The following is a 60131-nucleotide window of genomic DNA, read 5'->3' on the forward strand; positions in this document are numbered from 1 at the left end:
GTTACCGAAAAAAAAAAATTCTTGTAATATTTGTGATAATTATTTTATAATTTTAAATTTATGCGTGCAATTCTCTTGGGATCGTAGTTTTCATTTGATTACAATCTTTTGGTCCCTTAATGAATGAAATATGTCGTTTCCTTTCGAAACAAACAACGAAAAAAAAAGTCCTCTCACATATTTTGGGTCTCGCTAGTTGTTTATAGCTTGAGGCAATGTTAGGGTTTTATCATTATTGTGTTTATAATCATCATTAATGGCATCTTGGAAGATAATCATTTATAAACTGTGATTACAGTAAGCTTTGTTATTTCTAATAGTTGTTCAGCTGAACAAACTGTCCATAAGTCTATAACGGAAATGGCAATTTCATCCATTAAAATCTAGATCTGTCCATGTTAATGATTGATTAGGATCTCATTATAACTAGTTTGAGCTGACTTTATACAGTACCAAACATAATTCATTTATATCTTATAGAGTAATGCTACTAATAACCTTAACCACATATCTATATATATTTTATGAACATATTATGCGTGAACATGATTAAATTACAAAATCATCATTCAATTAAAAAGTACCATAGAATAATTCTTGTCATATATCTGTATTCTTTTGTAGTGCCAAGGCTCCTGGCCTTCTCATATAGTCCTCGATCAAACCGGCCTTTGCGATAATCAGGTTTTTTATTTTTTATTTTTTTTTATTTTCAAACGATACATAATCTACATGAAATTGTTCTAAATTATATAGAGGAGGGGAATTTGAACACAGAACAAAATAGAAGAGGAGGAAGGCTATATCTACCATACTTATGCTTTTGAGATTATCATTTAGTTAGGTTAAAGATGCTTACACGAACTCATTGAAATTTGACTAGTATAATTGAAGGGTTAGACAAAGCACTTCAACTTAAACTAAATGTGAAGTAGACTCTTAATTTCCACAAGGAATATATATTTTGAAAACCCCAAGCCATAAACGTTTAAATATGATTCTTCCACTATTAAATAAGGGGTGTGCTATCCACACACCCCCTTAATTATTAATTACAAATGCTCCTTGCATGCATAACATATAACGTTGAAGAAAAAAAGTGGAAGTTGTTCAGTAGTGGACTACAGGACCGGGCCTAAGGGGGTGCAAAGTGTGCGACCGCACAGGGCCCCTGATTTTTTGGGGCCCCCAAATTGTAAAAACCTTTATATATATATCCTCAAACAGAAAACTTCTTCCAAATCTCCTGAACAAATTGTTCGTTTCCATTCAGAAATTTGGAATCCGGCTCAAAGCAACTATAGTACTATTAAAAAAGAGATTTTATCAATTGTATTATGCATTAGCAAATTCCAAGATGATTTATTAAATCAAAAATTTTTAGTTCGTGTTGATTGCAAATCTGCAAAACATGTTTTACAAAAAGATGTTCAAAACATTGCATCAAAACAAATTTTTGCACGCTGGCAAGCCATATTAAGTATTTTTTATTTTGAAATTGAATACATTAAAGGCAGCCAGAATTGCATACCAGATTTTCTAACCAGAGAATTTTTGCAGGGGAAGAATAGGTACTAATCCTACTCAGCAACGAAGGCTCCCAGCCACCCTTACCCAAACCCCAACACCAGTAAAACAAGAGTCTATTCCCGACTCTTCATTGGCCCTCGCCATTACAAACAGATTTACTCCCTTAGGATCAACAGTAGGAAATATCCGACCAAATTACCAAACGGCCTTAGCCACCCCTTATGCTCCCTACTCTTCAGTTCGTTCTCCAGCACCTTCACAACCTAAAACACCTAGCTATGCTAAAACATCTCCATATTTCCAAAATCCCAATTCAGAAAAGCTTTTTAGCATCCATCTTCACATTGACAAAAACCAACCCCCAGAGCGCATTACCAAATTACTCCTTCCACCAAATTTTCATTTCTTACCAACTGAATCCTATAAAAGCCTAAAATATTACAAGTCTATCCTTTCAGAAACAGAAAGCATTGCTATTAAGCCAATTTACAGTACCACTCACCAAAACAAAATATTGTATCATTCACTCCATATTGGAAAATTCCTTACCGAACTCGAATGGGGAATTCCCCTTTATCACACAAAACCCCTTCATACTCAGCATGTTCTCATCCCAAACAATCATTACAATTACTATGATTATATTCAAGCATGGACCAACATTTTTCTCCACCAGACAGAAGACTTTAGTCATTCATGGTTCATAACCTTTGATAAGAATTTCAGATTGCGGTTTCCTACATGGTTTCCAGATTGGTGGGCTTCCCATGGCCCAAGCTCTTCTATCATTCCAGATGACCTTCGTCATGTACTCACAAACAACTTCCAGTCCAGTTTTGACAGAAGTCGTTTCGACAACAGAGTTACTATTTTTTCACTGCTCATGGCCAAGTACAAGATCCCATGGATTCTCAAATGGAACTTTGAAGTAGACACTGGTGGTATTTATAGAACCCGATGGGTAAAATGGTGGGATAAATTCAACCACCAAAAAATAATTGATCTTGTAAAAGTGGAATTTCCCCAGGCATCTTCTCAGGCACTGCCAATCAAAGTTTCAACTTCGTCCTCACAAGCTTTGCCAATTCATCAGCAATTTCCTGAGTTGCTAAAAACCCAGGAGCCGATTCAATCCCTATCAGACATTAGTCCGTCATCTTCCCTCAAAGGAAAACCTTCTAAGTCCTCCAGCTCAAAGAAAAAGGAGAATTCTGATAAGTCTTCCCATCTTCTGGACTTGGCTCAACAGCTCATGCCTGAAGCAGCAAGGCTGCAGAAAAAGAAAGGTTCCAACTCGAACTCTGACGCTTCTGATGCAGGGTCTCAGCCTCCCGCCAATTGGGCTGATCAAGTGGACCTTCAAGATGCTCAAGATCCGTTTGATTATTGAACTGCATTATTTGCCCATGTGATTGTGTCAGCCCAACAACATCATCAGCAGTAGCTGCTATCATTTCTTCCGCAAAAGACAAGGCATTATTCTTCAATAGTGAAAAACAAAAAGGTCACTATTCACAATAGTGAAAAACAAAAAGATCACTATTCATTTAACTTTTGTAAAAGAATCAAAGCATCTTCACTATTCATTCAGCTTTTGTAAAAGTAACAACGTGACTCCACAGTAGAGAATCATCAGTCAGCCACTTTGCCACCTTTCTTCTCTTCCCAGCGGGATTCCCGGATCAAAATGGCATTCTTCAATCATTATCCTCCCTCTATAAAAGAGGAACTCATCTTCAGAAGAAGGATATAAGTTTTTAACTCAAGTTTTCCAGTTCAAGAATACATCTCTCTGAGATTATATTCCAAACACTTGTAATACATATATTATTCAGGATGCCTACGAGCTCCATCGTGTTTATTTGTTTCATCTGCGATTAGGCAATACCGGTTTGTAATCTGCATTACAGTAAGTTTTCAATAAAACTTATTTTCAAAATATATTTGCATCATTACATTTAATTCAATATATTGATATGCTACTCTGTTTTTATATGTTTTATTTCCGCACTTTAAATTCTATGGACGGCTATGCCGCCTGCTGCTATTTTATGTTTTACTTCCGCACTTTAAATTCTATGGCCGGCTTTGCCGCCTGTTGTTAGTTCCGCCCCATTTGGTATCAGAGCCAAGTGGTTGGTAATTGCATTAGCATCTATCTAATCTGTTCATTGTTATCCACATACTTGTATCTTATCTGCATTTCTTAATCGTCGGTCCTCAGTTCTTCTTTCTTCCAGCCAAACAGTAAGACGTGGTCCAAACAATAAGTCCCAGGAGAGGCATGAGCGGAGCGCATGAGCGGGGGAAGAGTCTAGACATACGAGGAAGGTGAATCTTTTAAGTCTTGCATATAGTATACTTGTTTTGTGCATATCATGAGTAGATTATTTAGATCTAGTTCAATGGCCAGCACTAGCTCTAGATCCAACTTAGGAACTATACCTGACATTGTCAATGAAGAACAAAAACTGGATTTTCAAACAGACGAAAGTATTGATTTTTCCGACTGGAACATTCCAAAAGTTTCAACCCAAAATATTTACAAGAAAAAATGGTCTTTGACCTCTTTTAAATCCGAACATCACGTCAAAACAGTTGAGAAGGCTTATGCTCTTAGCAAAGAACATGAGACTTGTCAATTATTTTCTCCAGAACAAATCAAAGATAGTTATGACCATTTTTGCGATGCGCTTTGATTTGTTCTGGAGAAAATAATTGACAAGTCTCATGTTCTTTGCTAAGAGCATAAGCCTTTTCAACTGTTTTGACGTGATGTTCGGATTTAAAAGAGGTCAAAGACCATTTTTTCTTGTAAATATTTTGGGTTGAAACTTTTGGAATGTTCCAGTCGGAAAAATCAATACTTTCGTCTGTTTGAAAATCCAGTTTTTGTTCTTCATTGACAATGTCAGGTATAGTTCCTAAGTTGGATCTAGAGTTAGTGCTGGCCATTGAACTAGATCTAAATAATCCACTCATGATATGCACAAAACAAGTATACTATATGCAAGACTTAAAAGATTCACCTTCCTCGTATGTCTAGACTCTTCCCCCGCTCATGCGCTCCGCTCATGCCTCTCCTGGGACTTATTGTTTGGACCACGTCTTACTGTTTGGCTGGAAGAAAGAAGAACTGAGGACCGATGATTAAGAAATGCAGATAAGATACAAGTATGTGGATAACAATGAACAGATTAAATAGATGCTAATGCAATTACCAACCACTTGGCTCTGATACCAAATGGGGCGGAACTAACAACAGGCGGCAAAGCCGGCCATAGAATTTAAAGTGCGGAAGTAAAACATAAAATAGCAGCAGGCGGCATAGCCGTCCATAGAATTTAAAGTGCGGAAATAAAACATATAAAAACAGAGTAGCATATCAAAATATTGAATTAAATGTAATGATGCAAATATATTTTGAAAATAAGTTTTATTGAAAACTTACTGCAATGCAGATTACAAACAGGTATTGCCTAATGGCAGATGAAACAAATAAACACGATGGAGCTCGTAGGCATCCTGAACAATATATGTATTACAAGTGTTTGGAATATAATCTCAAAGAGATGTATTCTTGAACTGGAAAACTTGAGTTAAAAACTTATGTCCTTCTTCTGAAGATGAGTTCCTCTTTTATAGAGGGAGGAGAATGCCATTTTAATCCGGGAATCCCGCTGGCAAGAGAAGAAAGCTGGCAAAGCTGGCTGACTGATGAATCTCTACTGTGGAGTCACGTTGTTACTTTTACAAAAGCTGAATGAATAGTGAAGATGCTTTGATTCTTTTACAAAAGTTAAATGAATAGTGACCTTTTTGTTTTTCACTATTGTGAATAGTGACCTTTTTGTTTTTCACTATTGTGAATAGTGACCTTTTTGTTTTTCACTATTGAAGAATAATGCCTTGTCTTTTGCGGAAGAAATGATAGCAGCTACTGCTGATGATGTTGTTGGGCTGACACAATCACATGGGCAAATAATGCAGTTCAATAATCAAACGGATCTTGAGCATCTTGAAGGTCCATTTGATCAGCCCAATTGGCGGGAGGCTGAGACCCTGCATCAGAAGCGTCAAAGTCCGAGTCGAAACCTTTCTTTTTCTGCAGCCTTGCTGCTTCAGCCATGAGCTGTTGAGCCAAGTCCAGAAGCTGGGAGGACTTATCAGAATTTTCCTTTTTCTTTGAGCTGGAGGACTTAAGGTTTTCCTTTGAGGGAAGATGACGGACTAATGTCTGATAGGGATTGAATCGGCTCCTGGGTTTTTAGCAACTCAGGAAATTGTTGATGAATTGGCAAAGCTTGTGAGGACGAAGTTGAAACTTTGATTGGCAGTGCCTGAGAAGATGCCTGGGGAAATTCCACTTTTACAAGATCAATGATTTTTTGGTGGTTGAATTTATCCCACCATTTTACCCATCGGGTTCTGTAAATACCACCAGTGTCCACTTCAAAGTTCCATTTGAGAATCCATGGGATCTTGTACTTGGCCATGAGCAGTGAAAAAATAGTAACTCTGTTGTCGAAACGACTTCTGTCAAAACTGGGCTGGAAGTTGTTTGTGAGTACATGACGAAGGTCATCTGGAATGATAGAAGAGCTTGGGCCATGGGAAGCCCACCAATCTGGAAACCATGCAGGAAACCGCAATCTGAAATTCTTATCAAAGGTTATGAACCATGAATGACTAAAGTCTTCTGTCTGGTGGAGAAAAATGTTGGTCCATGCTTGGATATAATCATAGTAATTGTAATGATTGTTTGGGATGAGAACATGCTGAGTATGAAGGGGTTTTGTGTGATAAAGGGGAATTCCCCATTCGAGTTCGGTAAGGAATTTTCCAATATGGAGTGAATGATACAATATTTTGTTTTGGTAAGTGGTACTGTAAATTGGCTTAATAGCAATACTTTCTGTTTCTGAAAGGATAGCCTGGTAATATTTTAGGCTTTTATAGGATTCAGTTGGTAAGAAATGAAAATTTGGTGGAAGGAGTAATTTGGCAATGCGCTCTGGGGGTTGGTTTTTTTCAATGTGAAGAGGGATGCTAAAAAGCTTTTCTGAATTGGGATTTTGGACATATGGAGATGTTTTAGCATAGCTAGGTGTTTTAAGTTGTGAAGGTGCTGGAGAACGAACTGAAGAGTAGGGATCATAAGGGGTGGCTAAGGCCGTTTGGTAATTTGGTCGGATATTTCCTACTGTTGATCCTAAGGGAGTAAATCTGTTTGTAATGGCGAGGGCCGATGAAGAGTCGGGAATAGACTCTTGTTTTACTGGTGCTGGGGTTTGGGTAAGGGTGGCTGGGAGCCTTCGTTGCTGAGTAGGATTAGTACCCATTCTTCCCCTGCAAAAATTCTCTGGTTGGAAAATCTGGTATGCAATTCTGGCTGCCTTTATTGTATTCAATTTCAAAATAAAAAATACTTAATATGGCTTGCTAGCGTGCAAAAATTTGTTTTGATGCAATGTTTTAAACATCTTTTTGTAAAACATGTTTTGCAGATTTGGAATCAACACGAACTAAAAATTTTTGATTTAATAAATCATCTTGGAATTTGCTAATGCATAATACAATTCATAAAATCTCTTTTTTAATAGTACTATAGTTGCTTTGAGCCGGATTCCAAATTCTTGAATGGAAACGAACAATTTGTTCAGGAGATTCGGAAGAAGTTTTCTGTTTGAGGATACCTCCATAACCAATATCGGATGCGTCGGTTTCAACTATTTTGAGAGAGTCGGGAGTTGGAATGCCAAGGCAGGGCAAAGTCTTGACATGATTTTTTATCTGTTTAACAATGGAAGTATGATTTTGAGACCATGATGGAGGATTCTCCTTAAGACGATCAAACAAAGGTTTACATTGTTGACGAAGATGAGGATAAAATTCTGAAACATAATTGAGAGATCCAAGGAATCTTTGAAGCTGGGTTTTATCAATAATTTGATCTGAAAATTTATCAGCAAACTGGATGACTCGATCAATTGGTTGGATGGTAAACCTGTAAATATGGTAACCTAAAAATCTAACTTTGGTTTGAAATAACTTAATCTTAGATGCCGAAACAACTAACCCATTGGACCTAATGATCCTAACAAATGCATGCAAATGCTTCCAATGCTCATCTATTGATTTTGAGAAAATTAATACATCATCAATATAAACAATCGAAAAACGGCTGTACTGATTAAAAATTTCGTTCATGATATTTTGAAATTCACTTGGTGCATTTTTCAAGCCGAAAGGCATTACATTCCACTCGTAATGTCCGAAAGGAGTTACAAAAGCAGTTTTGTATTTATCAGTTTCATGAATTTGAATTTGCCAAAAGCCTGATTTCATATCAAATTTAGAAAAAACAGTGGCCTGAGAAAGTCTTTTTATCAAATCTCTTTTGTTGGGAATTGGATATCAGATCCATTCTAAAACATCATTCAATGGTTTGTAGTTGATAACCAGTCGTGGAGCGCCGCGTTCTAATTCTGCGTTTTTCTAGACATAAAAAGCATGGCAAGACCATGGAGATTTGCTTTTACGGATAATTCCTTTTTCTAAAAGTTGATTAATTTCAGTTTTACAAAACTCTAAAACTTCTTGATTCATTTGAATCGGTCGTGCTTTTGTGGGGATTTTTGACTCAATAAAATCTTTAACATAAGGTAGTTTAACAATATGTTGTTTTCTGTGCCAAAAAGCATTTGGAAGATCGGAACAAATTTCTTTAGTAAGCTTATCGGAAAACTGGCGAATAGAATCTAATAAAGATTTGTTTGTTAATTGTTCTTCAATTCTTTTGTGAAGAATTTCTTCCTGTAAAAAAACAATTTGTTGGGATTTTGCAGTAATCTGGTTGAGAGTTTTTGAAACAATATCTTTTTGAAGTTGTTTTAACTTTTTAAGATCTGTTTCCATGCAAAATTCAAAAGTAATTTTTTGGCCAAAAACCTTGGTAGAAATACAGTTATGATGAACTTTGAAAGGATAAATTAATGCAATGAAAGGGAGTCCCAAAATGACTGGATCAGAAATATTCTTAATCAAAACAAATGGAGTTTTAAAACAAATATTTTGTTGACAAACATGGGCTTTGGGAATTTCATATTTTAACTTCATTGGGGATTGATTTGCCGCGCTAAGTACTTCGGTAGACTTGTGATAATACTTAGTAGGTATTAACCCCTCTTGAATACAATTCAAATTTGCGCCTGAATCAATCAAAGCAATGGTTTCTAAATGAAAATCTTCGATTACTATCGTAACTTTAGAATACCATTTTCGAATTCTTATTTTGTCTAAAAGACTTAAAATAAGTTCTTTTGAAGAAGAAGATTTAGCTGAGTGAGCGTCGGAATCGGAATTTGAGGGAGAACCATCTTGTTTTTGGACGAGCTCTTGCGTACGTACTCTATTGAGTTGTGAACGAATTTCGGTATTTTCGGATTTTAAAAACTTAATTTCTGATTTAATTTGATTAATCTCTTTTTGTAAATCCTTAATGGTTAAATCCTTTTTTGGTTTATTAAACCGTTCCAAAGTGGTGCTGAGAGAAATCTTTTGAGAAGAAGTTTGACTAGTGCCAGGTTCATGAGAAGAAATCAAATTTTTGAGTTTTTTCAAATAAAAAGATTTTAAATCAGGGTCATCAACTTTACTAATTAATTCCATTAAAAACTCTTCTTGTTCTTCTTACTTATTAAGCACTGAAATTTTATTACAACAAGTGTCCGTGCACCCAAACTTAATGTTTGGGGAGGAGACGTCGCTAGAACTGCTAGAGTCGGAGACGGAAAAATCGGGATTTTTATCAGATTGACTAGAGTCGGTATTTCTAATTTCTAAAGCCTGAATAAGTTGAACTTTCTCTTCTTCAGAGATTTTTAGTTGGTTAATAACCTTTTTAACCTTGCATTCATTTGCATAATGACCAAATTTACCACACTTGTAACACTTTCCCTTTTTATTTTGAAAATCTTTTTTAGACTTTCGAAAAGGTTTCTTGTTTGAAGATGGTTTTTCATAAAATTTATTTGTTTGAAAATGTTTGTTGGAAGATCTTTGTTTTTATAAAATCTAGATTGATGTTTAGAAAACTTGCTGGTTTGTTGGAGGTAAACCATATTGTTCACAAAATGTTCCAAGTTCGTATTTAGCAATAGATTTATCTTTATGAACTTGTTTTGAAATCTTCATGTCGATACACATTTTCAATCCTTCCTTTTGAATAACATTAACTATGTTACCATAAGTAAGGGTATGATAAGGTATGACACCTTCTTCATTTACTAAAACATTTCGAATTTTGTGAGCAAAAAGATTTGGTAAACCATTGATAAATTTTTCTTTCCAAAAAGGTTGATTACTATCTTCCCGAAGCATAACTCTGGATATGAAAACATCTTTATACCATCTGAAATCACTTAAGATTGGACACCTTAAGTTACTCAGTTGGTCGTGAATACGCGTAGTAATGTTACTGGTGTTCCTATAAAGTGTTCTATAATCGTATAAAGTAAAGTATTTACTCCGTCGGGTATTCCCTGTCCTATCGTTTCGTCAAAAATGGGAAATCCTTCCTCATCTTTTTTGACCGCAAAGCGTATTTCATCTCTGGACTGAGAAGTTAAGTGCTTCTCCCACCAAGAATGAAGCATTCCCGTGAAGCCAGTGACGAGAAGATCAACGATTTGTGTTTGTGTAAAATTGTGATTTGAAATGTAGCTATTAGCAACCATGGACATGTGTTGAAGTTTGTTCAAAAGTTCTTGTTCGGATAAGCCATCTATGTTCCACTCATAAAGTTTGTCGGCTGAAACTGAAAATTGATTTTGAATATTTCGTTCTTCAAATTGAAGGTCACGAGGAGTTGGCCTGGGATACTAGTTTTTTGTGAGAGAAGTAGGGTTGACCGGATGAGTACGAATACGTTTTAAATCAAGAGTTGGTTGAATATCAATGTTATGAAAAGCATTTTCAATATTTTGAATAGCAGAACTAGTTTCCGTGTCCTGAGAAGAATCTGGATCAGATATGTTTTCTTCTTCGACAGAAACATCATTGTTTTGCAAAACACTAACAACTTTCTCTTTTTTGAGCTCAGTGAGCATATGATCAATTTTTTGTAAAGTAGTCATGGATTTTAAAGCAGTGGAACTTGAAGAAGTATCAGTAAAATTTACTAAAGGTTTTTCTTTTTGAGAAGATTTTGGTTGAGACAATTTGTCGATTTTGGTTTCAATTTTGTCTAACTGTCTTCCAATAGTATGAAGACTTTGGTTTGTAAAATTATTCTGTTCAATGACAGGTTTAAAACCAGAATCTTCTTTTGGAATTTTGAAAGGAGTTGCGGGAATGTTGGTATTAACGGTGGAAATCAAAATAGTTTCTTTGGGAGGATGACTAGAAGAAATCAAAGTTTTGTCTTCCTTAACCCAATTTTCTTTGGTAACAACCGTAACTTTATTTTTTGTTTAATAATGTTTTTCAATAAAATCAAAGAAAGATATTTCAAATTGGTATTGTTCTACAAAAGCTTTCCATTCAGCATATATGGCTAGCTTTTCTTGATCACAATACTTTTTTCTAAAAATATTTCTTCTGGGGATGTTTTCCTCAGAAGCGATTTCAGCTTTAAGCTTCCTCCATCATATTTTATGTGGTTTGTTTAAAACAAGTAATTGGTGATTCACCGATGTTGTTTTAAAATCAGAAGGAGTTGGAGAAGTGGGTTCTTCTTGGTTTGGAGGGTGATAAATAGGATATGCAACTTGTGAAGAAGTGTCAACAGACTTTAATTTGAGCAAATCATTGACTACATCTTGTTGTGCAGCTTCCTGCTCTTTTAACTTTTTGTTTACTAACGATTTGATCAAATCTTGATCTCGACCCAGTCTATCGGTTGACGTGGATCCAGAAAAAGACTGTCTGCTAGGAGCAAAAGATTTGTGTGACAAAACTGATTCACAAGATTTTCTTGCTGGACGATCAAAATTGATTTTAAGTGTGCCGTCAAAATATTGTTCAATGTTGTCGAGATTAACGAGGCTGTTTTGGACGGAAACCGGCTTACTTTCATTAATTAAACACCAATATGAAGGGAGACTGATGTCTGACCACCTAATGGTTCTTGGTACTCTTATGTTTGCGCTTTCTTGGGTTGTTTGGATTAAAAGAGTGTGGTCGCGAGGACTTTTGTTTAAAGCTTGAAAATTCATGTTTGTGCCAGTGACTTTGTAATAAATTCTAAAAATAAGTGCCAAGGGTTGTGTTCCTTCCAGGACTTGGTACCCGGAGGTTTTGATATTGAGAGTAAGAGCTTTTAAAACATGTGGATCTGAAAGACTTATTGTGAGATCGGGAAAACAATCAAAATGGATAGGTCCGTTGTAAAGACTAGATTCGATCATTCCTAGTATACTATCGTTGAAATCAATAAATCGAGCGTCGCGTAAACATAAAAGGATAGAAGTGTTAAGACCTTTTCGCGTTAATGGTTTAACCACGATTTGAACTAAACCAATATGAAGATAGTTATAACCATTTTTGCGATGCGCTTTGATTTGTTCTGGAGAAAATAATTGACAAGTCTCATGTTCTTTGCTAAGAGCATAAGCCTTTTCAACTGTTTTGACGTGATGTTCGGATTTAAAAGAGGTCAAAGACCATTTTTTCTTGTAAATATTTTGGGTTGAAACTTTTGGAATGTTCCAGTCGGAAAAATCAATACTTTCGTCTGTTTGAAAATCCAGTTTTTGTTCTTCATTGACAATGTCAGGTATAGTTCCTAAGTTGGATCTAGAGCTAGTGCTGGCCATTGAACTAGATCTAAATAATCTACTCATGATATGCACAAAACAAGTATATTATATGCAAGACTTAAAAGATTCACCTTCTTCGTATGTCTAGACTCTTCCCCCGCTTATGCCTCTCCTGGGACTTATTGTTTGGCCCACGTCTTACTGTTTGGCTGGAAGAAAGAAGAACTGAGGACCGACGATTAAGAAATGCAGATAAGATACAAGTATGTGGATAACAATGAACAGATTAGATAGATAAATATATATATATATATATATATAGCCAAGTGGTTGGTAATTGCATTAGCATCTATCTAATCTGTTCATCGTTATTCACATACTTGTATCTTATCTGCATTTCTTAATCGTCGGTCCTCAGTTCTTCTTTCTTCCAGCCAAACAGTAAGACGTGGTCCAAACAATAAGTCCCAGGAGAGGCATGAGCGGGGGAAGAGTCTAGACATACGAGGAAGGTGAATCTTTTAAGTCTTGCATATAGTATACTTGTTTTGTGCATTTCATGAATAGATTATTTAGATCTAGTTCAATGGCCAGCACTAGCTCTAGATTCACCTTAGGAACTATACCTGACATTGTCAATGAAGAACAAAAACTGGATTTTCAAACAGACGAAAGTATTGATTTTTCCGACTGGAACATTCCAAAAGTTTCAACCCAAAATATTTACAAGAAAAAATGGTCTTTGACCTCTTTTAAATCCGAACATCACGTCAAAACAGTTGAGAAGGCTTATGCTCTTAGCAAAGAACATGAGACTTGTCAATTATTTTCTCCAGAACAAATCAAAGCGCATCGCAAAAACGGTCATAACTATCTTCACATTGGTTTAGTTCAAATCGCTGTTAAACCTTTAACACGAAAATGACTTAATACGTCTATTCTTTTATGTCTTCGTGACGCCCGATTTACTGATTTTAACGATAGTATTCTTGGAATGATTGAATCAAGTCTTTATAACGGACCTATCCATTTTGATTGTTTTCCAGATCTCAAAATAAGTCTTTCAGACCCACATGTTTTAAAAGCTCTTACTCTCAATATCAAAACCTCTGGGTACCAAGTCCTGGAAGGAACACAACCTTTGGCACTTATTTTTAGAATTTATTACAAAGTTACTGGCACAAACATGAATTTTCAAGCTTTGAACAAAAGTCCTCGCGACCACACTCTTTTAATCCAAACAACCCAAGAAAGCGCAAACATTAGAGTACCAAGAACCATTAGGTGGTCAGACATCAGTCTCCCCTCAGATTGGTGTTTAATTAATGAAAGTAAGCCGGTTTCCGTCCAAAACATCCTCGTTAATCTCGACAACATTGAACAATATTTTGATGGCACAGTTAGAATCAATTTTGATCGTCCAGCAAGAAAATCTTGTGAATCAGTTTTGTCACACAAATCTTTTACTCCTAGCAGACAGTCTTTTTTTGGATCCACGTCAACCGATAGACTGGGTCGAGATCAAGATTTGATCAAATCTTTAGTAAACAAAAAGTTAAAAGAGCAGGAAGCTGCACAACAAGATCTAGTCAATGATTTACTCAAATTAAAGTCTGTCGACACTTCTTCACAAGTAGCACATCCTGTTTATCATTCTCCAAACCATGAAGAACCCACTTCTCCAACTCCTTCTGATTTTGAAACAACATCGGTGAATCACCAATTACTTGTTTTAAACAAACCACATAAAATCCGATGGAGGAAGCTTAAAGCTGACATCGCTTCTGAGGAAAACATCCCCAGAAGAAATATTTTTAGAAAAAAGTATTGTGATAAAGAAAAGCTAGCCATATATGCCGAATGGAAAGCTTTTGTAGAACAATACCAATTTGAAATATCTTTCTTTGATTTCATTGAAAAACATTATGAAACCAAAAATAAAGTTACGGTTGTTACCAAAGAAAATTGGGTTAAGGAAGACAAAACTTTGATTTCCTCTAGTCATCCTCCCAAAGAAACTATTTTGATTTCCACTGGTAATACCAACATCCCCGCAACCCCTTTCAAAATTCCAAAAGAAGATTCTGGTTTTAAACCTGTCATTGAACAGAACAATTTTACAAACCAAAGTCTTCATACTATTGGAAAACAGTTAGACAAAATTGAAACCAAAATCGACAAATTGTCTCAACCAAAATCTTCTCCAAAAGAAAAACCTTTAGTAAATTTTACTGATACTGCTTCAAGTTCCACTGCTTTAAAATCCATGACTACTTTACAAAAAATTGATCATATGCTCACTGAGCTCAAAAAAGAGAAAGTTGTTAATGTTTTGCAAAACAATGATGTTTCTGTCGAAGAAGAAAATACTTCTGATTCTTCTCAGGACACGGAAACTAGTTCTGCTATCCAAAATATTGAAAATATTTTTCAAAACATTAATCTTCAACCAACTTTTGATTTAAAACGTATTCGCACTCATCCGGTCAACCCTACTTCTCTCACAAAAAACTGGTATCCCAGGCCAACTCCTCCTGACCTTCAATTTGAAGAACGAAATATTCAAAATCAATTTTCAGTTTCAGCCGACAAACTTTATGAGTGGAACATAGATGGCTTATCCGAACAAGAACTTTTGAACAAACTTCAACACATGTCCATGGTTGCTAATAGCTACATTTCAAATCACAATTTTACACAAACACAAATCGTTGATCTTCTCGTCACTGGTTTCACTGGAATGCTTCATTCTTGGTGGGAGAAGCACTTAACTTCTCAGTCCAGAGATGAAATACGTTTTGCGGTCAAAAAAGATGAGGAAGGATTTCCCATTTTTGACGAAACGATAGGACAGGGAATAGCCGACGGCATAAATACTTTACTTTATACGATTATAGAACACTTTATAGGAACACCCAGCAACGTTACTACGCGTATTCACGACCAACTGAGTAATTTAAGGTGTCCAACCTTAAGTGATTTCAGATGGTATAAAGATGTTTTCATATCCAGAGTTATGCTTCGGGAAGATAGTAATCAACCTTTTTGGAAAGAAAAATTTATCAATGGTTTACCAAATCTTTTTGCTCACAAAATTCGAAATGTTTTAGTAAATGAAGAAGGAGTCATACCTTATCATACCCTTACTTATGGTAACATAGTTAATGTTATTCAAAAGGAAGGATTGAAAATGTGTATCGACATGAAGATTTCAAAACAAGTTCATAAAGATAAATCTATTGCTAAATACGAACTTGGAACATTTTGTGAACCATACGGTTTACCTCCAATCGCTCATTCGAGTAAAAAGAAAAAAGCCCAACAAACCAGCAAGTTTTTTAAACATCAATCCAGATTTTATAAAAACAAAAGATCTTCCAACAAAGCTTTTCAGACAAATAAATTTTATGAAAAGCCATCTTCAAACAAAAAACCTTTTCGAAAGTCTAAAAAGGATTTTCAAAATAAAAAGGGAAAGTGTTACAAGTGTGGTAAATTTGGTCATTTTGCAAATGAATGCAAGGTTAAAAAGGTTATTAACCAACTAAAAATCTCTGAAGAAGAGAAGGTTCAACTTATCCAGGCTTTAGAAATTAGAAATACCGACTCTAGTCAATCTGATAAAAATCCCGATTTTTCCATCTCCGACTCTAGCAGTTCTAGCGACGTCTCCTCGCCAAACATTAAGTTTGGGTGCACAGACACTTGTTGTAACAAAATTTCAATGCTTAATAAGCAAGAAGAACAAGAAGAGTTTTTAATGGAATTAATTAGTAAAGTTGATGACCCTGATTTAAAATCTTTTTATTTGAAAAAACTCAAAAATTTGATTTCTTCTCATGAACCTGGCACTAGTCAAATTTCTTCTCAAAAGATTTCTCTCAGTACCACTTTGGAACGTTTTAATAAAAATAAAAAGGACATCACCCTCAAAGATCTGCAAAAAGAAGTTAATCAAATCAAATCGGAAATTAAGTTTTTAAAATCCGAAAATACCGAAATTCGTTCACAACTCAGTAGAGTACGTACGCAAGAACTCGTCCAAGAACAAAATGGTTCTTCCTCAAATTCCGATTCCGACGCTCACTCGGCTAAATCTTCTTCTTCAAAAGAACTTGTTTTAAGTCTTTTAGATAAAATAAGAATTCGAAAATGGTATTCTAAAGTTACGATAGTAATCGAAGATTTTCATTTAGAAACCATCGCTTTAATTGATTCAGGTGCAGATTTAAATTGCATTCAAGAAGGATTAATACCTACTAAATATTTTCACAAGTCTACGGAAACACTTAGCGCTGCAAATCAATCCCCGATGAAATTAAAATATGAAATTCCCAAAGCCCATGTTTGTCAACAAAATATTTGTTTTAAAACTCCATTTGTTTTAATCAAAAATATTTCTGATCCAGTTATTTTGGGACTCCCTTTCATTGCATTAATTTATCCTTTCAAAGTTCATCATAACTGTATTTCTACCAAGGTTTTTAGCCAAAACATTACTTTTGAATTTTGCATGGAAACAGATCTTAAAAAGTTAAAACAACTTCAAAAAGATAATGTTTCGAAAACTCTCAACCAGATTACTGCAAAATCCCAACAAATTGCTTTTTTTACAGGAAGAAATTCTTCACAAAAGAATTGAAGAACAATTAACAAACAAATCTTTATTAGATTCTATTCGCCAGTTTTCTGATAAGCTTACTAAAGAAATTTGTTCCGATCTGCCAAAAAAAGAAATTTGTTCCGATCTTCCAAATGCTTTTTGGCACAGAAAACAACATATTGTTAAACTACCTTATGTTAAAGATTTTATTGAGTCAAAAATCCCCACAAAAGCACGACCGATTCAAATGAATCAAGAAGTTTTAGAGTTTTGTAAAACTGAAATTAATCAACTTTTAGAAAAAGGAATTATCCGTAAAAGCAAATCTCCATGGTCTTGCCCTGCTTTTTATGTCCAGAAAAACGCAGAATTAGAACGCGGTGCTCCACGACTGGTTATCAACTACAAACCATTGAATGATGTTTTAGAATGGATCCGATATCCAATTCCTAACAAAAGAGATTTGATAAAAAGACTTTCTCAGGCCACTGTTTTTTCTAAATTTGATATGAAATCAGGTTTTTGGCAAATTCAAATTCATGAATCTGATAAATACAAAACTGCTTTTGTAACTACTTTCGGACATTACGAGTGGAATGTAATGCCTTTCGGCTTGAAAAATGCACCAAGTGAATTTCAAAATATCATGAATGAAATTTTTAATCAATACAGCCATTTTTCGATTGTTTATATTGATGATGTATTAATTTTCTCAAAATCAATAGAAGAGCATTGGAAGCATTTGCATGCATTTGTTAGGATCATTAGGTCCAATGGGTTAGTTGTTTCGGCATCTAAGATTAAGTTATTTCAAACCAAAGTTAGATTTTTAGGTTACCATATTTACAGGTCTACCATTCAACCAATAGATCGAGTCATCCAGTTTGCTGATAAATTTCCAGATCAAATTATTGATAAAACCCAGCTTCAAAGATTCCTTGGATCTCTCAATTATGTTTCAGAATTTTATCCTCATCTGCGTCAACAATGTAAGCCCTTGTTTGATCGTCTCAAGGAAAATCCTCCATCATGGTCACAAAATCATACTTTCATTGTCAAACAGATCAAAAATCATGTCAAGACTTTGCCTTGCCTTGGCATTCCAACTCCCGGCTCTCTCAAAATAGTCGAAACCGACGCATCTGAAATCGGTTATGGAGGTATCCTTAAACAAAAAATTTCTTCCGAAGCTCCTGAACAAATTGTTCGTTTCCATTCAGGAGTTTGGAATTCTGCTCAAACTAATTATAGTACTATTAAAAAAGAGATTTTATCTATTGTATTATGTATTAGCAAATTCCAAGATGATTTATTAAATCAAAAATTTTTAGTTCGTGTTGATTGCAAATCTGCAAAACATGTTTTACAAAAAGATGTTCAAAATATTGCATCAAAACAGATTTTTGCACGCTGGCAAGCCATATTAAGTATTTTTGATTTTGATATTGAATACATTAAAGGCAGCCAGAATTGCATCCCAGATTTTCTAACCAGAGAATTTTTGCAGGGGAAGAATGGGTACTAATCCTACTCAGCAACGAAGGCTCCCGGCCACCCTTACCCAAACCCCAGCACCAGTAAAACAAGAGTCTATTCCCGACTCTTCATCGGCCCTCGCCATTACAAACAGATTTACTCCCTTAGGATCAACAGTAGGAAATATCCGACCAAATTACCAAACGGCCTTAGCCACCCCTTATGATCCTTACTCATCAGTTCGTTCTCCAGCTCCCTCACAACCAAAAACACCTAGCTATGCTAAAACATCACCATATGTCCAGAACCCTCATTCTGAAAAGCTTTTTAGCATTCCTCTTCATATTGACAAAAACCAACCCCCAGAGCGCATTGCCAAATTACTCATTCCACCAAATTTTCATTTCTTACCAACTGAATCCTATAAAAGCCTAAAATATTACCAGGCTATCCTTTCAGAAACAGAAAGCATTGCTATTAAGCTAATTTACAGTACCACTCACCAAAACAAAATATTGTATCATTCACTCCATATTGGAAAATTCCTTACCGAACTCGAATGGGGAATTCCCCTTTTTCACACAAAACCCCTTCATACTCAGCATGTTCTCATCCCAAACAATCATTACAATTACTATGATTATATCCAAGCATGGACCAACATTTTTCTCCACCAGACAGAAGACTTTAGTCATTCATGGTTCATAACTTTTGATAAGAATTTCAGATTGCGGTTTCCTGCATGGTTTCCAGATTGGTGGGCTTCCCATGGCCCAAGCTCTTCCATCATTCCAGATGACCTTCGTCATGTTCTCACAAACAACTTCCAGCCCAGTTTTGACAGAAGTCGTTTCGACAACAGAGTTACTATTTTTTCACTGCTCATGGCCAAGTACAAGATCCCATGGATTCTCAAATGGAACTTTGAAATGGACACCGGTAGTATTTACAGAACCAGATGGGTAAAATGGTGGGATAAATTCAACCACCAAAAAATTATTGATCTTGTAAAAGTGGAATTTCCCCAGGCATCTTTTCAGGCACTGCCAATCAAAGTTTCATCTTCGTCCTCACAAGCTTTGCCAGTTCATCAGCAATTTCCTGAATTACCAAAAGCTCAGGAACCAGTTCAGTCCTTATCAGACATTAGTCCATCTTCCTCTCTCAAAGGAATTTCCAAGTCAGCCAAGTCCTCCAGTTCAAAGAAAGAAAAAACTACCCAACTGCTGGATATGGCTCATCTGCTAATGGCGGAAGCAGCATTGCTGCAAAAGAAAAAAGGTTCAGACTCAGATTCAGATAATTCTGATGCCTCGTCTCAGCTTCCCGCCAAATGGGCTGATCAAGCAGATTTTCAAGATGCCCAGGACCCATTTGATATCTGAGAAGCAATATTTGCCCATGTGATTGTGTCAGCCCAGCAACATCATCAGCAGTAGCTGTTTTCATCTCTTCCGCAAAAGACAAAGCATTATTCTTCAATAGTGAAAAACAAAAAGGTCACTATTCACAATAGTGAAAACAAAAATGTCACTATTCACAATAGTGAAAAACAAAAAGGTCACTATTCATTTAACTTTTGTAAAAGAATCAAAGCATCTTCACTATTCTTTCACCCGGCTTTAGCAGACAGCGGGATTCCCAGATCATTTGGCCAAGTCTCATTCAACCTCCTCGCTCTATATAACGAGGATTCATCTTCAGAAGAAGAATAAGTTTTTAACTTCAAAAGCTCAGTCTCTGAGATTATTCAAACACTTGTAATACATATATATTATTCAGGATGCCTGCGAGCTCCATCTCTTTGTTTACTTGTTTCATCTGCCATTAGGCAATACCTGTTTGTTATCTGCATTGCAGTAAGTTTTCAATAAAACTTATTTTCCAAATATATTTGCATCATTACATTTAATTCATTACTTTGATATGCTACTCTGTTTTTATATGTTTTATTTCTGCACTTTAAATTCTATGGATGGCTATGCCTCCTGCTGCTATTTTATGTTTTACTTCCGCACTTTACATTCTATGGCCGGCTTTGCCGCCTGTTGTTAGTTCCGCCCCATTTATATATATATATATATATATATATATATATATATATATAGCATGATCATGATCACAATGCTTTTTTGGCAAAGTTGTCAACCGGTTGTACTGTCATTCACTTGTTACGGGTTCAACTCCACACTTGCTCATGTTTATTAATTTTGATTTCTTTCCTATTGGGCATTGTCCGGGTAACCATTTTGGGCATTTTTTAAAGAAAAACTAATGAAAAGGACTTGAAAATTTTGAGTTTTAACGATAAGGATAAAATAAAGGGTACAATGAATAGTACTAGAATTGATTTTTTAGTGTAAAAATGGTTTTTCGTTTAAGTGAACAGTACCGGGAGCTTTTCATTAAACTTCCCCTTTTTTTAAGCTAGACTACTTGTTTCTTTTTTGGAATATTTGTAGTTTAATTTCTATCATTGTTTGTTCAAAAAAAAAAAAAAAACATTTCTTTTATTATATAACATAACTTTTGCGAATAAATCTACAATTGGTAATATCATAATAAATTAAAATTCTTAAAAGTTTAAAAATATAATCTTTAACAGCCCATTCCTTATATGACACCATTTAATAGAATACATGTAATAATAAGAATCGTTTATTCTTTTGATCACCGTTTAAAAGTTATCAAATTATAAGTTTCATCAATTTGAAGGCTTTAGTCATCTATATATCAAGGGAAGTGTTATTGGCACTCCAAAAATCTCATTCTACACTCCTCACAAGTGTATTTTTCTTTCCAAATATAGAAAGTTTGGAGTGTAAAATGAGATTTTTGGAGTGTCAATAACAATTCCCTATATCAAAAGAAAATTATAATACAACTTTGCTCATACCTACCGTTAGAGAAACGAATCACGAATCTTGAATTTTCAACTAATCTAATGGCAACCAACCGAGAGCTGAGGGGGGACGGGTGGGGGGGTGGTGAGAATTATCCTTGCTTTAGAGCGTGAGCAAAAATGCAATAAAAATAACATTTCATTGTAAGATGCTATCAATATCATAACCAGTTATTCGTTTAACACAAAATTTTCATGAGATGAACTCTAGATGCTAATAAATATCATTAATGGTTATGATTATGGTATTTGTACGGTGATACGATAACTACATAGCCATCATTCCATGCTTTTTGTATTTAAAAATTAAGGAGTTTCGAACAAAAAAAACATAGGATTTCATATAGGTGCATACCACCACATTATGCTTCATGTTGTTTTTTTCTTTATATCAATTTAATCCATAATTAAAAAAATAAAAACTATAAAAGAAAATGTAGCAATCAAAATTTTAAATCATGTAAGGGCCCCCATTTGAGTCCCACACAGGGCCTCCAAAATCTCAAGACCGATTATGGTGGACTATATGGATATAATGCTTAATTTTCCAGTGTCTCCATCCCTAGAGCATATTTTGCCAAGGCATTTTAGGACAACTAAGATATATGATCTAGTGACATCAGTGCTGAAGTATTGCAATCTAAAGAAGGGAAGTGAAATGAGCTGGACAATACGCTTAGTTGTAGCTAAATTTTATATCCAAACCAAAATAATTAGTGTGTTTCAAATAAAAAAAAAAAAAAAACCCCAAAATAATTAGTGGCCCTTGAAGATAATGAAGAGGGGATCAAGACTACTAAATAATAAGGAATTCTGCAAATTTTTAGTGCCTCTTTGTTAATTATATTATGTCAATTACTGTAATCATAATCATCAGCTATTATTGTGTCAGCCTTGCAGCCATCTCTAGGTAGTCATTCGGAGGAGGTCTCAAGTTCAAATTGAACAAAAGTTGTTGCGCCAGTTATATGTTTAGTGGTTTTTCTACAGTGAGAGGTTTTATATTCGAATATTGTGGATGATTAATTTAATACCAATTTATTCTCTTATCCGTTAATGTAAATATATCATTGTATAAAAATATATATATAGAATACCGAAAAACTAAGCAAACATATATTTACAGGTTGTATAGATTATGTGTAAGTATCCATTAATTAAACTGAAGAGAACTACAATTATGTATCAATAACCAATTGTAGTTGTAAAGTTTAAAGTTTGAGTGGTAAGATTAATACTTATATTGGAAGTTAATCCTCCACTATAAAACAATTGAAATATAAAGAGTAGCTTAATTATGTGTGATATCTTTTTTATTTTTTTTTATTTTTTACAATGTGAGATTTAACTCTCAACACTACACTTTATACTCACACACAAAGGTTGGGATTCTCATCATCTGGCTTTCCCCTTATTTTTAACAAGAAAAGTTGATTCTAATAATATTAGCAAGAGACAAGAGATCCATGTTGATGACTCAAAGTGTCATCAGGTCGTTTTTTAGTTGCTGCCTCCTCTAGAGAAACCATGTTAATTATATAGTTTAATAGTTTTCATAAAATATCTGGTACATAAGGTCATTCTTTGGTTTATTGTAACTACAAAATATTAGATTATCTCTAATCCTTTGGCCTTCAGTAAAAGAAAAAGAAAATGAAGGAGAATTGTGTCTAACTTTAAAGATTATATCCTGGCAGAGAATATTACAAGACTAATAATTAAGAATTCATTCACTTCCAAACTCAAAAGATTTTTTTTAATTAATTAAGTTTCCCCTAGTCCATAATAAATAAATTAAGCAAACTAAGCTTGTTTAAAATCTTGTGACATTCGGGGACCCTTGCCCCAGAGTGTGTCGGTGGCCATTGCCAAATGACATTGACATATTTGAAATTATAAAATCGTGACAAGCTCTATGCATTATGGGATGGAAGTTTCATGTCTTGTAGCACAAGTTATACAACTATGTCAACTAACCAACACGTACAGATCGAACTGTGCAGTGGCCTTTCTTCTTTTAACTTCGATTACAAGGAAGAGTAATATTGAATTGCCCGTAATTGTCGTTGAGAACGAGTGTGGGAGGAAGTGTTTTGGGAAACGAAAACGGTTTTATTAAAACATTGTGAAAAAATATGAACTTTAAAGAGAGCATTCTAAATTAAAGTTGTAGCATTCTTAAAAATAAAAACACCCAAAAGCTAAAAACAATGTCAACTTGGCCAATTCAATATACCATATTGACAAATTCGTGGGCATGACAAACATAAAAAGTAGCAAGGGAACGTAGCCAAAGCTTGATATCATCTATTACCAAACTCAATGAAGAAACACCATATAAGATGACTGAACCACCACTCCAAAGTCAAAATATCTTGGATCCTGACAATTAGAAATTCAATCACTTCATAGCCTGCTACAGGAAAGTTTATGAAGCGCAAAACCATTAATAAAAATAGCAAGGACACTATTTGAAATTGGCATTTTGATTGTAATTGGCATTTTCCTAATCCGAAACCTTGGTGTGTTAGTTGAGTTTTATCTATAAGAATTGTTTCAAGCTATTCCAGTTGAAGATAAATATCAACGCTCAAATCAAACCGAGGATTATTGTTCTAAACTAACTACCATAATCTCAAATTTAGAACGACAAGTGTGACTTAAACCTCCAACCTCTTCTCTCTCCCTTCTCTAGCCTTTGTCACACAGCCTAAATTGCGTTTTTAGTGAGTTAAAATCAGTGGGGGAATATGACTGTCTTTTGATGTTTTAAAATTTTAGTATAAGGCCTTTTACTTTTTAGATATTGATAGTCATTAGACTCATTACCCACATTAATCAATAACTTGTGTCAATATTTTCATATGGATCTCGCAATTATTTATACGCAGGACAATTGATAAATCAATTAATAATTTTGTAATGTAGATGTTTGGTTTAAACACAACACCCCTTGTGAGAGTTAGTTTTTCAGATGTTTTAGAGGCTTGACACTTGAGCCTTCGGTCACGCTTGGTGAATCTCCAGATTGTTGTTTGAATGTGTCCCATTGTTGCCTCTGCCAACACAAAACATGTATAAGTTTTAGACTTGTCCCACAAGTAATTTAACCTCTCAATCAAACAATTATGTCAAAAGTGTACTGATGCCTTGCTGATTAAGGACTTTTAACTCAATGTTGTATTAATGGTAGCCGAGACAACATAAACTGGTTGTATTCCAGTACTTCAAAATTAATATCACCAAAAGCAATTTCATTCGTTTTCGTTTTAAAAGAACTTATAAACGAGTCCTAAGGCTACAACATTTTGACGAGTCGAAAGGTCTCAGAGCCAAGCACTGTTCATTTCTCCTAAAATAAAGGCCCAAATATTTCCCTTACGAACTTTTATTGGGCCGAACCTCTCAGGCCTAATGATATTTTCTCTCAAATGTTTTTAAAATGGTTGACTTCGATCAGATTTTGGCATAAATGCAACAAAAAGAGAAGAGTATGTGGTTAAGTAATAATCCAGGTAAGAAAATGTTTGCGAATACTTTTTGCAATTCAATCAAATCCCATGTATCCCATAAAATACAGAAATCACTACAATCTGCTGGGCTTAATGGACGATTACAACAAAACTTCTGCAATTAACCTGCTTCTCCAATTCGAATTCATACAGATGCAAAATGAAAAATGGCAACGAGAGATCATGGACAAAGAAGCTAATCTTTATAACATTTCACTGTGATCAACCCCGAAATGTGAATTGCTACAATCCGTTTACACGTTTCACTAACAACATGAATGAAGCACGTCCAGACCAAAGAAAAAGAAAAAGAACATTTTGTTGCAGGATCACGACAGGGACCAGGAGGTCTGCACGTAAGGGAAGTATACAACGCACCTGAATTTCACCATACCATATATGAAATTTACCGCTGCTGCTCGTCTTCAGGCATCTCCTCACCAAGACCCCGTTGCACTAATCTGTAATACAAAATACCCATAGTCGCCATGCATGCCCTGCACAAGTTTGTGAAACATTTGCATTAGTAGACTGCAGCTTGTTTTATATGCTGTACAGTGTATTAACACTGCCTTCATGTCTAATGAGTTCTATTAGCAGCTTGGCAACTAGAATACTTTTCCTCGATGATCCATCCATTTATACTTGCAAGAAGATAATAAAATCAGCAGAAGCAAGGAAACAGGATCCAGAAGAACAGGAGTTCCGATTGACCCAAAAACAACTTAACCTCCAATATCACAGGCGAGCATGGCACTAATGAAAATGCCATGGCACACTTAGACAAGTGGCCCCACCCCTCCTTACCCATCGTAAAGAAGATTCAGATTATTTCTGTTTCCAAATTTGTATACCCGTGTTTTCTACTTTCTTAGCCTACAAGAAGAATTAAGTAAACAAATAGAGCAATGACGAAAAATGGGGATGCATGGACATTACATGATTGCTATAACAAGTAGGATTTTTCTTGGATCCATTCTTGATGATTTTTTACTTCGGGGACGGCCTTCTGGGACATCATTTTCAATTGATCCATCTTTGCGCTGGGGTGCAGTCACTGGTAGAGTTGGCAACGCACTTGACCAGAATGGAAGCAATGCTCTAAGAAACTTATGTCGGAATGGGCCTAACATAAAAACCCACAACAAATTAATTTTGCGACACTAGTGTGTCAATTTCATCTAGCAAACACCAAGCAAGAGGAGACGTATTATTAGTAAATGCTAAACTATAACTTTTGTCATCAAATTTCTATAGTCTATTTTCCAATTTTTGTACTTGCGTATTCCATTTTTTTTCTTCAATTGGAAAACTGTGCTTCTTCCATCCACCACAACTGTAATTTAGTTATAACTAAAAATTTGGCATGTATGTGGCAAGAAAATGGCATTGCATATGCTATGACTTACACTGACATCATATACTCGGTTAATGTGCCACATTAGTTAATGGTGCCAAATCAACATATTTAATAACAAAGTTGTAACTATTGTTGATAAAAGAAGGGTCTAACTATATATTGTCTAATAACATTGCTTCAACTAAAAAGAATTAAAATAAACAAAAGAAGGGTCCAATTATACAATTGGGGGAAAAAAAGACAAATTGATACTTAGGCAAAACTTGAAGAAACAAAGGTGTATTTTCGCCTAGCAGAATTATTACAAAACAGTTCTGATCAGAAATGGCTTTACTCATCAAACCAAGTACTACACTGTAAATTTAATGAACAATGCCACAATAAAGAAAATATCATGACTTGAAAATTGACACACAGCACACACAAAAAACTTTCTACTTACCCCTTCGTGAATATTTTTTATGATTCCCATCTTCATCATCAGCATAATATGAAATTTCAGAGTTTTGTCGCTCAACTTGGAATGCACCCTTTCGTGTCGTAGCACCAGGCTAGATTTTGTATCGACAAACAAAATGAAATCATGACCCAATAGAAATAAAACATAAGAAATACATCAAGGTGCGCATACATGACCACAAGTCAAATGACACATATAAAGAAGGTAGGGATTAAGCTTATTAACTAATTAATTCAGCAAAATAACAAAAATTTGGCCTTACCGGACTCATGCTTTTCACATAATTCCCTGCTGAAGTAGGACCTTCTATCTCCACTATGTCTGTCACTGGAAGTATAGAAGGTCCTGCTCCAGTTGTAGCCGAGAAATCAAGTATGCTAGGTCCATCTTTTCCTGCGGATGAGCTAGCATTATTGTCCCTTCCTCCATTCAAAGATGCATTAACAAGTGGATCTGAGGAAAATGCAGGAGGAGGACTACGGGATTCTGTCAACAATGAAACAGGCTGATTTCCAAACAAGTTCTTTTCCAAGCCAGTCTGCACAAAAGCAGAAAAATCTGCTCACATTTAACTATTATAAAGGACAAAAGCAAAGGAACAACTACAACACTAATGCAAAATATGCCTCAAACTTGGCACAACAACCAATGAACAAATACCAAACCATACAACCCTTCATGAAGTGCAAGGAGCACCTTCCAACGGATATTTGGCCCATAAAAATACACATAAATCAGAATTGAAAATGCAGTCATGTAGTTATGCTTTGCCTATGCCAGACTTCAAAGGATTAAGTAGTATTTAATTAATTAATTAATTAATCTATTGCAGAGTATTAACAATTGAATACGCTTACACTTTTTTGTATTAATATCATTCTTAAAAGTTATTTTCCTCTTTATTCTAAAATCTACGGTTAATGTGGTATGTCAGTGCTACTCGTTACTGAAAGAACCACTTCCAACTCACCAAATTACACCCTTCTAACATATTTAGCAAGAAGCATCAAAATCAGTACTGCGACATAGGATAATACATCTGCAACCATGTACTCAAAACATGTCTATGCTGGGGGAGAGAGTCCTCTGCATGTTCCATGTTCCAATTTCCAAACAAATATGATACCTCCTAGTATTTGAAAGATATCTAATAGCTAACTTAATTTCAGTCTAGTATCAAACAAAATAACAGTAAACCCAGAGCCAACCTACACAACCTGTTTCTCTTCACATCATCTCTCTATTTAGATCAAGTTGACAATGACTATGTTACAATTTTAGCAGTATTACAGTGAAGACTAATAGCTACCATTAACACTAAGATTCAGCATTTTCGTATCATTATTATACTGCAATAACGTTCTATTCTGTGATGCAACAAACACCAAGTATGAAAAAAATATTAAGATTTGGTAATCAAATTTCCATTAAATTACTTATTTTATGATAATCTAATTGTCAAAACCAAGCCTTGCCTGCATGATAGCTTCCTTCAACTTTGAATGAAGGCGGGATGCTGAATCTTTTACATTCTTGGGAGGCCATATCTGCACCAACATATAACCATGTCAAAAAGTACCACACTAATAAAAGCAAGTCAGAACATAAATTCTAGATTCATACACTGAACTATGTATTTCTAATTTTAATCAAGACAATACAACAAGAAGGCAAATCTTACCGATGTGGAACATGTAGGACAAACGTATCCAGCTGGTGCAGTATGCGAAGGGAAACTCTTGATATGTGAAACCAGGCAACTTGTATGTATTACATCTATATGAACAACAAGATAAATGTGCATTACAATGTGTAATGAGTTCAAAATTTCCTTTATCCTTTCAAAAACCAAATTTTTTTTCGTTCTATAGATACGTGGCAGTAACTATATCTGCAAATTCCTTACGCAAGCAACCCAGCCGAGTTGTTTGAGAGCCAGTCCCCTCATCCAGATCAACATGACAGAGGCAGCAATTAGGAGGCCAATCATACTCTGCATCTATTACCCATTCTGAATAAGTACGAATCTACAAAAAAATGAGAAGATAAAAACAGATCAGGCCTGAAAGAGCCTTCGAATATTCCTAGTATATGTTACATTAATTTTCTGAAAGTATTAGATACGAATAGTCTAAAACAATTGCCAACAAGCCCCCCATCCCTACCACTTGAGCGAAGGTCAAGAGTCTGTTGTATCATATCTCGGCCTCCCATACCAACCTAAACCTGACAAGATACTTAAGTACCTAAAGTGACCACAAAATGGTCAAACAAAGTCATACTCATATTCAATTAAAAGTTGCTTTTATACTATTAACTGAACCATTACACCTTTAAATCATAGTAAACCTACATGTTAATATTTATTTTTCATATGAACTTCTTTTCATCTCTCTCTCTTCATTACACACAGGCAATAAATGTAAACCAAGTAGAAACATGCATAACCAAATTGAAGTCGAACCCCATTATCCGCACGATTATGGTATGTCGAATTCCAGTCCTACGGCATGATTATAAAACGAGAACAATATTTCTCTATGGTTATCAATGAATCAACAAAACAAACTGTTCACGCAACCTTAATATTACAATACAGAGTTGACCACAAAACATACGCCGGAAAAAGAAGAAAGAAATGCCTACCACGCATATTTGATGTTCGGGAGAACAGATACATTCTCCGCAAACCGGAACCTTGTGCACGAAACAATACAGCTTAGTAGCCTGAAACACCAAAATCCCCAATCTCCATCAGCCTTGGAAATCAATCAACGAAAATAAATAAAAACCACAAGAAGGTATAGGAACTAGGATTTCGAGAATTGGATCACAATCATGAACTTGAACGACAAATCTGAAAATTCCCAAACTACAAGTCAAATGCCGATACTAAAACCAATTCACAATCTTATGGATCGCATTCGTTCCAACATTAGAAATCCGATCCGATCTAAAATTTGAGCTACCAAATCACGCATTTCTCTGTGAATTGAATCGCGAAATGATACAGTAAAATTCTACGACACCAGTTATCGTGTGAGAGAGAAGAGGAGAGAGAGGTACCTTGCGGCATTTGCAGACCACCATTGCAGCACTGAGAGGGAACCAGAGTCGCTAGGGTTTACAATTGGGGAAGGTTTTTAGTGATCGTTGGAGGCCTGCGTTTCTTCCGTTGACGATTCTAACGAAACGCCATCATCAGATTTGCGAAACTTGTCTCTCAGGCAGAGCAGAGATCAGTGCTCACAGGCTCGCGCTAAACTCATACAAGAGATCCGTTATCAGTTTTCCTTTATTTTCTTTTTCTTATTTTTTGCCTTAATTTGATAAATCAACCAACCAACCACCCAACACAAAATCCAAAATCAACTTCGGTCAACTTTGCATCATTTGCATCACCGAGCGGTGGCACTAGTAGTTGGGAACGAATTTTAAGTTATATTTTACACGATATGTTTTGGTTTCGATTTCTAGTACTGATGAGTTATATGATAGTGGCTAGAGGGGGCTGAAATATCTTTATGAGTTTTTCAAATCCCAAAATGGTGAATTATCATGACAAAACCACTATCTAGTTCCCTTATTAATGAAAAAAAAAAAAAAAACTTTGTTGCATTTAGCAAAATGATGACCACCTTAAAACTTTACCCACTCCAACCCTTACAGTAAAACTTAAATTTTAGGTTCTAAACTTACCTGAACTTGCTCCAACTCTTGAGGCAAATATGAGTTCAAACTCAAAACTCATTTATGAGGCAAATTTAGGTCAAGATTCCTCCTAGGTTAGTGAGGCTGATCCACCATCTATGCATATTTTTTTTAGTTTTATATTTATAAATTCATTGAATTCAACGGTAAAAAAAAAAAAAATTTAATGATCCAAATTTAAATCCAACGGCTAAAGTAATTAAATTTTTTTTTATGTGTTTCATATTCTTTTGTAGTGTTCCACAAGTTTCATAGTGTCGATTTAGTGATTTTTCAATATTTATTGGAATCTAAATATTTTTGAGTTAAAATGTCCATAAAATTAAATTAGGATAGTGTACATAATTTTTTTTTTTTTTTTCCCAAAGTTACTTTAAGAAAAAAATTATCCTAAATTCATTCTTTAATAATCTCAGGCTAAAAATTTAACCCAAAAGGGTTGGAGAAGAAAAACTATTTATGGGTTAAAAATTTTAGGTTTTAGCCCAAGGTTGGAGATGGCCTAAGAGAAAATTTTCAGTTCTAATTTGAGCGAGTTATAAACATTAATAAAATTTATATTGTAATAAGTTATAATTTTATAGCTCCTGTGATTAATGTTAAAAAACTTGCTTGACATAATAATAATTGTACACAATACTAAAAATATGCAAGGTCATATAACAATTTAAAATGAAATAAAATATTATTCAGGCGTTTGTGGTATAATGATTTATTCTTTAAGAGTTGTTGTCGTATTTTGAGCTTGTTGACAGGTATTAGCTCGTTGATGTGGACAACTTGTTGTTCAAGTCAAAATATTTTTAGCTTCTCAAGCATGTAATTTGTAGCTTCTTGGCATGAACCTTGTGGTATTCTTTACATTCATGCTCTGGTTATACGAGGCTAGTTGTCTCCAACCTTGGAATTTGACAAGTTCCACTGTTGGTGCAGTACTTTGCCATCCGTACAAATTTCATTAAGGATAACTAAATAAAAATAATAACATATATGTATTCAAGTCTTACAGACATGTGCGAGTTTGATCACTTATGGGGTCAACCTGGTTATTAATTAGAGTCTTAGAGTAAACAGGTTGAGTTTATTGGATCTACTATGAAATTTGTTTGCGATCATAGGTGCTTTGGAGTTATGATGTCCTTTTTTGTACAGTTTAGATAAAGCATGATGTTTTCCTATCTCGGAATTCGTTTGATTGCTCGTTGGAGAATAGAATCTCACATCGGGCATTTAACAAAAAATTATATAATTCGTTTGATTGAATCAGCCCCATGTAGCGCAACTCATGAGAAGGCATGTTGGAGAATAAAATCTGACATCGGGCATTTAACAAAAAATTATATGATTTATATATGAAAATTTTCACCCATAATATCAATGAGGCCCTTTAGGATTAAACTCATACATAGCGATGTAGTTAAATTGGGGACAATATCAATGGTGGTGGTGGACAAAACCATGTTGGGCTATAAAGTTTATCAAATACTACTTGAGCAAGGACAAAACCTGGGGGTGGATGACCCCACTCAGTTTTTTTTTTTTTTTTTTTTTTTTCTCTTAGATGAAAAAAATGTTCATATTGCATATAGCAAATGACACATCCTGACCGAAATCAAGGCATGCTGGCCGTCACGTGAGAGTGACGTAACCATGTGCACAATGTGCAAGCATAAATAATAATAAAAATGTGAATAAATAAAAACCAAACTACTAGCAATACTAGCTAAGATAACATGCTAATGCAAGATTAAGTGTGATAAACACAATTAGAGTATAAGTAGCCTAAGTGCAGTCCAGTAGGACGAATACTAATTATACAACACCCAAAGGTGATCCTACATTTGTGTTGTTCTGTCAGAACCACCGTCAAGATCCTCGTGAGCGACCAAAGCACTTCTACCTAAAATCTGGAGGGGCGCAAAACAGAAAGTGTGAGTGGGCAAAAACAAAGCTTTTCAAAATCATTTCATTCTCAAAAGTTCTAACCCATCTCCGTAAAACCTGTATAATTTCCCAGAAAATAGAATATATACATATATCGAAACCATACTTGAAATAGCAAAATCCACAAATATGCCATGTCAAATATCTCAGCATAAAATATAAGTAAGCCAGGTGATATCAATCAATGCATATGATATGTCAGCCGGAGCCATTTAACATGACCTGTATGGCTGAATCTAGAGATCAACCACATCTCAACAACTATACCTGCACATAAGTCAGAACCACCTAAAGTGGTTTGTACGACAGGACTGGGTGTAAATAAATACGCTTAAGTGTTACGATCACGTGAAGCGGGTCAGCTACAAGTTGGAACCACCTATATTGGTCTGTACAATAGGACTATGCACTTAACTTGGATCCAAGATGAGCGTATAGTGCAGAAGGTGAACATCACGTGAAGGATTGTGCCCTAACTCTGGGCAAGAGCACTAACACCGGGGTGCAGATTTATGAGCTCCCAAAAGGCCTCGTGCTAGGTAGAGATGGGAATATACATATAAGGATCACTCCCCTTGGCGATGTGGGATCTTACAATCCACCCCCTTAGGGGCCCGACATCCTCGTCAGCACAATATGGTTAGGGTTAGGCTCTGATACCAAATTGTCACATCTCAGCTCGGGGTCCACCACATACTGGGCCCGTTCCACCACCATAGCACGATATTGTCCACTTTGGGCACCGACCACGCCCTCACGATTTGATTTCTTGGAACTCACATGAGAACTTCCCAATGGGTCACCCATCATGGGAGTGCTCTCGCGCGTTACTCGCTTAACTTCGGAGTTCCCATGGAACCCGAAGCCAGTGAGCTCCCAAAAGGCCTCGTGCTAGGTAAAGATGAGAATATACATATAAGGATTACTCCCTTGGGCGATGTGCAAAGTCAAGGGAATCTTTCTTCTGAAATGTGGGTAGAGATGACTACATGGCTCTTAGGTAAAGAATCAGCATCCTGGTGGGAACATGAGATTTATCTTTTGACCCCAGAGGAAATTGCTGACTGGGAAGTGTTTAAATGGTTGTTTAGGAAAAGGTTTGTTCCCCCTAAGTATATTGATCGCAAGAAGCAATAATTTACTCAATTGAAACAGGGGAAGTTGATGGCGAATGAGTATTACAGGAGATTCACTGATTTGTCTCGTTATCATCCGAATGTTGCTGCTAATCCGGTTGAGATGCTTCGTCGTTTCAGATTGGGTACTAGGAAGAAGTGGCGTTCTATGGCGACCACTACTCTTTGCGACACTTATCAGGAATTCTATGAGATTTTGTTGAGGATTGAAGATTCAGAGAATATGCCTAGTGAGAGCTCATTGTAAGATCCCACATCGCCCAGGGGTTCAGAGAATATGCCTAGTGAGAGCTCATTGTAAGATCCCACATCACCCAGGGGAGTGATCCTTATATGTATATTCTCATCTCTACCTAGCACGAGGCCTTTTGGGAGCTCACTGGCTTCAGGTTCCATAGGAACTCCGAAGTTAAGCGAGTAGCGCACGAGAGCACTTCCATGATGGGTGACCCACTGGGAAGTTCTCATGTGAGTTCCCAGAAACAAAACCATGAGGGCGTGGTCGGGGCCTAAAGCAGACAATATCATTCTACAGTGGTGGAGTGGGCTTGGGATGTGGTGGACCTCGGGCCGGGATGTGGCAATTTGTTATCAGAGCCTAACCCTGGCCGTGGTGTGCCGACAAGGACGTCGGACCCTTAAGGGGGGTGGATTGTAAGATCCCACATCGCCCAGGGGAGTGATCCTTATATATATTCTCATCTCTACTTAGCACGAGGCCTTTTGGGAGCTCACTGGTTTCGGATTCCATGGGAACTCCGAAGTTAAGCGAGTAGCGTGCGGAAGCACTCCAATGATGGGTGACCCACTGAGAAGTTCTCGTGTGGGTTCCCAGAAACAAAACCGTGAGGGCGTGGTCGGGACCTAAAGCGGACAATATCGTGCTATAGTGGTGGAGCGGGCCCAGGATGTGGTGGACCCCGGGGCGAGATGTGACAGCAAACCCACGTGATAGATGCGACAATCACTTTAACTTTTCCGGTTGGTACTTTCACCGTTTAAAGAATTTTTCGGCCTTGAAATTTATGAAGAATTGGTTGAGAAATCTGATGGAAGATCAATGAATGAATATAACATGATTATTTTTATAGAGAGATCTTTGATAGTATTAGTAATGAAGTTGTCATGCAACTTTTTCAAAGCATGAAAACGCGTCGAGGAATATTGTAATATGTTGTATGAAAAACCTTATATTAATATATAAGTGTTTTGTTTAGTACTTAAGCATTTTAATTTGTGACTTATTTTTTAAGGGTTGGCTTAAGCCACACAAAAATCCATTCATGAGAGCAAACCTAAGACATTTCATACTAAGAAAAAGAAAACACAAAAAAGAATATTACTAGGCCGCAATGCTAGTGACAAAACGGTAAAATTAATAATTGAACAAAGCTTAGTTCCTACTAAAAGGCCAATGCACCTGCTCCTTGGTTTGACACATGTTCAATTTTTTTTTCCTTATGAATTATTCAGATGGAAAAGTACCTTTCTAGAAGACTATAATACCCTCACTTACTAGTCTCCTTCATTTCTTACTCAATATAAAAATTATTGACTCACTACCCTTTTTAGTAACGCCATCGTCCTTATTTTTTTAAAAGAAAATTCATCTTACTTCTTATATTGTGGGCTAGTTTAGGATTGCTATGTCATTTTTTAAAATTACTTATGTTATGCTGTAAGAAAAAACAGCTGTTAAAAAAAAAAAAAGATAAGTGTTTGGTAAACTATAGTGGTAAAAGGGCTTTCAACAAAAAAATCAGTTTCAAAGTATTTGGTAAATTTTTATATAGAACTGCTGTTTCTCTGTAAAATGACCAAAAGGACATGCCGTTGTATGTATTTTGAATTTAGTCAAGTAGTTAAAATATTGGTCAATTTTTATTTTTTCTTCTTTGCCTCATTTCTAAATAATTATTATGACAAAATTGGTTTAAAATATTGAAATAAAGTAGTCAAAATACTATATTAGTCTAACATTCCCGAGTTAATTGAAATACGGTCAATTATACAATACATACTTCAAAGAGTAAATATGTAAAAGTTGTTTAATATAAATATACTCTAATTAGATGCATTCATCAAACTTGCGCTTATGTGTTGCGAAATTTAAACTAACCGAAATTAGTCCAACTTAGTTCCAAATTTTATGCTTGCAAGCGTACGAATCGGTCGATAGTATAGAAAGTAAGCACTTAATATCATCCCTCAGAAAATGATTTAATTATTATCAACTAACTTAAATCCAATTTCAACGTAGTGAAATTTAACAAAGATTGATGAAAGATGAATTTGAGAATTGAAACTCATAGTAAAAACATATGAAAACAAGAAAGTTTTATCACAATGCCAAAAGTGGCAGCCAAGAAAAAAAGTTGTAATTCAATCGAGTAAAACACTAGAGTGTCTGAGTCACCATAACTAATCCTACTTTTTTCCTGCAACAAATTATTAACAAGTACTCAATCTCATTGATAGTCAAATTTCCCTAACACATATAATATCTATGGCATCTAGACTATTACGTATATCCCAATTTGCAACCATCCATGGCATCTAGAATAGTTTAACATCATGAAATTCATTACGATTAGTGGAAATTTGTATAAAGACTACACAAATCCTAGAGTATGGCATCTATGACTAGGTAATTCATGGTATCTATTTGCACGAAGCTATCACTCAAGTTGAAAACATGGCATCTGCACAACTTGCATCAAATTTACCAAGTAAAAGTCAAGATGGTAGCTAATCACCAAGACTAAAACCAAGCATATAAACACATCAAACGATACTCAATGAAACTGAAAACTTGAAATAATTCACTTGAGAATATAAGCATTCATAGTCATGATTACATCGTAGCCCTAGCTAAGGAAAATTAGTTCCAAAACATAATCGAAAATATTATTGAATTCTTAATAAAAATGAGAAACATAATCGAAAATATTATTGAATTCATAATAAAAATGAGAAGAAAATTGAGTTTAGAAAAACACTAAAAAATCTTTGTGCTCTGCTGCTTCTATCTTGCCGCATGTCCCTTGCTGCTTTTATAGAATAATTGATTAGTCCCCTTTTCTTTTTCCTCTTCTGTTTTAATTTTCTTCTCCGTAACCGACAATGTGTTAAAACCCATTTATTGACAACATTAGAAGAAAAGAAAACCAAAGAACTCTTCAATTATCTACTAGCCACTTTGTACAATAAATACACCTTGATTACTTTCTCCATTTGCCAATGTTTTCACTAAGAGGCTTGGCTATTTTCGAGAAATCCTTGATAAATCTTCGATAGAACCCTACATGACCAATGAAACTTCGAACTCCTTTCACTGAAGTTGGTGGTAGAAGATTTACAATCAACTCAACCTTAGCTCTATCAACCTCGATACCTTTCGCTGAAATGTTATGCCCCAAGAGTATGCCTTCTTGTACCATGAAGTGGCATTTTCCCCAATTTAACACCAAATTAGTCTATTGGCATTTTTTCAGTACTAGCACCAAGTTGTGAAGACAATTATCAAACGAAGGCCCAAGAACGAAGAAGTCATGCATGAATACTTCTATAAAACGTTCCACCATATCAGAAAAATATACTCATAATACACCTTTGAAAAGTAGCCGGTGCATTACATAATTCGAACATCATCTTTCTATACGCAAAAGTACCAAATGGACAAGTAAAGGTGGTTTTTTCTTGGTCTTCGGGAGCAATAACAATCTGATTATATCCTGAGTATCCATCAAGAAAGCAATAAAATGCATGGCCAGCAAGTCGTTACAGTATCTGATCAATGAACGGAAGTGGAAAATGATCTTTGTGTGTAGAATCATTTATCTTCCGATAATCTATACAGACTCTCCACTTTGTTTTCTACCTTGTGGGCAGCAGTTCATTAGTATCACTTTTGACCACAGCTGTGCCTTCTTTCTTCGGAACAACGTGAAGTGGACTCACCTATCTGCTATCGGATATTGGGTAGATGACCCCAATGTCTAAAAGCTTGAGAACTTATTCACGAACAACTTCCTTCATAAGCGGGTTGAGCCTTCTTTGAGCCTCAATGGTAGGCTTGCTATTTTCTTCAAGAAAGATTCTATGCATGCAAACCGTTGGGCTGATTCCTTTTATATTAGCTATAGTCCATCCCAGCGCCATTTTATACTCCCTCAATACCTGAAGTAATTTTTCCTCTTCAATGACTTAAACTTGCAGCAATTATGACGGGTAGGGTCTCGGTAGCCCCTAAATAAGTATGCTTCAGATTTTCTGACAATTGCTTCAACTCTAACTTGGGTACAACTTAAATAGATGGTTGAATTTTCTTCGAAGGTGGTCCCAAAGCCTCAAAAAAATGTCTTTGATACTGATTGTGTACAGGAGTAGAATCTAACATTGCTGAAATGGCAACTACATCTTCATTTGTTCCACCTCTCAATTCATAATGAACCAAGCATGCTTCCAAAGGATCATCCGGATGTTGCTCTATATATTTCAGATTCAATAGTTTTTCCAATGCTTCAACTCGAAAGCATATTTCAGAATCACTTGGATATTTCATAGCCTCAATGACCTTGAACACCACTTCCTTGCCTTGAATTCTCAAAGTGAGAAGACCTTTTTGGATGTTGATAAGAGTTCCAGCGGTAGCCATAAATGGACGGCCCAAAATGATTGGAATTTCTCGATCCTCCTCCATGTCAAGTACCAAGAAATCAATCGGTAGAATGAATTTATCGACTCGAACGAGAGCATCTTCAATGATTCTTCTTGGATATGTAACACGACGATCATTGAGTTGTAAAGATACCAAAGTTGACTTCATCTCTCCAAGACCAAACTATTTAAAAATAGTAAATAGCACCAAATTAACATTTGTTCCTAAATCAAACAAATCTTTTTCAAAGGAAAATTTACCAATTGTACAAGGAATAGTAAAACTGCCTGGATCTTTTAACTTCGGAGGCAACTTTTGTTGCAAAACAGCATTGCACTCTTCTAATAACATCACTTTTTCGTGTTCCACAAACCTCTTCTTGTTAGTGCAGATGTCATTCAAGAAGTTTGTATAAGTCAGAATTTGCTTCACTACATCAAGCAAAGGAATGTTAATGTACCTTTTTAAATAAATCTAAAATTTCAGAAAAGTTCTTGTCTTTCTTAGCCCTTTGCAAACGCTAAGGATATTGAACGGGTGGCGAATAAATCTTTTCTTGTGCTAACTCCTCATCTGGCAATATGAGTGAATCGTTCTCAAGTTCTTTGGGCTTCTTTTCTTGTTTTGCACCCTCGATTTCTATGATCTTGCCACTCCTTAATGTGATAGCCTTAATGTGTTCTTGGTTCTTCGGATTCACTTCCGGTTGACTTGGAAATTTCCCGATCTCTCTTTCATTCAAAGCACTAACAATCTGACAAACTTGAACTTCCAGCTTCCCAATTGAAGCTTGTTGATTTTGGAGTGTTGTCTGAGTTACTTGAATGAAGTTATTTGTGTTTGTAGCAAGTTGAGCTATCAAGTCTTCCACTGGTGTCTTCTTTTCTTATGGCTAGAAATTCATAGGAGGCGGCTTAGCTGGAGGATTGATAACATTTGAATTGTTAATCCATTGAAGATTTGGATGAAAACGCCAACCTGGATTGTAAGTGTTCGAATATAGGTTATTCTGTTGACGAGAAAAATCATTCACTTGATTTGTTTGCTCTTGCATATACTCTGGAAATGAACCAATGTTTAGACACTCAATACTTGCATGTATACTTGCACATATGTCACAAACCCCATCAAAAGACTTCACAGATTTAACGGTCATCAAATTATCAAACTTTTAAGAAAGAAATATGTGCAGCCATGGTAGACATGGCATCGGTCTCGTGCACTCCAGCACGTTTGGATGGTCTTCTTTCCACTCTCCATTGTTGAGAATGAGTAGCTAATGTCTTGAAGAGTGCGGATGCCTCAACAACTGTCTTTGTCATTAGAGCTCCTCCACTAGCGGCATCAATGATTCTCTTATTTTCAAGAGTCAATCCTTGATAAAATGATTGCAGTTGCAACTATTCCGGTAAGCCATAATGAGGACACTTCATCAATATGTCTCGGAACATCTCCCAACTGTCATAAAAAGCTTCAGAATCAAACTGGGTAGACATCATGATTTCATTCCGCAACTTAAAAGTTTTCGAATGAGGAAAGAATGTTTGAAGGAATTGATTTGCCAACTCATCCCAAGTTGTTATAGAATTAGCCAGCAGAGAGTTAAACTAAGACTTTCCTATGTCCTTGAGTGAAAACGGAAACAGTCGCAATCTGATAGCATCGTTAGTAGCCCCATGGATCTTCAAAGTTTCACATATCTTGACAGACTTGCTAATATGTAAATTTGGATCTTCAGTAGTAAGACCATAAAATGATGGCAACATCTTGATGAAAGGCGGCTTCAACTCAAATTGATTAGTCGTTATTTCTAGGCGCACAATACAAGACGATGTGGCTTCAACAATAGGAGCTGAATAATCCATAAGGGCACGAGTTTCATTTGGGTCTTGAAGTGCCATTCTTTCAATTGGTTCTTGCTTCGTTTGCTTCAATAGTAGGTGTCGAAATGTTCCGTCAATTTCGGGATTGTATGGCACAAGCTTAAGACTTCAAGAACAACGAACATGCATGAACTTCACAAGAACACTTAAAAACGAAAGAAAACAAAAATTAAAATAAAACAAAAACAGGTAGCAATTGAAATAAGAAAGAGATATAATTAAATTTCAATCCCGGGCTGCGGCGTCAAAAACTTGTTGCAAAATTTAAACTAACCGAAATTAGTCCAACTTAGTTCCAAATTTTAATGTCGCAAGTATACGAATCGTTCGATAATATAGAAAGCAAGCACCTAATATCGTCCCTCAAAAAATGATTTAATTCTTATCAACTAACTTACATCCCATTGCAACGTAGTGAAATTTAGCAAAGATTGATGAAAGATGGATTTGAGAATTGAAACTAATTGTAAAAACAAATGAAAGCAAGAAAGTTTGATCACAAAGCAAAAAGTGGCAACCAAGAAAAGAAGTTGTAATTCAATTGAGTAAAACACTAGGGCGTCCGACTCACCATAACCAAACCTACTTATTTCCTGCAATGAATTATTAACAAGTATTCAATCTCATTGATAGTCAAATTTCCCTAACATATGTAATATCTATGGCATCTTGGCTATTACGTATATCCCAATTTGCAACCATCCATGGCATCTGGAATAGTTTAACATCATGAAACTCATTACGATTAGTGGAGATTTATATAAAGACTACACAAATCCTAGAGTATGGCATCTACTACTAGGTAATTCTGGTATCTACTTGGAAGAAGCTATCACTCAAGTTGAAAACATGGCATCTGCACAACTTGCATCAATTTTACCAAGTAAAAGTCAAGATGGTAGCTAATCACCAAGACTAAAACCAAGCATATAAACACAGCAAATGATACTCAATGAAACTAAAAACTTGAAATAATTCACTTGAGAATATAAGCATTCATAGTCATGATTGCATCGTAGCCCTAGCTAAGGAAATTAGTTCTGAAACATAACAAAAAATATTATTGAATTCATAATAAAAATGAGAAGAAAATTGAATTTAGAAAAACACTGAAAAATCCTTGTGCTTTGCTGCTTCTATCTTGCTGTATGTCCCTTCCTGCTTCTGTAGAATAATTGATCAGTCCCTTTTCTTTTTCCTCTTATGCTTTAATTTTCTTCTCTATAACTGACAATGAGTTAAAACCCATTTATTGACAACATTAGAAGAAAAGAAAACCGAAGAACTATTCAATTATCTACTAGCCACTTTGTACAATAAACACACCTTGATTACTTTCTCCATTTGCCAACGTTTTCCCTTATGCCTTCTTTAATTATCCGTTGCCATCCTCCCTTAGGGAGCTGTGCGAGGCCATCCATCTTTGCCTCGAATAGAAGGTGTAGTAAAAGAAGATGGAAGAGGACCAAGCAAATAGGATACCTACACCCACAAACATCCAGGTCTGTGATTTAATCAATTGGTAATATGAAAACATTAGCTACTTCATTTCAAAGGAGTATAAATAGCACCTCATTCTTTTCTTCGTAAGGACAAGTAAACTCCAACCTCTCTAATAACCACGCACTTTGTTGGGAGATGAGTAGTACGTGGTCATGTGATATGTACAACATATGTATATACTTCATCAATGCGCACACATATAAAGTACTTTTCACATGATATGGATTTCACAATTATATTTTTGAATAACTGCAGAAAAAATCGCTGATGACAGTAATTGAGACGTTGCCATAAATCAATAGCACCGCTATAAGGTCTAGAACCTCGTAACTTTGTCTCTTGACCCTTTATACATGAAGGGCACATGTTAACATATTAAATTGGAGCCTTTATGTAAAAAAGGACAATATATATAATGAGATCCTCAATATTTAGTTTTAAATTTTTGTCATTCTAGGAAGATGTGGGAATTATGAAGGATATGAAGATCCGCTTACAGATTTTATATTTCATGGTCAAGATTATTACCAAGTAAGTGCTCCACATCCTCATATTTGGTTGGGACCAATGTCAATATTGTGCATGAGAATGATTTTTCCTGCAAGAAAATTATTCTTTTTGTGTATTTTTAACTAAAGTAATGTGATTGAGTTATCTACTGGGTAATCTTTTTTTTTTTTTTTTTTTATCTTGTTATTTTTGTTCCAATTAGATGGAATGTTAAGTGATGGCGTTAATAGGAAAGGAATTGATTATTACAGAAATCTCATCAATGAACCCCTACACAATGGTTAATCATCCTACCTTAACCAATTGTCACATGAATTTTTAGAACAGCATTCAATCAGACTTTTAATTTGATTTTACTGATCATTTATTATAGGTTTAAAGCCATTTGTGACACTCTTTCTTTGGGATGTTCCCCAAGCTTTAGAAGATGAATATGGTAGTTTCTTAAGCCCTCGTATTGTGTAAGTGAACAAAATTTATTCTCTCATTGATAATTTGCTAAGGGAAGTGTTATTGGCACTTCAAAAATCTCATTCTACACTCCTCACAAGTGTATTTATCTTTCCTAATATAGAAAGTTTGGAGTGTAGAATGAGATTTTTGGAGTGCTAAAAACAATTCCCTTTGATAAAATACATACTGATATATGTAACATAAATTTGTATCTACAACGATCATTCTAAAGACTATGCAGAACTTTGTTATAAGGAATTTGGTGATCGAATCAAGCACTGGTTCATGGTAAATGAGCCATATACTTTTAGTAGCATGGGTTATGGTGTTGGGACTCTAGCACTAGGACGCTGCTCTTCTTGGAAAAACCTAAACTACACCGGTGTAGATTCAGCCATTGAGCCATACTTGGTGACACACCGCATTCTTCTTACTCATGGAGCAGCTGTAGAATTGTACAAGAATAGATATCAGGTTCAATAACTATTTTTTTTTTTGCTTTTGTTTCTCAGGTCAGATTATTGGCTCCTAATTGAGAATTCTATATGAATCATTATTATTGAGTTGTAATACCAGAGGGAATAGTCTCAGTAGTAAGATAATCTAAAGGTTGTGTCTTTTTCTATAACTCCTATTTATTTAACCAAAATTCATATTTTTGTGTAGGCATCTCAGAAAGGCTTGATAGGGATAACGTTGGTGTCACACTGGTTTGAGCCTGCTTTGAAGTCAAAGCAAGATAAAGGTGCTGCCTTACAATCTTTGGATTTTATGTTTGGATGGCAAGTGTCTTATTAAATTATATATACATCCAATTACATGTTTACTTATGACTTGTAACATTGATACTGCCCAGCTAGCAGTACTCTTTATATATAATGCTATAATTAGGCTACTGTTTGGAATTTTCATGTTTTGTAGGTTTTTGGATCCATTAACAAGTGGTGACTATCCACACACCATGCAATCAATTGTTGGAAAAAGATTGCCAAAATTCACAAAAGAACAATCCATGTTGCTAAACGGATCATTTGATTTTCTTGGAATAAATTATTATAATGCTAGTGCTAGATACACAACTAGTACACCTAAGAACAATTCACTACAGGCAAGCTTCGTAACAGATCCTTGAGCTGATCTTACAAGTGAGTGCCAAAGGAAACTTACTTTGAATAGCTTAAGTTCTTTGTTCTTCTTGACCTAGTTTAACTTCTTAATTACATTAATTATATTCTAATATTTACACCAATTGTATTCTAATGTTGGTAAAGATTCTGGCAGCTGAGCTTTATGGAGTACTTATTGGTCCACAGGTATACATCAAATTTATCATTTTGAGCTATTTTCATTTGGAGGATTAGTTTTTTTCCACAACATTTATGTATTATCTTGAAATGTGTTGCAGACTACTTCAGATTGGTTATATGTATATCCAAAAGGAATTCACGATCTTGTGCTCTACACAAAGGAAAAATATAATGATCCACTCATTTATATTACTGAGAATGGTATGTAATACATACTTTTAAGCCTTAATTAATTGCAAAAGTTTCACATATTTATAATGGTGGAAAATGAAACTACATGTTTTTTTAAGATTTTTAGAGGAAAAAACTAAATTTATTTTTTGTGCAATAATATGTACGTAGGTGTATTAGAGTTGAATAATCCAGAACTATCACTTGACGATGCTCTTCAAGATACCAGTAGAATTGACTACTACTATTGTCACCTGTGCTACCTTCAAGCGGCGATCAAGTAAGTAGTTATTAACAAATTAATTAAGGCTATATACTGCCTTATCTTCTTAAGTTATGGTTATTTAATCATTATATTGGCCTAATCTAGTTGAACATTTGTGTATGTGTGTGCAGAAATGGTGCGAAAATAAAGGGATACTTTCCATGGACATTATTGGACGACTTTGAATGGGATTCTGGATACATCATCCGATTTGGTTTAAACTACATGGATTATGATGATGGGCTGCAAAGACACAAAAAACGCTCAGCACACTGGTTCAAAAATTTGCTTAAGAAGAATCGAAGAAATTAATAGATTTTATTGTTCATTATATACATTTAAGTGGATAATTTTCCTTTTTATGTATTTGTATTTCAATTCCTTCTGCATTTTTATTTCCTTTCAATATTGTGAGTATTCTTCGAGATTCAATAATTCAATAAAAAGGTATAAGAGTTGTGAATGCTACCGTAAAACCTCTCTCTATAAAGGAATAACTTATTTATAGTCATAAACAGTTCTGGTCCTAGTTTGGGTTCAGGAATAAATACCACATTGTAATAAGTTATTATTTTTCTTGGCCTTATTGTTAAGGAACTCGCATCAACATAGTAGTAATTGTTAATAAGTACAATAATAAGCAAGGCCACAAATAAAAGAGTAAGATGGACTAAAATATTTCTCTACTATTGTTTGGGATGATAATTTTTTTTTTTTTGGGGTTGATACCACAACTTGGAGCTTGCTGATACGTATGTAAAACCTTGTCAATATCTTCTTGTTGAAGTCAAAATATTTCGAGCTCCTCATGATTATCTCCTTCCCCTTCTTGCCTAATTGTATTAGTGATTATTTTTTCAATTAAAGCGTACTCAACTTTTTGCACAACTTAACACAAATGTTTTTAGTTAGCTGACTTTGCATATGACCTTGGGTGACATGACAAATTTGATAGAAGAAAACAAAAAGTATACGCTTGAAGCGGTTGAAGATTTGATTGAACGTATTTGTCAAATTTACTTAGAAAGAATAATTAAAGAGTTTTAAAACTCACGGCATCGTGCGGGCTCAATTACTTGTAAGAAACTATTTACAAATGTTGATGCACAAAATCAGTGAGACTTTGGAACGATGTAAAGTGCCAAGTTTGTAACCTTCGCAAGGTTGCTCCAGTCACCTGGTGAGTATAATATGTAAAGAGATAGAGGTAGGGAAGGAACACAAGATGTAGGTGGTTCACCCTAAATTGGGTTACGTCCACGAGGGTAGAGGAGTCCTCATTAATAGTGAAGATTTTACACAAGACACAAGTTTAAGCATAATCTTCATTACTGAGTTCTAATGATGAGTTTAAGCACAATAATGATATTAGGAATTAATTGTACGAGAACGGTCTCCTTGTATAGTTGATGAGAGTCTTCGGCTCCTGTCTGCTATTTATGTGGGACTCTAGGAGTTTTATTTTTATGTTGACACGTGTTGTGTTGTGATTGGTTTCTTGATTGGAGAGGAACTCATGTGCTTCGGCAAGGGTGCCTTCACATGAACTCTTCAGAGGGTCCTTGAAGATATGAAGTTGACCAGTGCTTAGTAGTTTCGGGGGTGGTAAAGTATGGAACAAATAGTGCTCCCGGAAGTTTTTGAGTGAGGAAAGATTCTAGGTTAGGGACTTGCAAAACCCAAGTTGCTGAGTACTCATGAAACTTTTGAGTACTAAAGTGTATTAGCATATAATGGGAGCCCCCCAAGTCTCTTATCGAGGAGGAATACCGAAGGAGGTGTCTTATATTTCCCGAGTCATTGAAGAAAAAAGACTTTAAAATTCTTTCCTCTTTTTTTTTTTTTGGATGTAGCCCAAGTACGTATATATTTTTTTTCTTATGCCCAATTCCTTCTTCTTTTTTTTTTGTTGAGAATAGAAAATCTAGTTGAAGTTTTTTCGTTTGTGTATATAACTTGAGTGGTTGAAGCTTTTTCCTTTGGACAAATGGCTTGAATGGTTGAAGTTTTTTCCTTTGGGCGCATAGCTTGAGTGGCTGAAACTTTTTTCCTTTGGACACAGAGCTTGAGTGGTTGAAGCTTCCTTTGGGCGCATAGCTTGAGTGGCTAAAGCTTTTTCCCTTGGACACATAGTTTGAGTGGTTGAAGCTTTTTCCTTTGGATACATACCTTGAGTGGTTGAAGCTTTTTCCTTTGGGCACATATCTTGAGGGGTTGAAGCTTTTTCCTTTAGACACATAGCTTGAGTGGTTGAAGCTTTTTCCTTTAGGCATCTGTGGACACTAAGCTTGAAAGGTTGAAGCTTTCTACAAGTTGTAGTTGTATACTATATGTCAAAGCTTTGTTGGCCTCCTCCACATGTCATAAAATAATTAATTAATTGCTTAATTAATAATCAATAATTATTTAAACTACTATTAATTATTAATTAATGTCGAATTTGTATTTTTAGCCTCTATCCCCCCTTTTTTGAACTAGAAACAAGAAAATGTAGGAGTGACCACATAAATAGATTTGCTTCCATGTGTGTGAGGCAAACCAGATATTGTATTAATTGAAGGTTCGGAGGAAACATATAAATTGATTTTGCGTTGCACAGTCTTGATCAAAAGTGTGAGAAGCAATTTTTTGTTACGTTATTCTTTCGTTGTTGAAGAGTTAGAGAATTGGCACAATATGATTTTTCCTTAGACACTAGTGTGCATTACCTACCAAAGTTTTAATTTACCATCGTTGGTAAGTAATGCTAAGATATAATACTTGCATGTTGTCAATGTGGCTATATAGGTTATCGAAGCTTGCAACTTCAAAGTTCTTGTAAATGTTAGAGTAGAAAATGCCTGAGGTTTTTAGAAAGCCTATAAATGAGTTTCCTTCAAACCATATCCATGGGAACCTAACTAATTTATCGAAGCTACAATGTTTGACCTTCTGGTATAGTTGAAGGAGATGTTAATAATGCTTCATACTACATGGTGCAAATTAAGTCACTAAAGAGTTGAAGCCTATGTGTTGCATGAAGCCTTCTCGAAGCTACATAAATTGATTGACCTCCCAGTAATGGCCTTTAGAATCCACATTGGGGTTGTAGTGTTTGCATTGTTGAAGTGAGAAATATTTGAAGTAGATGTAAGAGGGCTGAAGAGTTTTGCAAGTGACCGCTTCACATGTTGATGTCAAAGAGCCTTGTAAAAGTTTAGCCTTTGTATACGATATGTAGCTTTCTAGGTTAATAAAGCTTCAGACTTGTCAAAGTATTACACATGCACAGAAGCCTTTGTTGGCTTATAGAAGCGTCGCTACTGTTGAACGATAAAATTATTTATTAGAGTATGTGTAGTATCCTTCATCACCTGGTTGGTGATACAATGTGAGTTCCTTCATTACTAGGTTAGTGAAAAGAGTTGAGTATTGGTTGTAATTTTCATCACCTAGTTAGTGCTTTGAAGGTGAGTTCCTTCATTACCTAGCTGGTGGATAGGGTGGTAAGTTGCCAAAGGAAAAAATTATTTATTAGAGTAGGAGTTGTACCTTTCATCACCTGGTTGGTGATATGAAGGTGAATTCTTTCATTATCAAGTAGGTGAGAATAATGACGACTTGTCGAGGAACATTGTAACATATGCCGAAGGGAAAAAGTGTATGTTGACACCTATTATGAAGGCCCTAAATGATGTTTATAATCTGCCATAAGACAAAAAGAATACTCTTGGCTGAAGCTATCGGCATATTCATGCAATGACTAGTTTGACTTATGATGAATGGTGTATAAATCATCAATAGAGTGTAAGCAATCAACCTAGAAGATGCGTTGCACCACAAAAAGTATCTTGAGCTTAGTGAAGGAATCTACTGTATTTGGTTGAAGACAACTATACCAATTGAGAGCTCCCCAAATAGAATGGTGGGAAAATGAGACATCGTTCTTCATTACTATGCCTCAGTATACCATGGTGGATTCAAAGAGATGGATATGCTCAATTGGATCTTCCCTCCCAATTTACGATAGCAAACCAAGCTTTTGTTTTGTTTCTCCTTGCAGAGGGGTGCCAAAGATCCTTCTTGTCAGAGGGTCTGGCCTCAGTTGATTCCAGTCAGGTACCTTGGCATAACGTTTGGCCTTCAGTTTGTTCACTTCCTCAAAGAGCTACAAGATAAAGGGGTCTTGAGTGGAGTTAGGCACTATTGGAACCTTCTTTCGTAAGTTCCCATCTTTTCTTGGAAGTGGAGAAGTTTAGTCAAGAGTATGTGACTTTTCTTTTTAGTTTCGGGAAAAAGAAGTCCCTCGAGTCTCAAATGCCTTCTTGTCCATCTAAGTCTTGTTTTTTCTTCCTTAGGTTAGTAGTTAACCTTGGTTATGGTAAGTGATTGATTCCTTCAATGACCCTTGGGTCAATGATCCTTGAGTCTATGTGGATAGGTTTTTCTCGATGATACCTCAAGAGGTCTTAACAATTGCGATAACTAGCTTTTGATCATTCCATTCCTTTTGCAAGGAGATGTCTTCTTCCACTTATCTTACTTCGGTTTGAAGCAACTGGGTTGAGAGAAGTCTCGTGTTGATCAATATCTTAGGTAGAAGGCTACTCCTCATTAAGAATGCTCATGTTCAAGACATGTGAAACTTCAAGTTAGTGCATAGCTATATATTGATTTGTAGCCACGAGGGTGGTGGCTCTTGAGACTGAGTTTTTATAGCCTCATGATCCATCTCGAAGAGTTTCTAACATTTTTCTTGGAGGATCTCATTCCTTATTGCCATTTTTTATTATTTTAGTTTGAGTTATAACCCCATCAACTTTAATTTGAAGAGCAGGCTTGTTCCTTTCCTTTATTCGTTGCCTCACGCTAGGCACGCAAGGGGTGATTTTCTGCATTTTGTGGCTTCCTTCACTCCCCATGTTAGAGAGGGATGCCTTATCAAATGAGAGTGTACGCATGATAGAAGCCAGTCTAACAAAGCTAGTGAAAGTAGGAATCAGTGTCGTTCCCATAAACGGCGCCAAATGTTGATACGCAAAATCAATTAAACTTCAGAACAACATAAAGTGAAAAGTTTGTGACCTTCACAAGGTTGCTCCGGTCACCTAGTGAGGATAATATGTAAAGAGATAGAGGTAGGGAAGCAAACACAAGATGTACATGGTTCATCCTAAGTTAGGTTACGTCCACGAGGTAGACAAGTTCTTATTAATACTGAAGAGTTTGCACAATACATAGGTTTAAGCATAATCATTATTAGTGAGTTCTAATAATGAGTTTAAGTATAATAATGGCATTAGAAATTAATTGTAGGAGAACAGTCTCCTTTTATAGATGAAATAAGTCTTTAGATCTTGTCCGCGGTTGATCTGGGACTCTAAGAGCTTTATTATGATGCTTACACATGTCGTGTTGCGATTAGTCTCTTGATTGGATAGGAACTCGTGTGCTTCGGCAAGGGTGCCTTCCCATGAACAATTCAGTGGGTCCTTGAACGTATAAGTTGACACATGTTGTGTTGTCATATAACTATTGTATTGAAAGATATATCTTTCGATGAAGAGGAAGAAATAGATAAAAGGAAATTCAATAAATTAGAGCTGAGGAATGCTTAAAGGAAGAATATTTTATATTATAATAAATACAAATATGCTATATTATGTTATGCTTAAAAAAATTGAATGAATAAAAAAAAATACAAATAGATGTCACGTTTCATTATATATATAATAGTGGGGGATTATGGGACAAAAAATAAATCCATTTGGCATGGAGCTAGAACATTGTTTCGAGATGTTTTTGCTGGTATTCATTTATATTTAGATGCTCAACTGGAATTTGGAGCATTCCAAAAACTTGGAGATCCAACTATAAGAAGACAAGTAGTCTGATACATTATGCTTTGTTACTTGTTATTTTTCATTTTTATTTTTTTTTTGTGATTTTTAGATGGGGTACCAGATAAATCTTGATTTGAATCACTGCGTTTTCTTTGACTCTTGTTCTTTATTTATCCAGGAGACGATCCCAAATAAACAGGTATGGAACCTATAATTGTAAACCACGATCGAATCTATGGAAGCATTGGTTTATACATTCCTTTTAGTCTCAACTCTAGGAATAATTTTCACTATCTTTTTTCGAGAACCGCCTAAAGTTCCAACTGAAAAGGTGAAATGATATGTCATCATCTTAATTGAAGTATGGATCCTCCCAATATTGGGAGGATCTGTACTTCAACTAGTCCCCTTGTTCCTCGAATGGATCACTTAGTTTTTAAGAGGGTTGCCCAAAAACAATATATAAGGCGTACAATTTTTTGGCTGATAAAGTGATCAAATGGTATAATTCTTTAGTTGGTAGATTGGAGGATTAGAAACATGACTATTGCTTTCCTATTGGCTGTTTTTGCATTAATTGCTACTTCTTTAATCTTACTGATTAGTGTACCTATTGTATTTGCATCTCTTGAGGGTTAGTCAGGTAACAAAAATGTTCTATTTTCTGGCACATCATTATGGATTGGATTAGTCTTTCTGGTGGGTATCCTTAATTCTCCCATCTGCTGAACCTATTCGTTTTATATCCAAAAATGAAATGACCCCCTTCCCAATTCTTTCTGGTTGTGAGACACATTAAAATTCAATATATGTCCCAAAAACTCAAATAAAGAAAAAAATTAGAAAAATTAGAGGGGGGGGGGGTCAAACTTTTGTGTTTTTAAATTGTAAAAATATATATATAAATGAAAAATATTAAATCAAATATTAAATCAAAATAAATAGATGTAAGCTAATAAAAAACCAGTCTCTTGAAACAGTGAATCAATTTCTTGTACTACTAAGAAGAAGCCACCCCAACGGTATCCTTTCATAATCTTTAGGAGCAAAATAGCCAATTGAAAAAGTATACGCTTGAATTGGTCAAAGATTGGATTGTACGTATTTGTCAAATTTACATAGAAAGAAGAATTAAAGAGTTTTAAAACTTTTGCTATATACTACAAACACCTATTTTTTATTCATTGTTAAACATAAGGATGCTAATAGATTTTAATATATTCCACCTGTTTAACACAATTTTAAAACTCATGGCATCGCACGGGCTCAATTGCTTGTAACAAACTATTTACAGATGTTGATGCACAAAATCAGTGAGACTTTGGAAAATATAAAGTGTCAAGTTTGTAACCTTCGCAAGGTTGCTCCGGTCACCTGGTGAGGATAATATGTAAAGAGGTGAGGATAATATGTAAAGAGATAGAGGTAGGAAAGCAACACAAGGTGTACATGGTTCACCTTAAATTCGGTTACGTCCATGAGGGTAGAAGAGTCCACATTAATAGTGAAGATTTTACACAAGACATAAGTTTAAGCATAATCATCATTAGTGAGTTCTAATGACGAGTTTAAGCACAATAATGATATTAGGAATTAATTGTATGAGAACGGTCTCCTTGTGTAGTTGATGAGAGTCTTCGACTCCCGTCTATGGTTGATGTGGGACTCTAGGAGTTTTATTTTTATGTTGATGCGTGTCATGTTGTGATTGGTCTCTTGATTGGTGAGAAACTCGTGTGCTTTGGCAAGGGTGCCTCCACATGAACTCTTCAATGGGTCCTTGAAGGTATGAAGTTGACTAGTGCTTAGTAGTTTCAGGGATGGTGAAGTATGGAACAAACAGTGCTCCCACAAGTTCAATGAGGAACGCTTCTCGCTCGGTTGGGGACTTGCAAAACTCAAGTTGCTGAGTACTCACGAAACTTTCGAGTACTAAAGTATATTAGCATATAATGGGAGTTCCCCAAGTCTCCTATCGACGAGGATTACCGAAGGAGCTCTCTTATGTTTCCCGAGTCATTGAAGAAAAAAGACTATAAAATTTTTTTCCTCTTTTTTTTTTTTTGGATGTAGCTCAAGTACGTATATTTTTTTTTCTTAAGCCCAGTTCCTTCATTTCTTTTTTGTTGAGAAAGTAAAATCTAGTTGAAGTTGTTTCATTTGTGTATATAACTTGAGTGGTTGAAGCATTTTTCTTTGGACAAATGGCTTGAATGGTTGAAGTTTTTTCCTTTAGGCATATAGCTTAAGTGGCTAAAGCTTTTTCCTATGGGCACATAGCTTGAGTGGTTGAAGCTTTTTCCTTTGGACGCATAGCTTGAGTGGTTGAAGTTTTTTCCCTTAGGCATATAGCTTGAGTGGTTGAAGATTTTTTTGGTGGACACTTAGCTTGAAAGTTAGAAGTTTTTTCAAGGTTCAACCACTCTGTATATTGATGTTGCTTCGCACACTCTTGATCAATAGTGTGCGAAGCATTCTAGAAGTAGTAGTTGTATCCTATGTGTCGAAGCTTTGTTGGCCTCCTCCACATGTCGTAAAATAATTAATTAATTGCTTAATTAATAATCAATAAATAGATTTGCTTGCACGTGTGTGAGACAAACTAGATGTTGTAGTAATTGAAGGTTCGGGGGAAACATATAAATTGATTTTGCTTCACACAGTCTTGATCAAGAGTCTTCGAAGCAATTTTTTTGTTGGGTTAATCTCACATTGTTGAAGAGTTACATAATTGGCACAATATGATTTTATTATCTTGGATACTACTGTGCATTACCCATCGAAGTTTTCATTTACCATCGTTGGTAAGTAAAGCTAAGATATAATACTTGCATGTTGTCAATGTGGCTATATAGGTTGTCGAAGCTTGCGACTTCGAAGTTCTTGTAAATGTTGGAGTAGAAAATGCATGAAGCTTTTAGAAAGCCTATAAATGAGTTTCCATCGAACCATATCCATGGGAACCCAACTAATTTATCGAAGTTACAATGTTTGACCTTCTGGTACAATTGAAGATGATGTTAATAACGCTTCATACTGCATGATGATACAAGGTAAGTTCCTTCATTACCTGGTTAGTGAAAAGAGTGGAGTACTAGTTGTACTTTCCATCACCTGGTTAGTGGACACAAGAGTTCCTTCATTACCTAGTTGGTGGAAATGGTGGTAAGTTACAAAAGGAAAAAATTATTTATTAGAGTATGAGTTGTAGCTTTCATCACTTGGTTGGTGATACGAAAGTGAGTTCCTTCATTACCAAGTGGGTGAGAATAATGACGAGTTGTCGAGGCATATTGTAAGACATGTCGAAGGGAAAAAGTGTATGTTGACACCTATTGTGAAGGCCGTAAGTGCTGTTTTATAATCTACCACATCATAAAAAGAATACTCGTGGCTGAAGCTACGGGCATATTCACGCAATAACTAGTTTGACTTCTGATGAATGGTGTATAAATCTTCAACGGAGTGTAAGTAATCAACCTAGAAGATGTGTTGCACCACAAAAAGTCTCTTAAGCTTAGTGCAAGAATCTATTGTATCAGGTTGAAGACGACAATACTAATTGAGAGCTTCCACAGATAGAATGAAGGGGAAAATGAGACATCATTCTTCATTACTATGCCTCAGTATACCATGGTGGATTCAAAGAGATAGATATGCTCAATTGGATTTTCCCTCCCAATTTACGATAGCAAACTAAGCTAACGTTTTGTTTCTCCTTGTAGAGGAGTGCCAAAGATCCTTCTTGTCAAAGGCCCTGGCCTCGGCTGATTCCAATTAGGTAGTTTGGCATGACATTTGGCCTTTAGTTTGTTCACTTCCTCGAAAGCTACAGGATAAGGGGTCCTGAGTGTAGTCAGGCACTATTGGAACCCTCATTTGTAAGTTTCCATCATTTCTTAGAAGTGGAGATGTTTAGTCAAGACTATGTGACATTTTTTTTTTGGATTCACCATACTAGCTTTAAGGAAATTCCTGTTGGAAGTTCTCTGAGTCTCAAACACCTTCTTGTCCCTCTAAATCTTGTCGTTTCATCCTTAGGTTTATAGTTAACCTTGGTTGTGGTAAGTGATTGATTTCTTCAATGACCTTTGAGTCAATGATCCTTGAGTCTATGTGGATAGGTTTTTCTTGATAATGCCTCAAGGGTCTTGATAGTCGCGATAACCAGCTTTTGATCATTCCATTCTTTTTGCAAGAAGATGTCTTCTTCCACTTATCTTGCTTCGGTTTGAAGCTGCTGGTTTAAGAGAAGTCTCTTGTTGATCAATATCTTGGGTTGAATGCTGCTCCTTATTAGGAATGCCCGTGTTGAAGACATGTGAAACTTCGCGTTGGTGGGTACCTATGTGTTGATCCACAGTCAAGAGGGCGATGGCTCTTGAGACTGAGTTTGTATAGCCTCATGAAGCATCTCAAAGAGTTTCTCATACTGTTTTTGGAGGATCTCATTCCTTATTGCCATTTTTTTATTTTATTCTGAGTTCTAACCTCTTCGACTTTAGTTTGAAGAATAGGATTGTTCCTTTCCCTCATTCACTGCCCCATGCTAGGCATGCAAGGGGTGATTTTCTGCATGTTGTGCCTTCCTTCACACCCCATGTTGAAGAGGTATGCCTTATCAAATGAGAGTGTACACACTATAGAAACCAGTTTGACAAAGCTGGTGAGTGTAGGAATCAGTGTCGTTCCCACAAACAGTGCCAAATGTTGATACACAAATCAGTTAGACTTTGGAACAACCTAAATTGACAAGTTTGTGACCTTCGCAAGGTTGCTACGGTTACCTAGTGAGGATAATATGTAAAAACATAGAGGTAGGGAAGCAAACACAAGATGTACGTCGTTCGATCTAAGTTAGGTTACGTCCACGAAGGTATATGAGTTCTTATTAATAGTGAAGAGTTTACACAATACATAGTTTTAAGCATAATCATTATTAGTGAATTCTAATGACGAGTTTAAGTACAATAATGGCATTAGAAATTAATTGTAGAAGAATGATCTCTTTTTATAGATGAGGAAAGTCTTTTGATGTTGACATGTGTCATTTTGTGATTAGTTTCTTGATTGGAGAGGAACTCATGTGCTTCGGCAAGGGTGCCTCCACATGAACTTTTCAATGGGTCATTGAAGGTACAAAGTTGACCGGTGCTTGGTAGTTTCGAGAGTGACGAAGTATGTGCAAACAACAAATATCAAATTTTCCTAAAGCCCTTAAATTTATATTTTATCTATTTAGACATGATTACTTAGCAAAATCCCCATGTGCTCATTTAGTTTTGTAAATCTTGTTGTTCCCTTCGAATCCATACATTATGAGCCAAAACTGACAAGATCATAGCTACGTAAACTCGAACAATTTAAACAGTCCAAAACATAAACTTTGGGGAAAATGACAATGATAAATAACCTATTAACCTATAAAATAACAATTCTTCAATCATTTTTCTTAATTCAACGTCCTTCCCTTCTTTAATTTTATTGCATCACCTAATTTTAACTTATATTAGTTATAACACAAGAGTGGTCCTTGTGGCTAGTGTTAACTGTAACACGCAACTGTGAAAACATTAAAGCCCCTTCCTCGAGGATGGGGTTATCCTATAAAAAGATCCACCTGTCATATAACTATTGTATTGAAAGATATATCTTTCGATGAAGAGGAAGAAATAGATAAAAGGAAATTCTATAAATTAGAGTTGAGGAATGCTTAAAGGAAGAATATTTTATATTATTAAAAATACAAATATGCTATATTACGTTATACTTAAAAAAAATCAAATGAATTAAAAAAAAAAAATACAAACAGATGTCATGTTTCATGATATATATAGTAGTGGGGGATTATGGGGCAAAAATAAATCCATTTGGCATGGAGCTAGAACCTTGTTTCGAGATGTTTTTACTGGTATTGATCTAGACTTAGATGCTCAACTGGAATTTGGAGAATTCCAAAAATTTGGAGATCCAACTACAAGAAGACAAGTAGTCTGATACAATATGCTTTGTTACTTGTTAATTTTCATTTTCATTTTCTTTTTGTGATTTTTAGATGGGGTACTAGATAAATCTTGATTTGAATCACTGCGTTTTCTTTGACTCTTGTTCTTTATTTATCCAGGAGACGATCCCAAATAAACAGGTATGGAAGCTATAATTGTAAACCACGATCGAATCTATGGAAGCATTGGTTTATACATTCCTTTTAGTCTCAACTCTAGGAATAATTTTTTTCGCTATCTTTTTTCGAGAACCGCCTAAAGTTCCACTAAAAAGGTGAAATGATTTGTCATCGTCTCAATTGAAGTACGGATCCTCCCAATATTGGGAGGATCCGTACTTCAACTAGTCCCCTTGTTCCTCGAATGGATCTCTTAGTTGTTGAGAGGGTTGCCCAAAAGTAGTATATAAGGCGTACAATTTTTTGGTTAATAAAGGGATCAAATGGTATAACTCTTTTGTTGGTAGATTGGATGACACACCCCGACTTGGAATGTCCACTAGGACCCCAAATTGAGCTGTGTTGGCCGACACCTGGAAGGTGACGAATCCATAAAATGTGATAGTGTATAAAAAGTGAATAAATTTGAATCTAAAAGTGTCTAAATACTGGAGTGCGCTACGAGTGGGAGCGATCCCATTTCATATGCGATGTCAGAGCATAAGTAAGGTACAGTATGTGGGTAAGAATCATACCCTTAAAAGTAGCCACCAATACTAAGATTAGCTATATATCCTCGTCGATACGAACTCAGCAGTTAAAACATGAAGGGGTACAAAACAGAAAGTGTGAGTAAGTAGTAAAACCAAGCTTCCCAAAACTATTACCTTTCTAACAGTAATAACCCCTCACTGTAATTCCCTTCTCGTTTTCTATAGGATAGTACAACATATATACATATATCCAAACCATACTCAGAAATGACCAAAACCACGGTTTGCCATCAACTCCACCATATATTAATAAGTAGGCCAAATGAACTTAATCAATACAAAATGATATATCAGTCAGAGTCATCTAAAATAACATGTACAACTTATCCATATCTCATCAATCATGGTCAGCATATAAGTCGAAGTCACCTATAGTGACCTGTACGACTTATCCATATCTCATCAATCATGGCTAGCATATAAGTCGGAGTCACCTATAGTGACCTGTACGACTTATCCATATCTTATCAATCATGGCTAGCCAATAGCTCAATAAGTATACCTGCACATGAGTCGGAACCACCTAAAGTGATCTGTATGACAGGACTGGGTGTAAATAAATACGCTCAAGTGCTACGATCACGTGAAGACTGTGCGAATAATCGCAGGTCACCTACGAGTCGGAACCACCTAAAGTGGTCTGTACGACAAGATTGTGCACCTACCTTGGATCCTAGGTGAGCGTAAGGTGCGGGAGGTGAACATCACGTGAAGGACTGTGCCCTGGCCACGGGCGGGAACACTAGCACCGGGGTGCAGGTTTATGAGCTATACTATATCTCAACACAATCGTACTCACTACCATCAATAACATTAACATGTATTCACCTGAAGCTTACCTGGGCGTCTGCGGCGTCATATAGCACTTCAAAGCATTCATAATAGTTAGGCTCAGGTAATATCCATATGAATATGCCATGATGTAATCTATACCCAAACATTTCATGATATTCCCAAAGTATATAATACGGTGTAACATGTATAATCAATAACACCCTACTCCCAAACTATTTACTTTTGAGAGTAATCATCAGTGTTAAGCCCAATTAGACCCTAGTTACATTAACTATTATTACTTACCTTTCCTTACTTCAATTTCTTGATTCTTCACGCATTGATTCATGATCAACATTAATCGCCAAATCATAAAGCTAAATGTCACACTTCCCACTAATGTCCTTCACATTGCTCAATTCACTAAACAAGGCTATTGTCTCAATTATTATATGGCTGCATTTAACATCTTATTAGACTGCCTACGTACCCTAAACAGGGATCAAGCCATTCGTAGTTCGAAATGATTAATTGTAGGTAACAAGCATAGATCACTATAGAAGTGCTTGTGGAACCATCAATTATATGCCTATGAAAGAAAAAGGCCCACTCACCTGGAGTCCATGCTAAGATTATCTTGCACGCACATCGAGACATCACGATCTATTGTCGCCTGTGACCAATTATCAAATCACGTCTCAAAGTTTTTACCGATAGAATACATAATTTACATAAAACATATCCTCAAGGACCTTCAAGAATAATTTGAGACCCATTGACCAAAAGTCAACCGTCGATCTTTGATCGACGGTAGGGTCTACAACCCTGTATAGCTTGATTTGGAAGATCCGCATATCAGATTTCCAATCCGCAACTCCCAACGATCCACAGTATGTTTCTAGAATAACATATTAAAATTTCATTACGATCCAACGGTTAGATCTCCGCCATTTGCCCAAAACCAAGTGGACGTGAACATTTATTTTACTAACTTACAAATTCAATTCGGGAAGATCCGTACATTGGATTCCCGATCCATAAATTCCTATGATCTTTAAATATTACGTATTATAATGTATCCAAGTTTGGTGACGATCCAACGGTCGGATCGTCGATTCACATTTTCATCAAGTAACGTATCGAAACGAATTTAGGTTCAAACGATCAACCTATGTCATTCAAATAAAAAAACTGAATTCAAGACATTCGACATAGCCTAAAAATAGTATTGGCTGCCCACTGGCCACGTGCCGCCGCACGCACCGCCGTGGGTGGCGGTCGGCCGCCCCGACTCGCCGGAAAATCCAACTGTTTCCAAAAATTCTCAAACTTCACATAAATGAAGATCTCAGTGAGTGGAGCAACTTTTATACCTGCCACGAAGTCCAAAAGTGGATGGAAGATGGTCAATTTTGCCCACAAAGCCGGCGGGTGCCTAAAACTTCCCAATGTCGATTCGTCTTCCACAGTGGTCCAACGGGGTCAAGGTTGGTTGGGTTTTTCTCTTGGGATGATGGGCTACAAAGCCCAAGTGGTGGCATCGGCCATCACTTTGCCGATTTGCCGGAAAATAAAAAAGAGTGGCCGGAGCACCGTTGATTTTCGTCGACTTTCGTGGCCTCAAACCGCCACATACCATGGTTAATCAAGGTGGTTCTTGGGTGGGTTTTGTAGAGGGGAATGAGAGCTTCAAGATGGTGGTGGCGGCGTCGAAAAACTCCACCGGAGTTGGCCGGAATGGGCCTTGGAAAATGGGAACTTGTGGTGGGTGCGGGTGGACGGGAAAGCCACTTCCCTTCTTTTTTTTTTTTTTTTTCTTTCTTTCCTCATTTCTGATTTGGCTTCACCCCACAAAGTGGGGATTTAATTTAATTAACACTAAACTTTGAATAACTAATTTCGAACATTCGTAACTATACCGTTATAATCCGGACTCGCAAACGGTTTTCGCCTATACGTTCGTACCAACAAGTACTACGAGGATATGCTAAAAGAATAAGTCTCACATCTCTCAAGTCGATGGTCAACGGAAGTCAAAGTCCATGCCTCGAGCAATTTCGTAAATTCACGCTTTTAAAATAAAATAAAAACGTAAAATTTGGAACGGGTTGTCACATTGGAGGATTAGAAACATGAATATTGCTTTGCTATTGCTTGTTTTTGCATTAATTGCTACTTCTTTAATCTAACTGATTGGTGTACCTATTGCATTTGCTTCTCTTGAGGGTTGGTCGGGTAACAAAAACGTTCTATTTTCCGGCACATCATTATGGTTTGCATTAGTCTTTCTAGTGGGTATCCTTAATTCTCTCATACCCTGAACCTATTCGTTCTATATCCAAAAATGAAATGACCCCCTTCCCAACTATTCACTTTAACGAAAAACTACATTTTTATACTAAAAAGTCAATCCTGGTACTATCCATTTTACTTTTTATTTTGTTTTTATCGTTAAAAATCAAAGTTTTCAAGCCCTTTTCATTAGTTTTCCTAAAATTGAATATAAGTCCCCAAAATTCAAATAAAGAAAAAAAATTAGAAAAATTAGAGAGGGGGTCAAACTTTTGTGTTTCTGAATTGTAAAAATATATATAAATCAAAAATATTAAATCAAAATAAATAGATGTAAGCTAATAAAAACCAGTCTCTTGAAACAGCTAATCAATTTCTTG

At 35.7% G+C, this 60131-nt stretch overlaps 1 protein-coding gene and 1 pseudogene across 2 annotated transcripts; one reads left to right on the top strand and one right to left on the bottom strand.

Moving 5' to 3' along the window:
- Window positions 1-24216: 24216 nt before the first annotated feature.
- Window positions 24217-29934, bottom strand: LOC137725809 (uncharacterized). Of its 2 annotated transcripts, XM_068464604.1 has the most exons (10): window positions 29670-29934; window positions 29250-29330; window positions 28510-28630; window positions 28285-28379; window positions 28079-28150; window positions 26866-27141; window positions 26586-26694; window positions 25723-25909; window positions 25162-25280; window positions 24217-24329 (listed from the first exon to the last, which is right to left on the bottom strand). In XM_068464604.1, exons 1-9 carry the CDS (start codon window positions 29691-29693, stop codon window positions 25190-25192), a joined length of 1056 nt encoding a protein of 351 aa, XP_068320705.1. In that variant the 5' UTR covers window positions 29694-29934; the 3' UTR covers window positions 24217-24329; window positions 25162-25189. The 2 variants fall into 2 exon arrangements, with proteins under 2 accessions (XP_068320705.1, XP_068320704.1); XM_068464603.1 differs by lacking the exon at window positions 24217-24329 and having other exon boundaries at window positions 24655-25280; window positions 29670-29933.
- Window positions 29935-39438: 9504 nt separating this feature from the next.
- LOC137724919 (beta-glucosidase 12-like) lies at window positions 39439-44458 on the top strand (annotated as a pseudogene).
- Window positions 44459-60131: the final 15673 nt, after the last annotated feature.

The sequence above is a fragment of the Pyrus communis genome, chromosome 2 (genome assembly GCF_963583255.1).
Source record: "Pyrus communis chromosome 2, drPyrComm1.1, whole genome shotgun sequence".
Classification (NCBI taxonomy): Eukaryota; Viridiplantae; Streptophyta; class Magnoliopsida; order Rosales; family Rosaceae; genus Pyrus; species Pyrus communis.

What these genes read in the sequence shown, in the direction of transcription:
- LOC137725809 (XM_068464604.1), bottom strand. Translation starts at nt 29,693, where the DNA reads ATGGTGGTCTGCAAATGCCGCAAG. An exon ending in TGGTCTGCAAATGCCGCAAG is followed by an intron (nt 29,331 to 29,669) that starts GTACCTCTCTCT and finishes TTGGTGTTTCAG; the next exon opens with GCTACTAAGCTGTATTGTTT. An exon ending in TAAAAAATATTCACGAAGGG is followed by an intron (nt 25,910 to 26,585) that starts GTAAGTAGAAAG and finishes TTTTTATGTTAG; the next exon opens with GCCCATTCCGACATAAGTTT.